Source organism: Ixodes scapularis, unplaced genomic scaffold (genome assembly GCF_016920785.2).
Source record: "Ixodes scapularis isolate PalLabHiFi unplaced genomic scaffold, ASM1692078v2 PGA_scaffold6__148_contigs__length_123643588, whole genome shotgun sequence".
Taxonomy (NCBI): Eukaryota; Metazoa; Arthropoda; class Arachnida; order Ixodida; family Ixodidae; genus Ixodes; species Ixodes scapularis.
The window spans coordinates 101,146,152-101,216,514 of NW_024609881.1; the positions used below are offsets into that span (position 1 = coordinate 101,146,152).

At 44.1% G+C, this 70,363-nt stretch overlaps 6 protein-coding genes across 6 annotated transcripts in view; all 6 read right to left on the reverse strand.

The window, feature by feature from the left end:
- Positions 1-1,572: 1,572 nt before the first annotated feature.
- LOC8038128 (cysteine-rich venom protein 6) lies at positions 1,573-7,057 on the reverse strand. The gene is made up of 3 exons (XM_029969418.4): positions 6,947-7,057; positions 5,348-5,500; positions 1,573-1,727 (listed from the first exon to the last, which is right to left on the reverse strand). The coding sequence occupies exons 1-3, from the start codon at positions 7,017-7,019 to the stop codon at positions 1,627-1,629; spliced, it is 327 nt and encodes a 108-aa protein (XP_029825278.3). The 5' UTR covers positions 7,020-7,057; the 3' UTR covers positions 1,573-1,626.
- A 7,017-nt stretch (positions 7,058-14,074) lies between these two features.
- On the reverse strand, positions 14,075-20,599 carry LOC115310930 (venom peptide SjAPI). Its single transcript, XM_029969416.3, has 4 exons — positions 20,132-20,599; positions 18,675-18,835; positions 14,986-15,144; positions 14,075-14,238 (listed from the first exon to the last, which is right to left on the reverse strand). The coding sequence occupies exons 1-4, from the start codon at positions 20,209-20,211 to the stop codon at positions 14,138-14,140; spliced, it is 501 nt and encodes a 166-aa protein (XP_029825276.3). The 5' UTR covers positions 20,212-20,599; the 3' UTR covers positions 14,075-14,137.
- A 956-nt stretch (positions 20,600-21,555) lies between these two features.
- Positions 21,556-25,089, reverse strand: LOC120849115 (cysteine-rich venom protein 6-like). Its single transcript, XM_040221249.3, has 2 exons — positions 24,933-25,089; positions 21,556-21,761 (listed from the first exon to the last, which is right to left on the reverse strand). The coding sequence occupies exons 1-2, from the start codon at positions 25,000-25,002 to the stop codon at positions 21,556-21,558; spliced, it is 276 nt and encodes a 91-aa protein (XP_040077183.2). The 5' UTR covers positions 25,003-25,089.
- A 9,276-nt stretch (positions 25,090-34,365) lies between these two features.
- Positions 34,366-38,771, reverse strand: LOC120849114 (cysteine-rich venom protein 6). Its single transcript, XM_040221247.3, has 2 exons — positions 38,702-38,771; positions 34,366-34,638 (listed from the first exon to the last, which is right to left on the reverse strand). The coding sequence occupies exons 1-2, from the start codon at positions 38,769-38,771 to the stop codon at positions 34,433-34,435; spliced, it is 276 nt and encodes a 91-aa protein (XP_040077181.2). The 3' UTR covers positions 34,366-34,432.
- Positions 38,772-50,655: 11,884 nt separating this feature from the next.
- On the reverse strand, positions 50,656-54,920 carry LOC8028028 (chymotrypsin inhibitor). The gene is made up of 3 exons (XM_002410272.4): positions 54,760-54,920; positions 53,960-54,097; positions 50,656-51,681 (listed from the first exon to the last, which is right to left on the reverse strand). Exons 1-3 carry the CDS (start codon positions 54,830-54,832, stop codon positions 51,581-51,583), a joined length of 312 nt encoding a protein of 103 aa, XP_002410316.4. The 5' UTR covers positions 54,833-54,920; the 3' UTR covers positions 50,656-51,580.
- An 11,485-nt stretch (positions 54,921-66,405) lies between these two features.
- LOC8028030 (chymotrypsin-elastase inhibitor ixodidin) overlaps positions 66,406-70,363 on the reverse strand; it is an 8,450-nt gene continuing 4,492 nt past the window's right edge. The window contains exons 2-3 of the mRNA XM_029977619.3: positions 67,303-67,461; positions 66,406-66,571 (exon numbers count right to left, since the gene is read on the reverse strand). Coding sequence (XP_029833479.3) covers positions 66,471-66,571; positions 67,303-67,461 — 260 coding nt within the window. The 3' untranslated portion in view covers positions 66,406-66,470. The remainder of the gene's footprint in view (positions 66,572-67,302; positions 67,462-70,363) is intronic.

The window sequence follows — 70,363 nt, forward strand, 5'->3', positions numbered from 1 at the left end:
ATTGGATTTATACTAAATGAATCTGACCTAATATAAAAAAAAGATTTTTAAGGAAGTAAATATGGCTAACTCAAATAAATCTGGTTTAAAATAAACAAACGCGTTTTAACTCAAATACATGTTTTTTTTTACGTTTATAAAGTATTTTTTTCGTCCTGCCGCGTAGTCTCGTTCCGCGTGGTCCTGCTTGCAACTGTGGCGTGTTAGAGCTGATGTTTTTCCGTGTTCCAAATATTGTAGAGGATGCGCAGCGCTTATCTTTTCTTTTTTTTTTCTATTTAGTGGCAGGTTAAGTATGAGGTAGAAGTTCCACTTTCTGTTGGCACTTCTTGAATTTTGACGGTCTTTGACTCTACACACGCCCCTGTGTTAAACTGCTGGAGCTCTGCTGCTGAGGCGGGTATTCCATTGCATTATTATTCTGACACCCACTATGAATGGCTTTCAGGTTATGAAACTGGACGAAAAACTGTCGCCACGCTTCATTAGGATAACGTTACGGAGCCAGGTATTTGCTAGGTCACGTACCTATTTTTTTAAATATTACTTTATTTTGGTTATTTTTTACGGTGTCAAGCAACCCAAAGTTCTGGTATAGTTCAAGAGCACTTAGCACGTATGGGCCGGAAATAGGTATCTAGCTTACAAAAAAGTGTAATGTCATTGGTGGAAGTCATTGTTGTCCCTCCCTTTTTTATATATCTTCTTCATGTTTAATTAGTATTTGGTTGGTGTTTGATCTGAGTTGTGGTCTAGCAGGTCTAAATGACACACAGTCTGTTTTCATTCATATTTTTGCTCCCAAAAGCGGTATTTTAACACACACAAACACAATAAAGAGTACACGGAAACCTTTCACTAAAATATGCCATGAATTGTGACTTCTAATAATAGGTTTCGACTCTCTGTGACACGTTTGAACACGACTGAGATATCACAAATCTCGATTCATTACCATAATCACTTCGTGAACCGCTCACTTCCGCAATCAAAGTCGCTGACACTGACGCGAAAACGTATCGAGATGTAATTCTGTTAAGGTAACATTTTTATACACCTATAGAACTGATGAACATTTATGTACCAGTTACGACTGCGCATGTTACAAAAGTCGCAATTTTTTTTAAGCTGTTGTTGAGAGACTTTGAGCAGAACCTTGGCAACAGGCATAATGTTTTATAGCGGAGCTGTTGAGGGCTAGTTTCCCCAGGATAGTGTCCATCAGCAAATGAATGCCGAGGCAACATTCCGGACAGCTACCGCCATCTGTGAGCGACGGCGTCAAGCTTTCGAGCCATTCCACTCTGGCTTGCCGACTTGCGGCCAGCCATTACTTCATTCCCACCATAGTACACCTTCGCTGGTCTTTTTTTTTCTGCAGAGTGGAAAGGCTGAAAGTTTCCGTTCAAGGTTTTAGCGAAGTGTAAATGTCAAATTTATTTATACCTTCGTAACAAAAGAATAAAAAATAATTTAGCTCTGTCGAGATCTCACACACCGTGACTCATCACCTATAATAAACGCTCAAGACATTCACTTCAATTGAGAGAAACAGGTCGGAAACTGTCAATGTGTCGTCAATAAAAACTTTTATTGCAGTGTGTGTTAACTTCACTCCCAGACTCGTCACTCATGGGCATGCTCTTCCTCCACGTATGTACGTGCCGCCGAACCTTCGGGGCACAGGTCCTTCGCGACGCAGTTTCTTTGCTCGTCGCGGTAGAAACCTAGAAACAAGAAAATGTACAACACGCTTGGCGTTACTAAAGTCTAGATCAATGCATTAGGAAAAACAGAAATTGAAGGAGAGGGCTAATTCCTTTCGCATAACAAAGGTCCCAGTGCTGACACCTGTACATGACGTAGCCGAGGCCAGGGCGAGGCGCAGGTTGGATCCGATTTCTACCTAAGCATTCGACGAGACGTCGTGTCCAATAAATGAGTAGACGAGTCGAAGCCGAAATCTGATGCAGCACTTGTAACCAACCTGTAACCCACGCTGGACTCCGGTACGTGGCGTAAAAAACTACAGCGCCACAGCCTTGTTATCAAAGAGATTTCCTAAGAGTGCGCAGTTGAGTCCTGGTTGAAGGGCGCATAGTTGCTCCTTTGTGAAAGGGGTAACCTAAACCTCTTCTTTTAAGGAAATCAGTGCGAAGAGCCTATTACTCCATAAAAGGGTATATTAACGGCAGTCACGTAGCCAGGGGGGCGGCCCATGGAACCCGCCCCCCCCCCCCCCCCCACCAAAAAAAAAAAATATTCTTCGATCTTGCTGGGTCCTCCTCTCCCCCGTCCACCTCATACAGTATTTTGTCATGGGCGGGCCCCCCCCCCCCCCCCTCCCCGAAACAAAATCCTGGCTACGTGCCTGATTAACGAGACCCTATTTTTGAGAGCGTTTGGGATAAGTGAAGCCTTTTCAAGCTTAAGCGAGGAGACTGAACCTAGCGTAGAAAATTGGAAAAGAAAAAATGAAAAACTGCGATATAATAAAAGCGACCACGAGGAGTCGTGTATCCTAGAGGCAGTGTTGTAGCGAACGGCGTTCCTGGAACGCGTTCTTTTTAGGAGGAACGAATGAACGCCGGCGTTCCATTCTGCCTCGGTGGAACTGGAACGGGAAGTCGTTACATTTTTACTAGAACGGAAAAGGAACGGCGTTCCTTGTTTCATCGAATGGGATAATGTTTACTTAATTTTCGACCGGGAAATTCTAAAAGTATAATAGCAATATCTTTACGAAGGGCTGGATCTCGTTAACTTCTTGGTTACTTATCTTAGGGTTTATTGTGTGTGGTTCTCGCTTAATAACAGTCGGGTGCAGGGGAGCTAGTGGGCATTGATTTTTTATTTCAGAGCCCAGGACTGTGGTAAAAAGAGCAAAACGTTTATTTGAAGGACAAGACAAAAGAAAGAGAGACGTTTTAACCTCGGCTACTTTCTTTGCTTGCACAAATCCTCATACACCCAGAAATCCAAGGCCGCCAACAGCCATCCCTGAATTTCCACAAAAATACAGTTACAACAAAAGAACAGGTTACCAGATATCGAACACATCCTTGTATACCGAACAGTGGTCACTTAAAAGATAACCCAAAATTAACCTTTATTCATTCTCCACTTGTCCCCCACCTTTCAGCTAAACAACGAACCCAACCTTCGTGAAGAAGGACTTCTAGTTTTCAAGACAGACCTTCCAAAAATCCCTACCCTCTTCTTCACTTGTTTGTTTTGCGGGCAGAAATATCGAGAGGCAACACTTGTTATGTTCGAACAAGGAACTCTGTTAGATTGAAACGTGTGAGGTTGTTGTCAAACGCTCGTGTAATGTGGGGCAAGAGTACATTTGGGTCGTCTGAATCGGCCCCCACAAACAGCAGTAGGGTTTAAATCTGCGATTTTTAAAGGTAATTATATCAACAAATGAAACCCTGCTTCCCCTTGTTTTCTTCTCCTGGTGAACTTCCATGACGACATTCAAATTCGTGTATTCCCATTTAATAATAATAATAATACACTTTATTTACAATATAAGTATGATGGGAGCTGAGAAAAAAGATGTTCAAGCAGCTTGACGGGTCCTTAGCCCCCTAATGCCCGTGTACCACTAGAGCGACAGACGGAAACAAACGACAGCGAAAAGCCTCAAACTAGAGTATTTAGTAATTTGAGAGGTTTTGTAGAATAAAGGAGGCTATGCTCAAACACAAGCATCATGCACGCGAGGGTATCTTTGGCAGGCTTGCTATCGCTCGTGCTTACTTCACGAGCACCGAACGGCTAAACAAACGCCTGCCAAAGGTACCATCGCGAGCGTGCAGCATGGGTTTGAGACTTGTCGCTGTCTTTTGTTTCTGTCCGTCGTTCTAGTGGGATACGGGCATTACAGTCACACAGCAGTTGCAATGAATACATATACATGAAATTTTATACTTAAACTAACACAATATATATGCCAAATTTCAAAAGTGGTAATATAAGTTACATAACAGTAATCAAGTAATGCAGTGATACATGTACAGAATGGAGAACAACATCATGACTGCTTATTTTGATTGGGTAGATAAAAAAAACAGCTTTGCTCGATCTAACTAGTTATGGTATTTAGCAAAATATAAATGTAACGTATATGGAACTATACGTTCCATTTTTTTAACTGTAACGGGAACGAGTTCCTTCTTCCCATATGGAACTTGTAACGGGAACGCGTTCTAAAAATCAGAAGGAACGAGGAACGAGCTTACGTTCCTTTTTTTTTTTTTTGAAGAACGTGTACAACACTGCCTAGAGGCTAGAGCAGGAATCAGTGAAACCTGCGATTAAATCAGCATGATTGGAATTGCGAAAGTACAGTGCGAACAATTTGCAAGTATATTATTGTTTATGTTTTTGTATGTTTTATTTTTTAATAAAGAACGTTAGCTTTCAATCCGAAGAAAAATGCACCCAGGTTAGAAGCAATTGGTGGGAAAATATTTCGAATGAATACGCCTATTGTACACCCCATGAATATTAAGGTATAGTGACCAAAACGAAAGGTGATCGAAGCACGTTCGGCTAGTACGAATATCTCGAGCAATTTTCGTGTCTTTTTTTTTAACTTTCGAGTAGTGTGGCAATTGATCAAAAAACGATAGCAAAAGTGAGCTCATTCGGAAACATTCCAGAAGTGTACTCCCTTCTATATACAGATGAAAAAAATATTATCATAATATCGACCATGTAATAAGCAAACCTGAGCGGCTCTGTAAAATGTATTTATAACGTTGTAAGCGTAATCGCGATTAAGAGCTTTCGTTTATAAGTTTATTTATATCCTTATCATATTTAGAGCTCATCAGCCAATTACAGGTCAACCATGCAGTTCAAGAACAAACACTCGATTAGGAAAAAAAATTGTTAACGTAAATTTGGGAGCAGAGTGTTGCTAAATATTCCTGTAGCTCCGTGTTTGTTTGCAGTGAGTCATCGCTTTTACTGGCTTATGCGCTTGAACTGTCTTCTTAAGGCTTGTTCACACATCTGTGCTTGAGCGTGACCGACCTGCGCCGCAAACGCCTCTAAGCGCTTATGACGAATATAACAGGTTGCCCTGAAACAATTCGGATCTGTGTATGAACATAAAAAGGAGGTTTTGCCGCATTTCATGTATCAAGGAATGATGCGTAATATACGTTCAGACCAGAAGTTTCTCAGGTCTATCCGATATATATTTTAATGCCTTCTGTCGCTCTAAGCGGTCACATCTTGTTGTAGCACATTGGATCTCAATTAATATATGTGAGCCAGCCATTCGCAATCGTCCGTTGTGATTGTTACGCAAGCGCGGTGTTTGACCACGTACGGTGTTTGCAGAAGCATCCCCGTATGCAGTCAGCGGTGCAGGCGGGCCCCACTTGGGGATGGTGGCAGGTAGCCTCGGAGCAGGAACTACTGGTGCACGCTTTGTAGACTTCGTTCTCGGCACAGTCAGGTGGCGGTGGCGTGGGCAGTAGTTCTTCGACACACCAGAAACAATAATTATACTCAGATTCACTTTAAGTACAACCGCAGTCAACGATACGATCCAAAAGCCAAAAATGCCTCGTCAAGGCACTCGTCGCCTTTGCGCCATTGCTATCGAACGCAGAAGAAGAAGAAAACAAAAACACGCAAGACCGTGTCGCGTTCCCTCTGCGTGATTGGTGGCGCCATCGTATCGTAGTGTGGGCTGCGGTTGGAGGGGAATAGAAAGGAGTAGAGTAAACATCGCGGAACTTTATTGTTTACTTAAAAGTAATGCATGCCTTCTTTCGTGTAGCCAAGTACATTCTAGAGTGGCACTGACACCCCTGACAGCAATCAATCAGCCATTAAAAGAGTATGTCGTAGACCTTGCAGAACGTAAATATCCCCCTTGTCTTTTTTTTTTCTTTCTTTTCTTTGCAGAGGTAAATTGCTTAATAAAGTTAGCTCTGCAATTAGACCTAGAGGATGTAGTTGAACATTTAGAATCTGCAACGGAAGTATGCCGACTGCTACATATCGCGAAAATTTAGTGTGAGTACATTTTACTTCGATGGTATTGATAAATACCTAGTTTTAACACCTAAGCCTGCCCCTTAGAGGAATTTACTTAACGAAGTTAGAGTTTTGATGTCAGGTTTTTGGATATAGGAAAAACCATGTATGTTCGACAATTATTTTTTGCGTGTTAACGGTTACGGTATTTTTTGAGCACTGCCCATTTTTTTAAACATTAATGCGTACATGGTTGAGATGTATCAGGGGCAGACTTAGTATAAGCAACGCTTTCAATAAGCATAGCGCAGTGTAGTTATATGCCACATAAAACGTTGTCCATTCGCATATTTGCCAGCTTGACTAAATAACAAAGATACTTTTCGGATGCTGTGAGAATAATTATTAAAATAGAACAGCTACGTAATGCGCCTGTTTTTCGTAATTATGATTTTTGTAATTAATATTTGTTCTATTATTAAGTAAAAACTAACCGAAGTCAAACTTACAAACAAAAACAGAGTGTAGAGTGCAATACTTTTAGACTGAATCTGAGAAGTGCTATCCAGCTCAATCGGGGCATTTAGTTAATCCAAACATGAAATACACCCAAAACATTGCTACAATAATTGTCTTCCTCGCAATTTCAAGACCAAACGTCGCAAACATCCGTAACATCGTTTCGTTTGTTGATTTTACCATTGGCACAGAAACAGGGCAATCTTACTGTTCATGCGTAGAAAAGATAATTTAGTTGTATGTTTTGATACAAGCAAATTTGCATTTTGATATTTTTGGAAAACAAATACATCAGCTAACCACATCATGGCATTTTAGATTGCCGGGAACTTTAAAAAAAATATTTTTTCAGACTAACTTCAAGTAAGAAATACTTATTTGGCTGCAGCTGTATTTCAGCCGAAAAACAAGCGTTTAGGTTTACCTGCTTGGCCTTCCGGCCTCGGAGATGCCATGACCAATTGGCCAACCAATGCGATCACAAGGAATTTCCACATGGTCGTTGCTTGCGGGAGGAAACAGTCAATGTCTGAAGATGGACTGTGTCCCCTGTATTTTATAAGAGACCCCTACAAGGTCGTTTGTTAGATAGACGGGAGCATAAAAAAGAGGAGTTAAGTTCTAATCCTGAACTTAACATCCTAAAGAAAAAAAAAATGAGAACGTCGTACTTTTACAAATTTTGTTTTTGTTTGTTTGCCTCTGGTCAAGTTTCTAAAAAAGGCTGCGTATGCTATGAATATGCTGCTTCAGTGGTCATGTTTCACGAACGATCGCACTTATCTCGAAGGCCATTTTATGAAGGCAAACTTGATAACTCGAGTCTTGGTCTTGGTAATCTGAGGCTGATCCAAATCTGATCCACAAGCCAACACTTCGCCTGTCTAGTGAGGTTTCGTGCCCAAGGCTGAAAAATGCAAAGGTTTTTTTTTGTATTTTCAATAAAGACGCCATCACCGGCTTTGCTGTTCTTTCATGCGAAAGAACCGGGGCACATGTTTTGCAGAATTGGTTGTTTTACATTTATTATCAAACTTTTATTATATTGAAGGGGTAGCGATGAAATAACGGGTGCCTAATTTCTGTGGCCTGCCTATCGGTTCAGAATAACCCGTTCGCTACTCACAATAGTACGTTTTAATAGGACCATGTTAGCTCAGTCTTTGATATTTTAACAATAAATCTTTCGTTCCCGACTAATTTATTCTGCCACCAAAGCCGATCAAAACTTGAATCGAGGTGTCTCTTGCAGTATAGGAACTCTTCAAATGGCCCATAAAAGTTCAGCAAAACAGTCCCAGCTACGTTAAGAAATACAATAAACGTTTTTAGTTCATTTAATATTTATTTGTAGAAATGTTTCTAGCCCATTTTGGTAAAGGTGTTAACATAAGAAAAAAAAACACTTTGATGAAGAGAGTAAATCAGCAACTATAACGAAGTAAAAAAAAGCCTAAGCGCAAATCAATAATTAATCAGTCAACTTAATTAAATCAACCGAAGTAAAAGCAAAAGCAATCAATAATTCAATTTTTTTTATTTCTTATATATACTGTAGTATTCGTAGCCGGTGAGGAAAGAAAGCACAGCCGTCCATGTTAGCTTAGTAACTCCCTCTTCTTCTTTTCCTAAGCCCCAGGGCATATATCACATCTCCCCCTCTTTATTTTTTCATCTTTTCATTTGTATCTATAAGTTCAGTCTCTGAACGGGTCTTACTACACGTCCGCTTCGTGTGACTGGAAGTTGGGAAGTCGACGGCACCGGGCACAACAATTCTTGACTGCGGACGGTCTCGTCAGCTGCTTCGGCGTTCCCTGCGGGTATTGCCGTCGTTTCTTGATTGCTGACGTTCTTGTCAGCTGCTTGGGCGTTCCCTATGGGCATTTCCATTGGGATCAAGCGGAATCTGTTCCGTCGTACTTCCCCTCTTGGCGTCTTTACTATGTAGGACCGGGGTGGTCCTGCATTTGTCTTTACGAGTCCATCGGTCTTCTGGTCAGTGATCCACACTTTTTCCCCTTCCTCAATTGGCTTCAAGGGGCGCGCACCGTGTCTTTTGTCGAAGTTGGTTTTCTGTGTGAGTTTGTTCTTTTCCTACCATTCCCGGAGCTCTGAGTGATCGGGAGTTTTTGGCTCCAGAAGGTGGTTTGCTATTGGAAGGGACGCGCGAATGCGACGGCCCATCAGAAGTTCTGCAGGGCTGAAGCCATTCCCCAGTGGCGTTCCTCGGTATGCCTGCAGTGCCCGATAGGCATCATCAGTTTTTTTTCTCAACTGGCCTTAATTATTTTCACGCCAGCTTCCACAAACCCATTGCTCTGCGCGAACTTGGGGCTGGGTGTAATATGATGAAACTTCCAGTCTCGCGCAAACTGCGTAAACTTGGAGTTCACCAGTCGTTGAAACTGAGGTCCGTTGTCACTGTACACTATCTCTGGTGTGCCATGTCTGGCAAAAATAGACTTCAGGTGATTAATTACTGAGCTCGCTGACAAACTGCTCAAAGGAGCCACCTCTGGGTATCTGGAGTAGTAGTCCGTTACGAGTAGATACCACTTCCCTTGCAAGTAGAAGAGATCCATCCCGACACGCTGCCATGGTCTGTCTGGATATGTAGTCGGGATGAGAGGTTCAGGGCGATTTCTTCTCTCTTGAATGCAGCGTGTGCATCGTCTCACAAACGCTTCTATTTGTGTAGACAGTCCTGGCCACCAGACAGACTCTCTCGCTCGAGCCCGACATTTGGTGGTACCCTGATGACCTTCATGTATAGTCTCCAGGATCTCTTTTTGCAGTGAGGCTGGAATGATGATACGGGACCCTCTCATGAGGAGTCCTTCTTCCACGGCAATCTCGTTTCTGTGTTGCCAGTAATTCACGCATTTGGTGTCCACAGAGCTCTTGGAGGGCCAGCCATGCATGCTGTAGTTCCTTAGCAGCTGGCAGGTGTCATCCGTTTCTTGCTTTTCTTGAATTTGTTTTAGTCTGTTCGGTGAAGCTGGTAGACTGACAGTAATACCTTGTACATAGGCTGCTATCTCGTCTTCCATTTCTTTGTCTGGGTCCGTCTGTAGTGGGTTTCTTGACAACGTATCTGCAGCCACGAGATATTTGCCTGGGATGTGTCTAATCTCGTACGAGTACCTCATCATTCTGAGTTTCATGCGTTGGAGTCTTGGTGTGATGTCCTCAAAGCGCTGTGATGTCAATATCGGGACCAAGGGATTATGATCTGTCTCAATCATAATTTTCATACCCGTGATGAAATCCCGAAATCTCTCGCAACCCCATACTACAGCTAGCCCTTCTTTTTCTATCTGAGCGTAGCGCCTCTCTGTCTCGCTCATTGTCCGTGACGCATAAGCTACAGGTTTATACTGTCCATTGTCTTGTTCCTGACGAAGTACCGCCCCAATTCCGAAAGATGAGGCATCAGTGGACAGCACAGTTGGCTTCTTGGGATCGAATAAAGCCAGTACTGGACTTGAGGTGAGTGCCAGTTTCAACTTTTCAAAAGATCGCGGTTGGTCTTCTCCCCAGCTCCAGTCATTTTTAGAGCTAAGAAGTGTGGTCAGGGGGCGTGACACCTGTGAAAGGCGTGATATGAATTTTCCAAGGTAATTCACCATTCCCAGGAAACTCTTCAGTTCGGTGACGTTCGAAGGTGTTTTCATTTGTTTGACAGCTTCCACCTTTGCTTCGTCAGGATAAATCCCTTGGTCAATGATGTGTCAGAAGAATTTGACGCGCGTGACTCCAAACTGGCATTTGTTCACATTCAATGTTATGCCTGTTTGTTGAAGACGGGATAAGACAGATCGAAGTCGCTTATCGTGTTCCTGTCTGGTCGACCCATAGACGAGAATGTCATCCATATTGCACACTTGTCCTTCAATGTCACTCAGGACTTGACTCATCTTGCGTTGGTAGAACTCTGGAGCAGATGTGATGCCAAACGGTAGTCGCTTAAATTTGTATCTTCCGAAAGGTGTAATGAATGTTGTCAGGATTTGTGATTCTTCAGCCAGCTCGAATTGCCAGAACCCTGAATTGGCGTCCATTTTCGAGAAACATTTCGCTCCACTTAGCTGTCCCAGTACGTGTTCGGTGACTGGGAGGGGGTGCAGTTCGCGTTCTACATACTTGTTCAGTTCAGTGTAGTCTACGCAAATCCTGAACTTCCCATCTGGCTTTTGTACGATCACCATGGCAGAGCACCAGTCTGTTGGCTCTTCAACGGCTTCAATTACTTCTTGTCTGACCATGTTGGCGATCTCGTCTTTGATCTCGTCCATCAGGGGAAGTGGGATTCTTCTGGGAGATGCGAGGGAAACAGGTACTGCATCCGGACGGAGTTTTATCGTGTAAGGCATCCTCACGTGACCAAGGCCATGAAAAAGTGCTGGGAACTCGGTCCTCGGGTCCACTGTCGTAGGTTGACAAGCGAGTACCTCGTTCATTCTTTTGACAACACCCAGGATCTCACTGTCTGCTCTGGAGAGTAATGGAGTCTGCAACTCAGGTATCACGTAGATGTCTGTTATAGTAACTTTGTCGCGGTACTGGATTTGTGCTTTTAGCACACCGAGAACCGTTAGTCTTTCTTGACTGGGCCCCCTCAAGGACCGTGTTGGTGTCGTCAGGGCCGCATTGCCGAGGGATGTTTTGTGTAATCTCTCAGGAACAGCTGTGACGTCGGCTCCTGCGTCGATTTTAAAAATAACCGGCGTGTTGTTGACTTCCACAGTCACCTCCCAAGACTGTGTTCCTGAGGCTTGAAGAACTCCCAAGAAATACGGCTCCTCTGGTGCGTATGTGGTTACCTCTCGGACGTGAGTGCCGCTCCGGCAAACGCTTGCGAAGTGACCAGGCTTCTGACATTTATTGCACTTGGCATTTCGCGCTGGACAATTACCTTTGGAGTGTTTCTCCCTGCCGCACAAGTAGCATAATTGTTGTGTGTTCCCCTTCTGGGGTGTCTCTCTGAAAAGGGCTGGTGCCTTGAACGATTGAACTCTGTTGACGTTGTCGGTTCCATGTAAAGCGTCTTGTTGGTTTTTGACTGTTTCCGGCTGGCGCGCCATTGTGGTTGCTGACTCTAAGGTTAGTTTTGCATCAAGTTGCATTTTCTCGGATAGTTTTCTATCTTGGACTCCCACGACGATGCGGTCACGTATCATCTCGTCGTGGAGTGCTCCGAAGTTGCAGTATTTTGCGAGCACATGTAGATCGGTGATGAAGTTTTCAACGGGCTCGTTTTCTTCTTATTTCCTTGTATGGAATTTGCTTCAGTCGTAGATGATATTGCGCCGTACAATAAAATGGTCTTCGAAGGCCTTCTTAACGGCTTCGTATTGTTGTGACTGGTCGGCAGTAATCCTAAGTGAGAGTAGAATGTCTTCTGCCTTTTCGCCCATGCAATATATCAAGGTGTTCACTTGTTCTGTTGCGGGCTTGTTGTGAAGTCCACTTATGGCTCGGAATCGCTCAAAGCGTTGTATCCATCGAGGCCAGTCTTCCGCTTTTATGAAGTCGAAAGGTTCCGGTGGTTGACAAGTAAACACAGAGGTAGCCATCTTGGGCGAAGCGGTTGTCGGTGGTTCCCTGTGTATTTGCGCTTGCTAGACTAATAGGCTTGGACTTCGGTGGACTTCGGTCGGCACCTATGCCCTCTGGAGATGCTTGGAGGGTAAGTTCATGAATGAATATTGTTAAATTCGCTGCCACCATGTAGTATTCGTAGCCGGTGAGGAAAGAAAGCACAGCCGTCCATGTTAGCTGAGTAACTCCCACTTCTTCTTTTCCTAAGCCCCGGGGCTTATATCACAATACTGCGGCTCCCCCTTGAAAACTACAGCCGGAGGGGCATCAATGTTAAAAATGGAGGAAAAATAAACATAATAATAACAATATAATAACGACATAAAAAGAGCTATAAGAAAATCTCATCAAGTACTGCTGTCTAAAGTTCGATTAAAGAAGGTATTTTGACGTCATTATAACGTAAATATCAGTTATGTATTGTAGAAAGGATAAATAAATAAATAAATAAATAAAGAATTTTGCTTCCGTCAGTAGTGTTTTTCGATCTGGTGTGATGGATACGGGCCGACCAAATAGACGAGAATGTTATATGTATTCTTAACACTAATATTAGCTTTGTTGTGTGGGAAGCAATGCAAATACATGAATCTATTTATCGTAGCTCTAGCTTGTACGTTTAAAATGTTGGCTTGGCTAACCAAGTGCCACACAGATATGCGGCTACTAAATGTATCTATGTATATATCTAAGAACATCGTTCTTTAATGCTTTCGAGTTGGCTGAGTCATGGCGTGTCGGCAAAATGACCAAATCTAAATCACCTATTAATCTGTAGCTCGTCGTATAATACCTAAATGTCCACTAATAAGACAAGAACACCTTGAGAGTTTAGTCTCGGTGCTGATGCGATTATGCAAGTCATTCCACCAAACTTTAGGTGGTAAGTGGGGTGATGGAAGTCGCGCTAAAACATACATACATCTTACTTTTTTTCTCAATGGGCAGATAAAAAAAAAGATATACCTCACGGAGCCTCATCACCAAGTGTATTTTGTTTTTAACCGAATTCAAGAAATTGATTATGACAAATGTAGTGGGCTATCCTCAAAAAGCTTGATCTCATTCTGCATTGCGAAATATGTCTAGAACTTTTAAAATAAAGCGGAATTTGAGAAAAGAAAAGTTTCCTTAAGTTACTACGTTCAGTGCGCTCAGGTTTGGTGCAAACTAAAACCAATCGAAAAGTTGTTGCAGGGCCCCTTTAACGCCATCGCAAAGAGCGGCCTTGGTGGCGGCAATGCGCCAGATTGTGACTTAAGCTGTGCGGTTCAGTCCCGGGGGCATCGTTGGAATCTCCCTTTTGTGTAGCTGTTCGGCGGCGCCGTTGTGTCGCAGTCTGAGAAGGATGGCTGTCTGCTCCTTCTTGGTGGTGGCCGCCCCTTTCCGCGAGGTTTGTGGTGTGCTCCAAAGATCATGGTTCGCTCGGTCCTCGGGTGTATCTGGGGCGTCTGGGCTCTCCTCATTGTACAGAACGGTTGTTCCGTACAATGCTGCTCGTGCCTGTCTGGAAGTACATTCGTTCGCCCGAATGCCCGAGTGTGGGGTCTATTCGTAGTGATATGTTCTTGTCGTGGACTAGCCATTTCACAACTTGAATTTATGACATCCATTTGCTCGAAGAATTGATTGTCTCTCCTCATTACGAGTACACCTCCCGGGAATTCGTGACAATTTCTGATTCCAACTTAAACCACTCCAACAACTTAAACGAACTTCGAGGGGCCTAAAGCAAAAGTTTGCTTAAGTTAAAGTTCACTCAACTGAAGGTCCTATAGAGAAAAGGTATTTTCTCGAGGAATTTGACACACGTTTGTTCAGATAAATAGTTTGTTCAACTGGAGTTTCTTGAAGCGGTACTCCACTGTAGATGGTTTAATTTCCGGGGCTAGCTACGCAGGATATTTGCATGACACATTCAAGGTAATGAAACAGAACAAGTAAACAATTCTCGTTGAAATTTATGAAGATCTTTATTGCAGTTGCTGTAACCTTTCACTTTATGGCTCTTTTACTGGAAGTCATAGTCGTTCGCTTTATATGTGTACGCGGGCGAATCTTCCGGACACTCTCGCCTCGTGACGCAGTTCTTCTCCTCGTCACGGAAGAAACCTGGAGAGAGGGTTGATAACACATTTGGCGTTACTGAACTCTGGTTGATAAATCATAAAGGGTCTGTGCCTCCCAGATTACACGGCAGTTTTTTTTTAGTTTTATATCATTATAATATTGTCTGCGGTTATAAACGTTTGCTACAGCTTAACATAACTCAGAACCAAAACAAATACAGACGTTCCACCACCTATGCATCTTCAGTATACACGGACGGAAAGATGGCAGGTTACCACCAGCTAGTCACTACTTTTTATCTCTGGCCTCATTGGCGTCGCTGCAGACTGAAGATAAAAATTCTATACGTGACGCAATGCCTGGGTTTTTGTCTACGCCTGTCCAATGTTAAGCTGGACTATATGACCTTTCCCATTAATTCTCCCGCTTTATGGATCGTGGCCGCGTTAATTATCAGCCCTTTATCTTTGCACTTCGAGATGTATACATGGCACTAAGCATAGAGTCTCACCATTCTCATTTCGACTGCGGATATTATATTTTTGGTCCTAAACAAAGTATCCGTCCGCCGTTTGCCTAACGCCCTCCGCCGATTGGAGTAATTGGCTCCCCCAAATGCCTTGCGGGGAGCAGACATTCCAGTTTGTAAAAGTATATATAAAAGGCGATGCAATTTCTTCATTAATTATTTTGTTGTTTAAATTTTTGAAATTCACAATCCGCGCTTTATTTCAGATTTACACTTGGTCGATAATGATTGTAGCGAAACTAAAGATAATTTACACATACCGCGTTGGCAGAAGCATCCGTATACGCAGTCCATGGTACAGGCTGGTCCGACTCGTGGCCGTTCGCAGGTCGCTTCGGCGCAGGAACTGCTCGTGCACGATTTGTAGATTTCATTTTCGCCGCAGCGGTGGGGACGACGGGTGGGAATGTACAGTCCTCCTGCAAAAAAAAAAAACATACAGCACAAACTGATGAGGAGTACGAGCTACGGACGTTTGCAACAGCTTCTAAAGCTATAGTCCGCGCCAACTTTTCTTGGCAATGCAGTGGAAGGTACAGGCCCGCGTCCCCTCTCCCATTTTGAGTGTGCGCGGGCTCTCCTCCTCTACCCTGATATGGGGGAGGAGGAGAGCCTGCGTACACTCAAAATGGGAGAGGGGACGCGGGCCTGCACCTTCCACTGCATTGCCAATAAAAGTTGTCGCGGAGTATAGTCTTGCCACCGCGTGGGGAAAGCGCTTTTGATGGAGCACTAGTCCGGCAACCCTGGGCACGCCTAAGTGAGGCTAGCTGGCGCAAGCTAGCGCCCGTTTACGAAGGTAACATCCATCTGGTTCGTCTGCTGCATCTTCTGCTGCAGTGGTTGCTGTGACGTCAGAACGACACCGAGTTCTGATTGACTCTGATTAAAGGATAGCAAGTAGACCTTAAGGCAAGCTGCCTTGGGGCCTATCCAATATCCTGCAACCTCTATTCAAGAAGCAGAAGGTATCGCGGCTCGTGTAGACCTGTTTGCAAAATCTCCAGCGCCGTCCGTGGTTCCGAAATGAATGCCGGCTACGGAAACGTTACTTGATTAGCTGAGTTACCGAACTGCATATAGACAATGCGTACACGAGCAACACCCCCCCCCCCCCCCCCCCCCCGCCGTTCGGTGCACTGATGTTTTGGGGGGACGGCTGCTATGAAATTGCTGCGTATTCTAAGTAATACTTATGTTTCGAAGCGCGGCGTCAGCATGGCACTCCACCATACTCTATGAGCCCACCGGTTTTGAGAGGAAATTTGAGATCGCGGGATGTCAACAACTGACAACTGAGCTAATCAAGTAACGTTGGTTCAGGTCCGGTGGTAGCAGAGGTGGAGAGGGAGCGAGAGAGAGAGAGATGGCGGTTGAAGAAATAGGAAAACGTGGGTGATTTTGCGGTGACGGAGGAAACGCGGCCGTGCTAGAGAATGCTTGCGAGTAACTGCGCTACCCACCTCTCTCTTCAGTGTCGCGTGGCAGATGCGAGGGCACAATGAGAGGGCCTACAGGAGCTTGCGCGCTGCTTCTTGGGATTTTGTAAAGTCTCTTTTGGTGCCGGATTGAGTACGTTCTAGACCTTACTGAACTTAACAATACCACTTTACTCATATTTTGTTTGTATTTTCTATGCGGACAAATCTGCTTAGTGAAGTTGAACGTGGTTTGATTATACCCGTGGAAAGTATCTGAGTATTTAACCGATGAAAACAAAGAACGAGAGAAAGTTTTAGAATAAAGAACCCCAACGCCTTCGGTGCCCAAGCAGCTTTGGGTCCCCGCACTAGACTTGCGCAGAGCTCCGTCCATGCGAAGTGCGATGCCCCAAGTTGTTCGATGGACCCAAAGCGTCGAAAAACTTTTATTCTAAGACTCAATTTTCGCTGATGCACATCGAAGAAAGTTAGAGCAGATTCGTTTTACTCAAAGAGTATTGAGAGACGGCAAGCTTTAACAGCCACGCCTGCGCCCAGGTGAAGCCCGCTTGACCATACTGATGGCTTTGAGGCCAGGCCTTCGTTGCATAAAAACAAAAGGAAAACAGAGTCTTCTCTCTTTTCGAGCTATCTGTGGCGCTCTTGGTATATTTTATTTTCTTCCAGCATACTAGGGTCATTCACAATATCAATGCGCGGAGAGGAGCTTCAGGTGCCTCACCTAGAGCGCGAGCTTCCAACCTTCGACAACCTTTCGACCGTCTCGTCTACCTCGAGCGCGTACGCGCCGCCAAAGCACAACGAAGGGCATTGAGCGCGTGCTGGAGCCTGAGATTTTGAAACACACACCCTGCCGTTCACACGCTCCCAGTGAGGATGCCACAAACTAGTGGAAACTCAACTGAAGAAGAAGGGTGTTGGCTGGAATATCTAACAGGGTAGCTCCGAGGTACTTCAAAAATCATGGCCCATTGAACTTGAAAAGAACTTGAACTTGTTTATTTTAAAACTATTGTGCTGAGGGCACCAGGGAAAAACCTTCCACGATGTACGTTGACTTGGTATGGTGCCCCTGCACATAGAGGGCATTGCGAAAAAAGCACTATAAAATATAATTTGGCTGAAGAAAATACGCGTTTACATATCTCTTTCTTAAAAGGTGACTATAAATGCGGTCTGTAATAAACTTGGTAAGTAATCTAGGCAGCTTATGAGCAATTGACTACAGCGCGTAATTCGCACGACGATGGAGCACAGTCCAGAACTCTCTGCGTCGGATATAGGTAGGAGGTTTACGTTTTGTCAGGTGAGGTAAATTAGACAAAAAATAAATACTCACGAGATAGCACTAAATAAGAACCCAACAAATGGTACTCGTAGACACTAGCAATTATCATGACGTTGCCGTTAAAATAATAATGATTCGGTATATGTGTCGTAAAACACGTCGCAAAAAAACACAGAATATTCGTTTCGAGGACAGTAAGTTTGCTAACATTACATTAAGTCGTTATAGCCAAATCAAATGACTGCGGCTAATTTGTGAGCTAAAGAGAGCGTGATAAATTTGCATTTTAATATTTACTGGCAACGAAAAGCGACAGTGACATGTTACCCCCAAAACTTTGACAGCTTCTTAGCTAAGTATTTTATGTTATGATAGCATTGCATATCTTCTAAAAAATGATACCTAGCGTTTTCTGCTCTTTGACTTTCCCAATCTAGTCGATGCCAATTAGCAGCACTATTCCCCGGCTCATGCTTGGGCCAGTTCGGCCAAGCTTGGGTCAGGCCTGAGCCAAGTTGGCTCTATCTCGCGCCAATCTGGCCCAAGCCTGGGCCGAGAAAGTGTGCTGCTTGGGGATCTTTGGATCATGATTAGAAATAACATGCTTATTTACAGGCCTAAAAATAAATATCTATATTCCCCATTTAAATAAGAAAAATATATCTTCTCGTGCTCCGACATTGTAGTTTGCCACAGAAGCATGACCAGGTGATTCATTTGTTTTCTAAAAATAACGAAATAAAAACTAGCCCCAATGAAAGTGTACAAATAAAGACCGAAGGATTATACCGCTCAGTAGGCTGCTTAGCCTTGTTGGAGAATAATGTGAAAATGTCTATGTTGTTTCAGCAGTAGGGGCATTTTCTTTTACGAAACTAAGACCAAAAGCAAAGTGTAAAATTATTGTTTTTCATTATTTTCTAATATGGCTACATTAGATAGCCGAAGCGACCACAAGTTTTTCTTTTCATATTCGCCCTAAAAATTTACTTCTATGTGGGCCCGTAGGAAAGTTACAGTCTTAGCCCCAACTTTTGATTTAGGCCGAGTTGGCTCTCCACCATCTCCAATCAAAATGTTGCACCAGCTATGGGCATTTGTGTGCTACATGACACATGGCGGAGCATGGCATAAACATATTTTGAGACTTATATAAAGGTTGCTAGATCCATTAAACTCTCATGGTAGTTCTGCCATAAAAATTATTAGGTTTACTTACCGTCATACTGTTCCGGGATCGCAGAGGCCAGGGCCAAGGAGCCCAGCAGAGCGATCACAACAAACTTCAACATTGTCGTAGTTTGTGGAAGGAGATAGTCAACGTCTGACGACAAACTGCGTCCTGTTTTTATAAGGGCCTCCGAGAGGGGCCGGGTCCTTCTGAGAATGGCGAGCACAAAAAAAAAAAAAAAAAAACGTGAAAGAGGAGCTAAGGAACGGAGCACCACACACATACAAACACACGCACAAAAAAACCAAAACCGTAGTACTCGCAACTTTTTATGCCGATGTTGGCCTCTGGGCAAGCTCACAAACAGTGCTGCGTACGCTTTGCCAAAGCTACTTCAAAGAATTACGTGCCTGCTGTCACCTTCTGAAGGGCCAGTTTATCGCAGGATCGAAGACGCCGCTGGTCCGGAGTCTTGAAAAGCGCAGAGAGGCTTACTCAATACTACGAACACTTGCGTGCCGGTCTAATGTTTCCAGAAATACCCAAGTTGGTTTAATTATTTTGCGTAAACGTGAGGAGGCATGTGTTTTTGGTAATGGAGGGTGGTATATTATTTTTTTCGTGCTCATCCTACAATGATCAAGGCAAGAATAAAGAGAGTTGGTGCTTTTATCTGTTACTGGTCCAGATAAACCTTTTATGAGCTTATCCAGAACCTCTTCACGCAGTCAAGAAGTCCAAGATGGCCTTGCGCGGAAGTTGATTATTGGAAAGGTTGTTAAGTTACAAAATATATAAAAGAAACATGTATCTTCCACTAAAGACGTCGGAACAAATAACGTACAAAATATTCCACGCACCAGTCACCGTGCGTTGTACAAAGTTTAAAACTTTAGGATTTTCTAAACAAAATGTTCTTTTATTAAGCTGCACAACACGGTTAGCGCAATCACAACGTGATAACTTTTTTTCCAAATTATTTCAGTATGATAATTTCCGTATGATTTATTGAAGACTTTATATGTATGATGTTATAAGAATGAACATAGAAAAATTGAAAACGCATAGTCGATGACGTTTTCTAAAACAAGATAAAAAATTCTTTTCTAGGGATTTAGCTTTTTTTAGACATTTATTGGTGTTTCTATTGTATATGAAGGAAGAGTTTGTATACATGGTACCTTACATGTCATTAGACTTCAGATAAATTTTTGATTTTTCGTACAAACTACGAATCGCACTGAAAGAAGATAGGTACCATGTTGGTTGGCATGAAAGGAACTATTTACTGAGATGCATAACGTCTATGTTATTCAAGCTTTTAATCATCTGATAACTATTTTTGGCATCGCTATCCTTTTTTGTAAAATAGAAAAACAAATCAGTTAGAACCTTGATAGGCAGCAGAAAAAATAGTTGAAGCAGTTGATTTTAGTTAGATGTTTACCACGTGCGTGCTTCGTTTTTGGGGATACCGAGAATCCATCCTGCTTCGAGGCACTCACCTGATGTTCCAGTTTATCATACTCATTCTTGCTCCGCCAGCATTCTGCCTCCAACAGAAATGGATAAGTCTGCGGAACATCCCGTTTTTTCTCTGCCAAAATTGGCTGATATAATAGATTGAAAGTACGGTTTGCAAGTTTCCAATAGAAGCTATAGGCTTATTTCAGAAACCAAAGCATTAACTAGGCGAAACTAATCACGGTCTCAGTTATTTTCAAGACGATGTACAACACTCCAATAATTCTTTTCATAATATCGCGGATTCATCAACTGGCAGACCGGCCGTCACCGTAACACAGAGCTGTGTGGCATTACAAGCTAGAATAAACGTGCACGTATACAGAGCACGTTGATGAGCGAGAGTCGTCCGCTACACTTCCTTTCAGCTGAAGTCCGAGTGAGGTCAAAGTCTAGACGATAAACGATCGCATATACATCAACCACTGTTTACAAGCAAGCTCGCGTCGGCCGCGCACAGAAACCAGATTCTCATAAGGCGAAACATCTGCGGAAGCCCAGTTCCGACAGCAGCGCCACCGCACTGGTGTGAAGCCGAAGAGTTGAGTTGGTGTGTACACAAGCTAAAATGTGTAACGTTACGCTTGATAACATAAGCCGGAGGATGAGCACTTGCAGAAAGAGGGCAAACTCAGTGAGGATGCGCTCTCAGCACTGCTTCTTTGGCCCCTCCGCTCGTACCATCGACGCGCTCGGACGTATCGTCCCGGCTGCTGACACCAAAGAGGCCATTCGACCGGTAGCTCTTCCGAGAGATAAGGTGCAGGGGCTGTACGCAGTCAGCAGAAGCGCAGGCAGACAACGCTCGCACACGAACATGAGCCAGTACATATCAAGGGTAATCCGTCTTCGCTTACTACTGCCTTGAGATTTGCTGAAGCGAGGGTACAAGCCAATGGGAGACGCAAATTCTATGCAAGACACGTTTATTACTTTAGAAAAAAAAAAACATTGCTACTTGTCATTACGGTTTCACTGAGCCTAGTATCCGGGTTCAAGCCCGGATACTACGCTACGTGCAAATTACGTGGAAGTTTGAACAATATAGAAGAGCAGATGATAATGTATATTGAGCTGTCTATTTATAAAAAATGAGAGTCTTTACCAATATTTGTACGGCACAAGCATGAGTGCAAGGCAACACACCGGATTCATAATTCTACTTTTGATGGAATGGACTCAAGCCTGGGCCAAATAAGCTGCGTATGCAGATGTGTTATGCATCGTTTCTAACAAATTTCAAAAGTGAATGAAGCAATTGATTGATTAAAAAAAAATACAACAAGGGCTACTACAATAAAGTACCCATCTGTCTGCTTCGTCGTAGTTTGTAATGGTAATACTGGATATTCCGGTGTTTAATAACACGTTATTTTTTGCGAAATAATGAGATTCGTTACAGTTTTCATGGACACTTGTCCTTCTTGACACATTCTTTATTGGCGTTCCTGAAGAAGTCCGGAGCGCAGTAACATCCGTATCTGCAGTCTTCGGTGCATCCGCGGGAAGGCTTCGGGCGTTCGCAGGTGAGTTCAGCGCATGAACTTCCGACGCATTCCTTCCAGGTTTCGCCTTCGGCGCACTTCTCTGGTTTTGGCGGCCATTCGATTCCTGTGGGAAGACAAATAGATTGACGCCTCGCGTGGTCGAGACAAACATCGCTTCAAACTATGCGAACGCCTAGATGTTTCAACGGCTGGCTTTCTCTATTGTCTAAAAGATACCGTGCGTGTACTTTTTTTTTCTTTTTGTGACCATGACGTTCTTAGGCGTATCATCATGGCGTCACAGTAACAGGTTAAATTGAAATCACATATTTTCCATTTTTTTATCTACTCGCTTCCTTCCTTAAATGACTGTGACTGGGTCAAACCTGGGAAGACTAATCGTTCGGGTCTCGAGCATTAATACTTGTTGATTCAGCGAAAACATTCAAAAATCGCCAAAAAGAGCATGGCTAACATCGCAAAAAAAAAAGAAAAAAAAAACTCTTTCCGGAACAAAAAACTGGCCACGACGAACATGAGGAACTGCAAAAGACGAATAACTGGTTACATAATTAACTAACGTTTATTAAGTAACTTTTTGAAAGTTTACACAAGGCCAAGTAGAAGAAAGACACGAGCACAAGACTTATTCACGACTGTGTTTTCTTTCTCCTCTTCTTCAATATATGAAGCCATGAAGCGGGGATTAAGAAAGAAAAATGCCAATTCTCAGCAGGAAACGTCTTTAGTCAGCCATTCGAAAAGATAAAAACGAAGTGCTACACAGTATGTAACAAAAATATATAATGTAGAGAACTAACCATACGTGGTCTACACAGCCCTGATGTTTCCATTAGTGCAGAGTCAATTACGATGTATAATGAGGAATTCAATCGTAGAATGAGAAGGTATGTGTGGAAGTTGATGTTTTGTTTCTATAATTTCTAAATTAATTAAATATTCTGTAACACTTCGTTTTTTTTCTCGGGTGGCTGAGTGAAGATCTGTCCAGTTTTGAATACGTATTTTTCTTACATTTTTCCCGCAATATGCACCAACGAGCACAACTTCAATATGTATTAGAAAAAACCACCAACGCAACTAACTTGGAAGCATATAATGAGGGAGGCTTAGCATATTCTACTGCACTAAAAGTGACCAAAGACAATTAATAATGCGCACGTTCGTTTTTCGTCTCAATCACCAGGGGAGGGGAGGGGGGTGCAGGATTGCTGGTCCACCGATGGGAAACCGAAAGTCAAACGTGAACGTTTCTTCGGAACACCATAAAATGCTGCACCTGCCCTGTGTATCTTTCTCAGTAGGCTTAATAATTGTATTTCGGTGATGCTCACCATGTTTTAATTAGGACCAAATGTTTATCTTCATACATAAAAAAGAACTTATCATTAAATTCTAGATATTCAAAATATTAGTTAATATTTTTTTTTATCCGAGACGCTTGCACCGTAGAATGCATTTTCTTTCCGGAAAGATTTTTTTCAAGTGTTAACGACCCTATTGTTAGGGTTTTTCGAAAATTTTTGTTTAAACAAGGAGTATGTCAATATGAGAAAAATAAAATATGGTATGTGGGACATAAGTGCAGTAGAGAGGCAAATTCACTGCTTGAGAGCATTGATTTCTCTTTTGATTGGAACGTAGGGGTTTAAAAATTACTGCGTTTATTTTCGACGCACATTTATTCGCCGTAGATATTGATTTCTTATGGGTCGCATCTTTGATCAATCCAGCATAGCTTGCCCTAAAACGTTCGTGAAATGAAGTTTTGCAATACTGAAGGGGCTTGTCGCATGTGTTATCCTATCTTAAAGCTATAATATATTGAAGTATAAGACTAAATATAAAAAATGACTGCATAACTTGCTAACCTTCAACTGTCCGCCCTGCCGTGAGTGACAAAACGCACTAAAAACTAAAGAAAGAGCGTGCTACACCAAACTCATTTGGTATATTTTTGTTCTGGGCACATGCTGTAATCGCCGTCATGTACCATGTTATTCCTGTTTCGTGTTGCAGCCTTGGATTAGGTCGAGGTGTCCAATGGTTACATACCTTGAAATGCAAATTTCTAATACTGCAATGAAGCTATCCGCTTAACAGAATATAGAAGTAATGATTTTCTCGTGATACTTTGATTTACAAAGAATATAGCACTAACTACCGATGTCGCAATAGAAAACAAAGAAGCAAATTTCAGTTTCTATAGAATACTCGCCGTGATTTAGGTTACTGCTTCACTCAGTTGGGTTACAAATTTTCATTATTCGGTCCCGCGAGAGTTGTACTTTTCCCCAAAAACACGCTTTGTGTTTTCCTCTCCGCCCAGTCTCTGCATTCCAGTCAAGAATGTTTAACAATCACCAGCTCGTTCGCGCCCTAACCTTCTGTTCACCCTTAAAGGTTGAATTTTATTTAAAAAATGTGGACCTGCACGCATAAAAAAAAGTTACTGCTCTGGAGTCAGTAACACCACAAAACAGTTATGTTAGTTGGTTTTTGCTATTTATTGTTTTTCTTTTGTTTCTGCTAATCACAATGCTAACATTCAAATCGTGTCGACACTGAATCGTCGCGTAGAAAAACTATTATGCAATTCTTCAAATTCAAATGACACAGAAGTTAATCAACAGTGGTAGTTTTGAACAAGTTCCACGGAAACCGTCAGCACCTTCTTATAGTTAGGTTGGGAAAGATGAACAGGCGCATATGTACCCTTGTAGCAGAACAATAATAAAAAAGCCGTATCGTCCATTTCACTTCTTTGTGATGAAGCAATTTACCACTATAAAACAACTTTATGTTATTTTCTCACCAAGTCAGGATTACCAACAAGAACGGGCAATTATAGGCACCATTCATGACAGATCACTACGCCAATTGTTAGTTGCGGACAGAAACGCTAATATACCCTTGAACCTGCTCGTGCGTCAACTTTCTTTCCGATCATCAGAGGAGCCAATGACTGCAATATACAAAGAAATCACAGCGTATGACAATACACAAAAATATGTATTCAAACATGAAAGATAAAGGCTGAGGTATGACACTCAGAAGCTTACATTTTAGGCGCATATTTTAACGTTCAATATCACATCATAAGTTTTAGTCCCCGGCATGAACATGCTTTCGTTGTTTGACAATTGCGGAGCCTCCTCTGTGACTCTCAGTCAAAATCATCGACTATCTAAGTGGCCTGAGGTGAAGTGGACGAAGGGGCATTTTTAAGAGTCTCTATGCAATGATGTTTTTTCAATGGACATATGGAACACACCTGTGTTAGCTGCACGCACAACCGCGACAGCGAGCGTGAGCAGAAGGACTTGTAGCACGTAGGTTTTCATGGTGGTCCCTTGTGAAAGGCAGTCCCAATCGTTTTGTCTTTGCGAGCCAGTGGAAACCAGCTCTTTATATCACCGACGGCGGGACGCGTTAGGAGTAAGTGCGACGTGTTATGGTGTCTACGGTGTCCATAGATTTCAGAGGGTTTTCACTCGCTCGATCGCGGGTCGGTCACGCGATTTATGGGCCGCATATGTAATACGAACTGCTATGAGGTGACAAAACCGCTCATCGTCTGCAAGTGTATGCGCCGGCATTCCCTCTCGCTTTGCCACAAGGAAATGCATGCGCACTTGCAAGTATTCTGCCCAGTGGGGCGTCCGCATTAAATTGCAAGACACTCTCCTATCTTTGGAGTTGCTCCTTCTTTGAATTCTCGGCTGTCTGATGGTTTGTTTTCGGCACGTGTTGGCAAAGTTGCCCAGGTCAATACATCACGCGTTTTTCAGCGGACGTGTGAGCCTCAAGGACAGGCTTCTATTACAAGTTACGTTGCTCGAGGCAAAACTTGTGTTCGTGCAATCGTGGCGACAGAGGCCCTGTTTTCGTTTATACGCGCACTCGGAAATATATATATTTATATATATATATATATATATTATTAGGAATTGATATACCGAATTCACAACATTTGGTCTTTATAAATGCAACATTTTTACTATAGAAAATTTTCAAATGTTTCAAGTTTCATGAAGAATGCTGCAGGTATAGTTAGGCATACTACACGCGCTTGCCTCTGTAGGAAAGATTCGAAGTAAATGAGTAAGACTAAGCGACGAACAGTGCACTCACAGGGCGCCATTTATGTTAAGCGATTACTGAGAGAATTGCTCTTGCAGACACCCCCACCTAGAGCGGGCGTAAATACTAACTCTGCATGCTTTTTGGGGCTTTGGAATTTTCAAATGGTCAATTGATCGCTCATGGCGTCAGGCAGCATAAAATTGGTATTAAATGAAGAAGTAGTTTAAATCGCTTAGGTTGTTTTGAATGAGACTTAAGACAACCAAGTCAGACATTTGGTACTTAAGAAACTGTTGGATATTGTATTTTTGTAATGCTCCAAGGAATCCCAAGGTTGAGGTGTTGAATAAAAAAACGTAGGAAGACAATTCCGATCTGGACACTTTCGAGAAACCATTGGTTAGCTGTCTCGTACCGAAGGCACAAAACGCTCGATGCTTTTATAATTTAATGGCATGGACAAGGCATTGAATGATGAATGTGTGAAATGCTTAGACATGAATTTCTGCTGTGATATCAAGAAAAGTGCAGTGATGAGGTGTTAAAACACCTCGATTTTTAATATTACCCGTGATACGGTGAACTGACTCGCTATATATTTCACCACTGGAGGGCTGTCCAGAGTGGGCTGTGGAAAGTGAATCCGATTGTTCAAGGCTTGACGCAGCTAAGGGAGCTCTGCGGTAACGGTGCGGGCTCCGGGGGGCACATTTGTGGTAATAGGAAGATGTTTGATAGTATGGACAGCAACCAATATTTACCATCCCAAATAACATCTAAAATTAATGGAACTCATTTTCATTGATGAATGCGTTATTCAATAAGGCATTCATCAATTTCAATGAATTAATGGAATTAATTCATTGGTAGATCCTTAGGGAATGCGTTAGAGTGACCCCCCGAAAAATGCCACAAACATCCCCCTTTGGTAAACGCAACCTTGACCCTACCTTTTCTGTTTTGGCCATTTCTTCTGCTTCTTTTATTTTTCTGCCCTTTTTGATACGTTACGATGTCGCTGTTAGGGTTTCACAAAGTGGGACATGTGTTGCGTTTCAGAAGAGTCATGCTAACGTATTCCCTAAGAATCCACCAATGCATCTTCCTTTAATATTTTCCCGCTCCTGTCGCACGCAGACCCGCGTCGGCCTGCCACTTCTTGGGCCGCATTCGGCCAGCGGAGCTACGCACTGCTTCCACTCTTCTGTCTCGTTCGCCCGCCTCCAGCATCCGCCCGCGCATTGACTTCCGCCCCGCCTCTCTCTCACCTTTGAACTTTACTACTCTCCTCCACTGTACACGGTGCGCAACCCTTTCCACTGTTTCGTCCCCAGACGGATGACGTCAGCTTTTCAATTTCGTGCTGGTACTAATGCTAACACGTTCAAAACATAAACGGGAGCTTCTCTGAGCTTCTATGACTGCGGCGATAGCTGTTCTGGGTCCTTAGTCCTCGAGCTGTCTTGCTCGAGCTTGTGAATTTGTTTAGTCTGGGCTGCTCATGCCGCACGGTTATTCGTGATGATCCTGTGATTGTCGTAAAAGATAAAAAATCTTCCCAACGCTTGGAGGCTATAAACGCTCTTCTAAGTATTCCCTGTTTTGACTCTAATGAGCGCAAGTAATGAAAACCGGTTAGAAACTGGAAAAAACGAATGCACGATTTATTTCAAATGTACCTAAGACACTATTTGACTTTTTTCTGCACAATTTCAAAATTTGTTTAGCTGACTATAACACTGACAGCTTCAAAAAAAAGTTTGCATCTTCATGCGGAGTATTATACTCTTTTCCAACTCAACTTGTGCACCGGCGAATTCTCCTCAAAAAGAATTCGCCGGGTAAAAGCCAAACAACGGCCCAACCGGGTAAAAGCACACAACAAAATGGTGGAGAGCTGGAAGCAAAGCAAGACCGTAGTTGCTGCTTATGCGGACACTGCATCGCTTGAAGGCCCCGTCACCCTCAAGTTGGCTGCCGTGGTATTCCCAGCACTTCGACTCGAGGCAATTGAAGCATTACCCCCTACGGTGTCGACAAAGGGAGGAGAACTGGCAGCAATTCGCCTTGCATTAAAGACGGTCGGCACTCAAGCCACCGACCTCCTTGAGAACCTCAGGATCTTTACGGATTCACAGGAGGCGGTGAAAGAGTGTCGAAGCAAAAATAGCCCTAGCGTCCAAGTACGCAAGATCAAAAAGCTCGCCACGACACTTAGGTCGCGGGGTGTCTTCATAAGAATCGAGTGGGTTCCTGGTAATCAGGGTTGTGAAAGTTACTTTAAAAGTGTACCTAAGTTACAGTTACAGTTACTCATACGAAAATGTACCTAGGTGCGTATCTAGCTACTCGCTTAAAAATGTACCTAGGTACAGGTACAGTTACTTCAAAGGTACTTTTTATTTTCACGTCAAGTATTTTTCTCAAATTTATCGCATTATTATTGGAATTAAATCCTTTGTATACCGGGATGTACACAAAAACAAGTTTGATAAACATGCTTTATTTGTGTCAATGGGAGAATTAAGGCAAAACGCTCACCAGAGAATTCGAAGACTGTCTTTTTCACGTGGGTGCTCGATTTGACCTCAGAATTAGGACTTCTTCGAAATGTTCATCCGACATCTTCAATCGCAGTTTGGTAGCAATTGTTCCTCCTACGCTAAAAACGTGCTCTACCGCCGCACCGCTTGGAAGCCCTGTGTTGAATTTTATGAACACGCTTTTCAGCAGCGGCATGTGCTTGAAACAGTCCAGACTTCTTGTCGGAGCAAGTTTGGTGTACTGTACAGTCGGCGAGAAACAGCCACCGGAGGAGCCTCCAACTCGGTAGAAGTTGTCAAATGGCAAAACAGAAGGGCCCGGGGGGCCAATAAGGTCACTGGAGCGAGGCACGTGACGGCGCTGCACAGATGTCCACATCGGAGTTGAGTCCTCGTATGCCTTACTCTCACGCTCCAATTGGCTCACCGAGGACACAGCTTCCATTGTTTACGACGTCCCGCTCAAACTCGCTTGTTGACGTGGCTTGCCCTTCAGCGCCAGCACTGGCATCGAAGCCATCGGCGGGCCCTGAAGACGTCGGCCGCACGGAGAAACTAAGAGTCGAGTGCATACGCACCTAACCTTCGCAACGCAACGACGAGCGAAAGTCTTCAAGCTTTCACGCTTTTTCTTTCGTTTTTCGGAAGGAAGAGAATATTGTAACGCGAGCGCGTTTAGGAGCTTGTGTCACGGAAAATCCGTCGGATGTCGGTGGCGTCGGCGGCGTGACGGGAAATTTCTGAATGGTCGATAGGGTCTTGACGTCACAGCCACGTGACTTCGCGCGGGAATTTCAATCAACCCACAACGCTCATGTGAAACGTGACGTCACGCGTGGAATGAAGGTGGTTAAAGACATACGAATTAATGGTCGCAGCATGTTTCAAATGATCCCACTTGATAAACTAATTCATTTGCCTTGAAGAAAAATTTGAAAAATTTACGGAGGATCGCACCCACGACCCTTCGGTTGCGAGCCAGACATGATACCGACTAGGCAACGGAGGGCTTGGGAATGTCACTGCGATCCTGCCGTCATTAGAGTGCCTCGATGTCTGTCTGCGTCAGGGTAAAGGCATTATCGCATCGAGTGTTGTTAGCACGTGCCCAGCAAACACATAAATAAACCTTGCGGGGTAAAATGGCATCAAAGCACTGGCAAAAGCTCCTCGATCGCGCCGGGAGTGTTGTATCATAAGAACTAGGTCGTTGTGTGACTCAAGAGCATGAGAAGCGATTGAGAAGGCCATGCGAACGGGGCCCGATAACCCTATCGCGTTCAACTCTTAAAGGCGAAGGTGAAACGTCCTCGCAGTTTGTTTTTTTTTCTTCACAAACATTTTCGGTTATATAAAGTGTAAATTTTGAGTTTGATTTATTGAGTGGAAACACTACGTGATGTTAAATTGCTTTATGACGGTAATTATAATTTATTTTCCGTTATATGTTATATTGTATTTTCTACGATTTTGACGAAGTGAATAAAAAAGTACCTGTAAAAAGTAACTTCACTTAGTTACAAGTTACTGGAAAATGTACCTAAGATACAGATACAGATACTGAGAAATAAAAGTACCTAGGTTTGTACCTCAGGTACAACAAAAGTACCTAGATACCGATTTACAGCTACTTGTACCTAGGTACTTTACAACCCTGCTGGTAATGCGGGGATCCCAGGCAACGAAGAAGCCCATCAACTGGCCCGCGACGCCCTTGCTACCCCTTCCTTCCGCGGGCCCGGAGATGAAACGCTTCCACTTCAAGATCGCCAATATTTCGTGACCGCTCGAGATCGAGCATCCATCGTCGATTGGCAATTACAAAAATATGACCCCGCCGAAGAAAAGGCCGGAATAAAAAATGAATACCAGGCGAAACTTGAAGAGCTCCTACCCGAGCCGGCACATCCCCTGCTCCCTTCACGGGGATTGGGACGACGACGGCAAGTTCTGCTCACTCGAGTCCGCACAGAAGCAACACTATCACCCGCGAGGCTCGCATCGTGGAACAAACTCAAAAGGCCTGGCCTTTGTTCCCAGTGCGACATGAACGCTAGGGCGGACGCATACCACTAAGTGTGGGTGTGCCCCAAGTATCACGCAGAAAGGGCAAAATTGCGACCTCAGAACATCGCCACTCTGGAAGGCTGGACTCATCCCCCTGGAAACGAGAACCAACAACGAAAGATCCTGCGAAATCTCCTGGAATTCCTCCACGAGGCGAAGCTGGAATCGATTATTTAGTGTACATGTTTCAAATAGTATGCCGCATCCAGGCCTCGACTATTAGCCACCTATGCATTCTTACACCCCTTTTCCTGCCTAATGGCATCAATAAACGCTCTTTGAACTGAACCAGAGTGCCGGGTGTCCTCACCCGGCACTCCCGCTGGGAGGAGTCAGAGTGCATGTTGGCAGTAGATTCAGCCAGTCGGTTGCAAGCAGGTTTGTGGCGTCCGTATTCGGAGCGGTCGCTCGCGGAAGCGCGGAGCTGAGCTATCGATTTAGAACTGCACAGGCCTGCATCTCCACAGAATAATAAAACAGGACGATAAAGTGGTAAAAGAAAACCGAACATGCAGAAGAACGCAATCGAGTCGAGCACGGCGAGCATTCGATTCCCCGAATACGAACAACAACATGACGTCACCAAGTTAACCGCACGCGTTCGTAAATTCAACACTCCTATGACGTGGTGCAAACGAAGTAGAGAAATAGTCTTGAGCCGTTTAAGTCTTGCGTCGTTTAAGTCGACACTTTGACGGTACAATTGTTTTGTTTGAGAAAAGATGTTAGACAAGTCGGGAGTGCTGCATTTATTAACAAAGCAATTCCGTTTGTGAACGACTCGCTCTTCCGTGAACAAACGAACGCAGTCACTGCGGCCTCCGCCACCTCCGCAGCGACTGCCTGCGATCCGTATTTTAAAAGCAATCACACCAATAAATTTGGGCATATGAGAAATTATAGCTCAAAACGTGCTACATTATAAACCCTATTTAAGATGACCAGATTATCACGATTACGATGCTCGTAGAGAACTTTTTCTTTGTAGACATTTTTTGTTTATATTTGTTTCAAAAATGGCGGAGGAACGCTTTGTGGTGGTGCGACGGTGACTGGCCAATGCGCGGGCTGTAGAGGTGGAGCCTCCGGTGCAGAAATTGAGGTGAAAAAGAGTATAGTCCGTTACATGGTCACGGCGCATTTTAAAGGGCTCTTGCATCTTTGCACGCAATGTTAGTCCATAACATGTCCCATGCCACGTTCTAATTTCGCGCACAAATACGCGAGAACTAAAAAGGTAAGAAATATAGTGAAAAGTGTCAAACAGGTTGGAATTCTAGATAAAACTAATTAAAACCTTTGTTTTCCGAAAATACAGTAAATGCGCTGGATTCTTGGTTCAAGTTTGCCATATTGAATTTAACCCGAAATAAGCTTTACTTTTATCAGTTTACGTTTACCACAATGAATTCAATCCAATATTGCCACAGTTTTTTGGTTAAAGTCATCATACATTTTTTTTAATCTGTTTACTAATGACTAAACTATATCATTTTCGTCCTTCGTTATTTTAGAACAGCAGTAATATCCCACAATAAGTAATTACATGAATGAAACGTCAGTTTCACAAGTATTGCGTGATCAGCCTTGATCAATTTGAAAACGTACGTCATTCTCCCAGAATACTAGACAGAGGTATGGCACTCACGCTGAATAGGTCGCGTCGAATTGTAACGCGGGTCGTTTTTTGTATCAGCACACGCTTGTTAGAGTTCACGAATCAACAGGGGCGAATATTCTTCAAACTGCTGCTGAATTTAACGCGGAATATCGGGTATACACCGAAACCAATCAAACAGTATAGAATAGAATAATACTTATAGAATATAATAGAATATAATGTATTCACGTGAATTAGTATATTCGAATTTAATGACCTTCTTGTACTACCAGAAGTTCTACCACAAGCACAAGCTGTCTGTGGTAGAGCTCTGTTAGACAGTAACATTTTTTCAACGTATGAGGATGGGGGAAGTGTACAGAGGAAGAGGAAAGGGTACGGTGGAGGATTGGAGGGTACGTAAAAGGAGGAGGGGAAGGCATGGAGAGGGAAGAGGGGAGGATCAGGAGGAGGAGGGTACGAATGAAGAAGAGGGCACGGAAGAGGACGAGGGGGCAGAATCACTATGTAAGGAGAGTGATCTCTATTTCTACATACATAAATATATTTCTCAAATTGTTAAGCCCTGTTATATTTGCAATATCAAAATACCTCTACCGCGGCGCTCTAATTTCGAATTACAGAGATTTGTAAACGTCTTTCATTTTTCGACAAGCGTAATAAAATGACAAAAAGTTTATCGTACGTCGCTTACATCCTTCGACGGTTGAGCCACAGAGCAACAGCTAGATGTGCATGTTAAGTCGCACACTTTACACGAAAATGAGCGTGTTGAGTCACACACATTCCATTACCTTATTGATCCGATAGCCGGATATAAGGGACAGTATCTTAGTCAAGCTGCACTGCAGCAGGTTTGTATTCAATCCTCTTGCCTCATTATTTATTCGGGAACTAAAATAAAGTGAATTGAAATTGAATTGAATTAAAATAAACTGAATTGACACTACACAGCCCATTCGACCGATAGCTCTTCCGAGAGATAAGGTGCAGGAGGTGTACGCAGTCAGCAGAAGCGCAGGCAGACAACCCTCGCACACGAGCATGCTTTGCGCTCACGAGCTTATTCTCACTCATGCCTCCGCACAACTTCGGGAAACTTGGCTGACCTGCGCGCGAGTCGCCGCTAACATATAGATATTTTTTGAAAAATAGAAATCTGTACTTCGGTACATAGGTTTTTCTGTAGTGAAGAACAAAGCACTAATATTTACTCTCAAAGGCGCGTTTTTTTTTGTTTTTTTTTTTGCATTTTTGTTGGAAAAGTATGACCTAAGTCGGGTGACACCCGATATGCCTTCGGTAGAATTTGCTAAGGTTCTGTTGGAGTAGATTTAAGCCCCATTCCCGTGATGGGACTTTATTTGCTATTTCGCCGTTGCGACGTTGCTGTTGGGACAATAACACTTAGTGGAAGCTGTGGCGTTCAAAGTCACAACTGCGCAATCGCAAGCGAAGTTTTGCGGTGTTCATGAGCATGTAGCCCCTACTGTAGGCCTGCATTTGTTTGTCCACTTCTTCGTAACGCGTCGCTCCCCTTTTGAAAGTCGCGTTTTCTCGTTCCTATATGTCCGTTAATGCGTTTATATTCATATTCCGACAAGAGGTAATATTACGTTTGTGTGTAAGTTAAACTATGATATAATTTATATTCACAAAATTAAATAGTGTAAAAAACATTGAGAAGCGATGACCTTGCAGTGGCCATCAGTGGCAATGATGGTGTCCATTTGCGGGGATAAAAACACTGTATTGAATTATGATTAATCATTTTTATGGGTATCACTGGAAGCCAAGTGTACTTTATAATAATTAAGTTTCCGAAAACACGGCTGGTAATTCTTAATAACTTAAAGAAGTGTACAGTGTCAATCTGAAAGCGCAATGAGCCGGTACACATCAAGGGTAATCCCTTATTCGGTTACTGCTGCCTTCAGATTTGTTGAAGCGAGGGTACACGCCAATGGGAGCAATAAATACTATGCAAGAAACGTTTATTACTTCAGACAAAAACATTAGTACTTGTTATTACGGTTTCACTGAGCGGAGTATCCGGGTTCAACTCTGGTATAAATGCAACTTTGAACAATATAGAAGAGCAGATGATATTTTTTATTGAGCTGTCTATTTATATAAAAATTATAATCTTTACCAATATATGCACGGCACTAGCATGAGTGCAAGGTGCAAGGCAACACACCGCATTCATAATCCTACTTTTGATGGAATTGCCTCAAGCCTGCGCCAAATAAGCTGTGTATGCAGATGTGTTTTGCAACGTTTTTAACAAACTTCAAAAATGAATGAAGCAGCTGACTGATTGAAAAAAATGCAACAAAGGCTACTAAAAAAAAGTACCCATCTGTCTGCTTTGTCTTAGTTTATAATGGTAATACTGGATATGCTGTGTTTAATCACAATATATTTTTCGCGTAATAATGAGGTTGGTGACAGTTTTCAGGGGCACTTGTCCTTCTTGACACATTTTTTATTGGCGTTCCTGAAGAAATCCGGAGCGCAGTAACATCCGTATCCGCAGTCTTCGGTGCATCCGCGGGAAGGCTCGGGGTGTTTGCAGGTGAGTTCAGCGCATGAACTTCCGACGCATTCCTTCCAGGTTTCGCCTTCGGCGCACTTCTGTGGCTTTGGCGGCCACTCGATTCCTGCGGGAAGAGAAATAGTTTGAGGCCTCGCGTGGTCGACACAGACATCACTTTAAACTTTGTTAGCTCCTAGATGTTTCACAGCTCGCTCTCTCTATTCTCTAAAATATACCGTGCGTTTACTTTTTTTCTTTTTTTTCTGTGACCGTGACTTTCTTAGGCGTATCATCATTGCGTCAAAGTAACAGCTTACATTGAAATCACATATCTTCAATTTTTTTTTATCTACTCGCTTCCTTCCGTAGATGACTGCGAATGGGTCAAGCCTGGGGAGACTAATCGTTCGGGCCTCGAGCATTCATACTTGTCGATTCAGCGAAAAAATTCAAAAATCGCAAAAGAAAGCGTGGCTGACGTCACAAAAAAAGAAAAAAGAAACTCTTTCTGGAACAAAAAGCTGGCCACGACGAACATGATGAATCGCAAAAGATGAATAACTGGCTACATAATTAACTAGCGTTTATTAAGTAACTTTTTGAAAGTTTACACAAGCCCAAATAGAAGGAGACAAAGAACACAAGACTTACGCATGGCTGAGTTTTCTTTCTCATCTTCTTCAATATATAAAGCCATGAGGTGGGGATTAAGAAAGAGAAATACCGATTCTCAGGCGCAAACGTCTTTAATCAGCCATTCGAAAAGATAAAAATCCAGTGTTACACAACATTTAACAAATTATATAATTCAGGGAACTAACCCTTCGCGGTCTACTCAGCCCTAATGTTTGCATTAGTGCAGAGTCAATTACGATGTATAATGAAGAGTTTGAATTCATTCGTAGTATCAGAAGGTATGCGTGGATGTTGATGTTTTGTTTCTATAATTTCTAAATTAATTAAATATTCTGTAACACTTCTTTTTTTTTCGAGTGGCTGAGTGAAGATCTGTCCAGCTTTGAATGCGCAATTTTTTTAAACATTTTTCCCGGAACATGCACCAACGAGCCCAACTTCAATAAATATTAGAGAAAACCACTAATGCAACTAACTTGGAAGCATGTAATGAGGCAGGTATAGCACATTGTACTGCGCTAAAAGCGATCAAAGACATTTAATAGTGCGCACGTTCGTTTTTCTTCTCAATCACCAGGGGGGGGGGGGGGGGGGGGGCAAGGCATGCTGGTCCACCGATGGGAAACCGAAAGTCAAACATGAGCATTTTTTCGGAACGCCATAAAATGCTGCACCTGCCTTATCTATCTTTCTCAGTAAGCTTATTAATGGAATTTCAGTGATGCTCACCATGTTTTTAATTGGGACCAAATGTTTATCTTTGTACATAAAAAAGAACTTATCATTAAGTTCTAGATAATCAGAATATTATTTAATAAGTTTTTTGTTTTTTAGAGCGCAGCTCTTAGGGGCCCGTTCCCGGCTTGAGCGGCGTCGGCGTCGCCGTCGGCGTAACCAAGGTCATCCCAAGGTCACGTGGCCCCCAAGGTCATCCCAAGGTCACGTGACCCCCAAGGTCACCCCAACGTAACGTCACCCCCAGAGGTCACGTGACCCCTCCCCCAGGGTCACGTGACACCCAAAGTCACGTGACCCCCCTCGAAGTCACGTGACACCCCCAGGTCACGTGACCACCCCCAGGGTCACGTGACCCCCGCCGAGGTCACGTGACCTCCCCGATGACGTCATCGCCACTAATGACGTCACCGGCATCCGCATCGTCATCGTCATCATCACTGATGACGTCATCCGTGACGTCATCAGTGATGATGACGATGACGATGCGGATGCCGGTGAGGCCATCAGTGACGTCACTGAGGACGTCATCAGTGATGATGACGATGACGATGCGGATGCCGGTGACGTCATCAGTGACGATGACGTCATCGGGGAGGTCACGTGACCTCGGCGGGGGTCACGTGACCCTGGGGTGGTCACGTGACCTGGGGGTGTCACGTGACTTCGGGGGGGGGCATCCGCATCGTCATCGTCATCATCACAGATGACGTCATCGGAGTCCGCATCGTCATCGTCACTGATGACATCATCGGCATCGTCACGTGACCCCCAAGGTCACGTGACCCCCCCCCCCCCAGTACCCTTCCCTCCTCCTCAAGAGCTGCGCTCTAATTCGGTGTTACAGGGAGTTGTAAACGGCTTTCACTTTTTTTATCCAAGACGTGCACCGTAGAAAGCAGTTTCTACCCGGAAAGATTTTTTTTAAGTGTTAACCACCCAATTTTTAGGGTTTTTTGAAAATTCTCGTTTAAACAAGAAGTTTGTCAATATCATAAAAATAAAATATGGTATGTGGGAATTAAATGCAGTAGAGATGCAAATTCACTGCTTGAGAGCATTGATTTCTCTTTTGATTGGAATGTGGGGGTTTTCAGAATCTTGTGTTTATCTTAGACACACATTTTGTGGTCGTACTTATTGATATTTTTACGAATCGCATCTTTGATCAAATGAGCATAGCTTGCCCTAAAACCTTCGTGACAGGAAGTTTTGCAATACTGAAGGGGCTTGTCACATGTGTTCTCCTATCTTAAAGAAGCATAAGACTAAATATAAAACATGATTGCATAACTTGCTAACCTTCAACTGTCCACCCTGCCATGAGTGACAAAACGCACTAAAAACTAAAGGAAAGAGCGTGCTACACCAAACTCATTTCGTATTTCTTGTTCTCGGCACATGCTGTAATCGCCGTCATTCATAATGTTATTCCTGTTTCGTGTATCAGCCTTGGATTAGGTCGAGGCGTCAAATGGTTACATACCTTGAAATGCTAATTTCTGATACTGCATTGAAGCTATGCGTTTAACATAATATTGAAGTAATCATTTTCCCGTGATCGTTTCATTTAGAAAACAAAGAAGCAAATTTCAGTTTCTATAGAATACTTGAGGCGATTTATCTGACTGCTTCACTCAGTTAGGCTTCAAATTTTCAATATTCGGCCCCACGGGATTTGTACTTTTTCCCGAAAACACGATTTGTGTTTTCGTCTCTGCCCAGTCTCAGGATTTTAGTCAGGAATTTTCAGTTCACACTTAAAGGTTGAATTTTATTTAAAAGACATGGACCTGTACGGGTGAAAAAAAGTCACTGTTTTCTGGTCAGTAACACCAAAAAAACAGTCATGCTTGTTGGTTTTCGCTCATTGTTTTTGGCTTCTGCTAATCACAATGCTGACATTCAAATCGTGTCGAAACTGAATTGTCGCGTACAAAAACTATTATGCAATTCTTCAAATTCAAATGACAGAGAAGTTAATCAACAGTGGTCGTTTTTTAACGAGTTCCACGGAAACCGTCAGCGCCTTTTATAGTTAAGTTGGGAAAGATGAACAGGCACATATGCATCAAGGGGGCGATGCAAGCGAGTTGGTTCATGACTTAGGAAAATAAAAACAGCGCGCAAAAGGACGAAGACAACGAGAGAAGAGCACAGGACCAGCGCTTGTCCTGTGCTCTTCTCTCGTTGTCTTCGTCTTTTTGCGCGCTGTTTCCACTTTCCTAAAACATATGTATCGCTGTAGCAGAACAACAATAAAAAGACGCATCGTCTATTTCACTTTTTTGCGATAAAGCAATATACCACTATAAAATAACTGTTTATGTTGTTTTTTTATCTAAGGCAGTGCAATATCAGTTAGGATTACCAACAAAAACAAGCGATTCTAGGCACCATTTATGAGAAATCACTACGTCAATTGTTGCTTGCGGACAGAAACACTAATATACCCTTAAACTCGCTCGTGCGTCAACTTTCTCTCAGATCATCAGACGAGCCAATGACTGCAATTTACACAGAAATCACGGCGTATAACAATACACAAAAATATATATTCACACATGAAGGATAAAAGTTGAGATATGTCACTTGGAACCTTACGTTTCAGGCGCTTACTTTAACGCTCCATATCACATCATAAGTGTTAGTCTTCGGTATCAACATGCTATTGTTGTTTGACGCTCGCCGAGCCTCCTCTGTGACTCTCAGTCGGAATCATCGACTCTCGAAGTGAACTGAGGAAAAGTGGACGAAGGGGAATTTCTAAGAGTCTATATGCAATTATGTTTGTTCAATGGACATATGGAACACACCTGTGTTGGCTGCACGGACAACCACGACAGCGAGCGTGAGAAGAAGGGCTTGTAGCACGTAGGTTTTCATGGCGGTCCCTTGTGAAAGGCAGTCCCAATCGCTTTGTCTTTGCGAGCCAGCGGACACCAGCTCTTTATATCACCTGCGGCGGGACGCGCTAGGAGGAAGTGCGACGTGTTATGGTGTCTACGGTGTCCCTAGATTTTAGAGGGTTTTCACTCGCTCGATCGGGGGTTGGTCACGCGATTTATGTGCCGCATTTGCAATACAAACTGCTAGGAGGTAACGAAACCGTTCATCGTCTGCAAGTGTATGCGCCGGCATTCCCTCTCGCTTTGCCACAAGGAAATGCATGCGCACTTGCAAGCAATCTGCCCAGTGGGGCGTCCGCATTAAATTCCAAGACGCTCTCCTATCTTTGGACTTGCTCCTTCTTCGAATTCTCGGCTCTCTGATGGTTTCTTTTCGGCACGTGTTGGCAAGGTTGCCCAAGTCAGCACATTACGCTTTTTGCACCGGACGTGTGAGCCTCAAGGACGGGCTTCTATTACAAGTTACGTTGCTCGAGGCAAAACTTGTGGTAGTGCAATAGTGGCGATGGAGGCCCTTTTTTGTTTATACGCGCACTCGAAAAAAAAAATATATATATATATATATTGTGATGAAGACCCTCATCGTTGTCTTCGAACATCGTCATATCTCCCCCATCATCGTCATCACCGATAGCTCGCAACCGCGGGCCAGTTCGAATATAATCATCACTGAAAGCGGTCGTTGAGCTTCTGTCTTCCTGACATTATTGGTGGAGGTGCGGGGTCACGATCCCAGTAGCGACGTTTCACCACTCTGGAGCTTCGTCCCAGAAAGCGAATAGTGACAATGACCAGCAGTGGCCAATCCTCCTCCGGTGCCTCTGCAGTTGCCGTCAGCCCTGCCCCCAGACAACTCCGACATTCCAAGACCTTTGCCGGACTCCGAGAGGACGACGTGGAGGACTGGCTGGACGTCTACGCGCGAGTGAGTCTTTATAACAAGTGGGACGACCAGGCGAAACTGCGGAATGCTATATTTTATCTCTCCGATGTGGCCAATATCTGGTTCACCAACCATGAAAATGAAATCGTGACGTGGCTGCTATTCAAAACCCAGCTAGCCGAAATCTTCGGCGAACCCGCCAATCGTAAAGCTGTAGCTGAACGAAAGTTGGCAGCACGAATTCAATCTTCTGGTGAGACGTATACTTCCTACATCGAGGATGTCCTCGCACTTTGCCGCCGTTTCGACAAGGACATGTCGGAGGCCGACCGAGTCCGCCATGTGATGAAAGGGATCTCTGAAGAGGCATTTAACGTCCTTCTTGTGCAAAATCCCACGATTGTTAAGGACATCACCACGCATCGCCAAAGGCTGGATGAGGCCCGCAACTCCCGTCTTCAGGTTCGAGCACTGCATGACGGCTCATCAATTACCATGCCTTCTTTATCGACCGATACCCTGAAGTAAATGATACAGAAAATTGTACGAGATGAACTTTCACATTTTCTCCGACCTGCTGCAAGCCACCAGACGATTGAGAGTGACGACAGCGGCTTGCGCCGCATTATCCAACAGGAGATTGCTTCTGTCGTCACACCAAGAGAGACTTCCCCTAAAGTCACCGATGGACTTCGAACTTCTGATGAAACTCCTCGTTCGGGAGTTCGCCAACTGATTCCGGACCTTCCTGCTCTGGCTTCTATCTTGCCTGCTTTTAACAGGGGTCATTTACTCCCTTGGAGCAGCCGCCCCAGAGCCGTTTATACTGAGAGAGTTTGGCCAATGGCCGGAGCTTGTTGCCCGCTAGAACCAGCGGATTTCGCGATAACACAAAATGGCGTTACTTCTTTGTCTTCTTTATTCCTGAGAAATCGCATAGAGTTCCTATGAGTCAGAGCCCCAAAATGGCGGACGGAAGTAGTCATCCCCCGGTTGTCGGACTACGCTGCTATGGTTGCCAGGCAGTCAAAATCTCCTTAAGATGGCCAAACTCTCTCAGTATATACGGCTCTGAGCCGCCCCACTTATCCCAACTACGTATCCTGGGGATGTCGGCCGCGCCCAATCTGCCATCATTGTGGGATTACCGGCCACGTGGCACGAGTTTGCCGAAGAAGACAACAGGACTACGAAACCCGCGACTACTATAGTCGAGAGCGAAACAACAGAGGGTATTGGAACCAGCCGCGGGATCAGTCTCCACCCCCGGATCCCTATCCAGCACGTCGTCCGGAAGCTCCACGGCGCCGCTCCCCATCTCCCTATCCTCGCTCTTTCTCACCCATGATCTCGAGGAGAGACGCGCGGCCCAATACGGGAAACTAGGTTCCGCAGTTGTTGGAGAAGCAACTGCGTCACGGGAGATTCTTCATCATCCTCCCTCTGACCCATCCAATCTCATCGAGGTACATATCGACGGCTTACTCCTGAACGCCTTAGTTGACACAGGGGCGGCTACTTCCATGATAAGAGAGGACATTTCCTTATGTCTTCACAAAGTTAGAACACCCCTACATGGTTGTTCATTACGGGCGGCGTCCACAGACATCATTCATCCCACCACTCAGTCCACGGCTCGCGTTTTCATACAAGGTACGTGCCACACCATTCAGTTCATGGTTTTGTCGTCTTGCACGCATGACCTGATTCTAGGCTGGGATTTTCTTCAATCTGCTGAAGCTGTCATAAATTGCAAAGGGGGAATCAAATAACCGCGAGTCTGATTCCATAATTGTTGAAACCAAATTACGGGCCTGTGAGGATACTGTCATTCCCCCGCTAGCATCTTTCCTGATCAATTTTTCGAGCGAACCAAGCCTTTCGGGGACTTTTCTAGTAACTCCTCTGTCTACCGTCTTGCTATCGCACGGGTTCAACGTACCCTATGCCCTATCTAAACTTACCGACCGAAAAACAGTACTCCCTGTATGTAACGTTACACACCAGCCACTTCTTTTCGTAAAGGACACAGTCGTCGCGAGTATCGAACCACATAATTCTTTGGAACTTGCTTCGCTCGAATCAACACATCATTTTGAACCTACAACGTTGCCGGTTATATCCAACCAAATAATTTCGAATGACATTGACTCTGACCTGGGAGAGGTTCATAAAAAGCAATTAAATAATTTATTAACTCGTTTCCAATCATGCTTTGACGTTTACACGTCCTTCACAAGCACAACAAACTCGGTAGCACATACGATCAATACGCCTCCTGGAGAAATAGTTCACCAACGCCCATATCGCGCGTCTCCTTCAGAACGCCGTGTTATTGACCAAGAGGTGTCAAAAATGCTGCGTAATGGGATCATCCGTCAATCCTCGAGCCCCTGGCTTTCACCAGTTGTCATTGTAAACAAGAAGGACGGCAGCATGCGTTTCTGCGTTGATTACCGTAGACTCAATAAGGTCACTCGCAGGGACGTATACCCTTTACCACGGATTGATGACACATTGGACACCCTACAAGGAGCCGAATATTTTTCATCCCTGGATTTAAAGACCGGCTACTGGCAAATACCAATGAAGGAAGAAGACAAAGAAAAAAGTGAAAGCCGTTTACAACTTCCTGTAACGCCGAATTGGAGCGCAGCTCTTGAGGAGGAGGTGTGGAGGGTATATTCCTCCTCCTCCCTCGTGATCATGCCTGCTAGTCCTCCTCCCCTCCTGCTCCCCCTCCCTCTCCTTTACCCCTCCCCCGAGGTCACGTGACCCCCCCGGACCATACTAGACAATGAGGGGAGGAGGAGGAGGGGGAGGAGGAGGAGGGCAGAGGTCCAAGGGTCACGTGACCTCGAGGGGACGGGATCACATGACCTTGGGCGGGCCGTCACGTGACCGGCGGGGGGAGGGGAGTCACCCCCCGGGGTCACGTGACCTTGGCGGGGGAGGAGGGGGGAGGAGGAGGAGCGGAGGGGGAGGAGGGGGAGGGGCGACGCCGACGCCGACGCCAACGCCGACGCCGCACAGGCTGGAAACGGGTCATGTGACCCCCTCCCCCCGAGGTCACGTCACCCGCCCGGACCATACTACACAATGAGGGGAGGAGGAGGAGGAGGGGGAGTTGGAGGACGGGAGAAGGAGGAGAGGGAGGAACGCGGTTACGCCGACGGCGACGCCGACGCCGCTCAGGCTGGAAACGGGCCCCTAAGAGCTGCGCTCTAAAACCAGTTTTCATTACAACTGACGGTCTTTTTGAATCCAACGTGATGCCTTTTGGCCTTTGCAATGCGCCGGCAACATTTGAGCGCATGATAGATAACGTTCTCCGTGGCCTTAAAGGGACACTGACAGGGTATTTATGCTCGCCGAGGTTTTTAGTTGTACGTGACATATGAGAGCTCAACTACCCAGAACAGAATTTGCGGCTCGAAATTCGGTTTCTTTCCGCCCGAAAACCGCCGATCAAGAACTGGCCGGTTCGAGTCTCGCTCACTCTCTTTCTCGCGGTCACGGGCCGTTTTCTAAGGTATCGATGCGACCACCAAATTTAATCAAAGTCGTGGGTCACTGAAAGCACACACTCGATATTAAAAATAGAAAAAAATATGAAACCCATTTTTTGTGGCTTCTAAAAAGCTGCAAATACGTTGATTGAAAAAAAAGTTCCACAGACAACCGGAAGCATTCTGTGCGTGCGTCGTTTCGCGTATCGTGGGACTCGTAGGGACGGCGATGGCAGCGGACGACGGGCGTGGGACCTCTATTTCAGAACTGTCGTTCGCGGTACCGGCGAATTTTGTCTGCCTTTAAAAGAGAAATTTGGGACTGGTCAAAAGAATTAGTATTCATCCCGTACGACACGCCCGACCACCAAGCCGATTTGCACGAAGACGTCGCCGAGCCGTCGCTCCCTTCTTGTGGCTGAAGACATCGCTCGCGCAAACGTCAAGCGCGACGTGTCTACTTCGAGTTGAATATGCACGCGTACGATTTCTTTACTAGGTGAGAATGTCGCCAGTGCGTGGTGCATCCCGACTTCGACCCGGGAGTGCTTTTGCTAGAGGAAAATCGGCAGCAAACTTTCCCACTTACAGTTTATCGGCTGAATTATTACTAAGAAAAGAGATACTCCAGTTTTAATGTGCCCCAGTAGCGCAGTGAGGAAGACGTCCCCATCACACGCGGTAGGACCGGGTCCGATCCCCCGTCAAATTTTTTTTTTTTTTTTTTTCAAATATTCTTTGATGTCTACATTTTTTTTTTTACAATTATTACTGAAGAAACAAAAAAACAATATAAGAAACAAATGTTGTGGACGACACGTCGCTGAATTAAATGGTATGAGATTTCCTTTTTGACACCTGCGAACTCAATGTAATCACTTTCCACAAAATGCAAGGAGCATATAAATCAGGTAGCGTCCGCTTTCCAAGGTGCCCGTAAATGGTCTACAGGAATTGCAGCCAGCCATTGGTCCCGATCCCGTTGATCTTTCGCAAACTCTGTCGCACAATGCCACTTCTGTTTCGGACGCAGGACATGTGAGCCAGCTCTTCACGCAACATCTTGGGTGTATTCTTTTCGGAGCCGATCAAAATCCACCACGGGCACTCACTACTCATCTGCAACTCCTCAATGTACAAAACAACTCATCTTGGAGTACAGAACAACGAGCGGAACATACATAACTGCAAAAGAATCCCACGGCGACCAGTTCCCATACGCCGCATGTCGTCTGCTACCGGGAAGGAGAACAAAAAAAAAAAAAAAAAAAAAAGAAAACACGGTCGGGTGTAGCCACGTGACTTCCGCCACACACTCTCTTCTCTCCACTTCTCCGACCTCCGTCGGGTTTCGGTTTCGATTTCGTGCAGTTGCGTATTTGGGCTTTATTAAAAAAAATACGCTACTCTGTTGCAAAATATTGATTGGGTAGTCCTCCGACACCATAATGAAGCGCCTGGCAAAACATTAAAAAAAATTTTTGGGGGGTGTCAGTGTCCCTTTAAATGACACATATGCCTTTGCTACCTTGATGACATTATTATTTTTAGAGCGCAGCTCTTAGGGGCCCGTTCCCGGCTTGAGCGGCGTCGCCGTCGGCGTCGGCGTAACCAAGGTCATCCCAAGGTCACGTGACCCCCAAGGTCACGTGACCCCTCCCAAGGTCATCTCAAGGTCACGTGACCCCACGTGACCCCCTGAAGGTCACGTGACCCCTCGAGGTCACGTGACCCCTTCCAAGGTCATCTCAAGGTCACGTGACCCCAAGATGACCCCACGTGACCCTTTGAAGGTCACGTGACCCCCAAGTCACGTGACCCCTCTGAGGTCACGTGACCCCCGAGGTCACGTGGTCGCCTCCCCAAGGTCACGTGACCCCCGAGGTCACGTGACCCCTTCCAAGGTCATCTCAAGGTCACGTGACCCCACGTGACCCCCAGGTCACGTGACCCCTCTGAGGTCACGTGACCCCCCGAGGTCACGTGACCCCTCCAGGTCACGTGACCCCAAGGTCACGTGGGGGTCACCTTTGGGGTCACGTGGCCTTGAGGTCACCCCCAGGTAACGCCTCCCCGAGGTCACGTGACCCCCTCCCCGAAGTCACGTGACACCCCCCCCCGGAGCATATTAAAGAATGAGGGGAGGAGGAGGAGAAGGGGGAGGGGTCTACCCTCCCCTCAGTACCTTCACTCCTCCTCCTCAAGAGCTGCGCTCCAATTCGGCGTTACAGGGATTTGTAAACGGCTTTCACTTTTTCTCGTACGTTTAACGACCATCTCCTTCGCCTGTCCGAAGTGTTCGTTTGTCTCACAAAAGCTAACCTCCTACTCAACACAAAAAAGTGCCGCTTTGTCTCTCGACAAATTAAGATCCTTGGGCATTTAGTAGATAAAGATGGCATTCGGCCCGACCCAGACAAGCTCAAGGCAGTAAACGAATTTTCTGTTCCTTTTAATATCAAACAACTTCGTAGTTTCTTAGGACTCTGCTCGTATTTTCGCCGTTTTGTACCTCACTTCGCCCAACTAGCTGCCCCACTTACACGGTTGTTACAGTCCAATGCACCATTCATCTGGTCCCCTGAATGTCGAGACTCATTTCACTCTCTCAAAACCACTCTCCAGTCCGATCCAATCCTGGGGAACTTTACTGGGGCACTTTACTGACTCTGCCCCTACAGAATTGCACACCGACGCCAGTGGATATGGCCTTGGCGTTGTTCTATTGCAGAGCGATCCCAACACACTAAAAGAATATGTTGTGGCCTATGCGAGCCGAATGCTCTCCGCCGCCGAACAGAATTACACTATAACCGAGAAAGAATGCCTAGCTGTCGTTTCGGCCATTAACAAATTCCGACCATATATTTACGGAAGACATTTTACTATTGTGACCGATCGCCACACGTTATGTTGGCTTTCTTCCTTGAAAGATCTCACTGGCAGACTTGGTCGATGGACGCTTGCGCTTCAGGAATACAATTATACAGTAGTATACAAATCTGGGCGCACACATACAGACGCTGACAGCCTATCTCGATGTCCAGTAGACGAACGAGATGAACGGCTTGAAAACATGGATGACGTTTTTGATGTCTCAGCACTCCATTTTGACTCTATTGCACATGAGCAATCCAAAGACCCATGGATACAAGGCATCATCGACCACCTTAAGAAACCGAATAACTTCGCTCACAAAAAGTTGCGAAAAGAATTACAGAACTTCTCTATGCAAGATGGTATACTCTACCGGCACAACTTTTCCCCCTCAGGACACCGCTGGCTCCTCGTAGTTCCTCGCAATATGCGCACTGACATTCTTCGATCTTTTCATGATGACCCTATTTCAGGACACATGGGGTTTAACAACACGTACGCTCGCATTAGGCAACGCTACTTCTGGCCGCAGCTTCAGACAACTGTTTTTAAATATGTTCAGTCCTGCTTGAAATGCCAGCGTAGAAAACGTCCAACCACTGCCCGTGCTGGTTTGCTGCAACCATTAGTTTGCCCCAGTGCGCCTTTCGAACGAGTAGGAATCGATTTGTTCGGTCCGTTCCCCGTTTCTTCTCATGGTCATCGCTGGATAGTCACGGCCGTTGACCACTTAACTAGATACGCCGAGACTGCCGCGCTTACCTCTGCGACATCTGAAGAAATTGCTCAATTCTTTGTACACACCATACTTCTACGTCATGGTGCGCCACAAGTCCTCTAAAGCGACCGAGGACGGCAGTTTCTTTCGAGTACACTTACAGCTATTCTGAAAGCCTGTAACGTAATTCATAAAACAACATCATCACATCATCCACAGACAAACGGTTTAACCGAACGTTTTCACAAGACCCTTGCAGACATGATATCCATGTATGTTTCCCCCGACCATACGAACTGGGACACTGTACTCCCGTTCGTAACTTTTGCCTATAATACTGCCCTCCAGTCTACCACGGGCTACTCCCCTTTTCATTTAGTGTACGGACGCGAAGCATCATGCACAATGGACACCATCTTTCCTGTCGCTCCTTCAATCAACAATCAAAGTGAACTCCTAGAGAACTTCATCTTTGGCGCCGAAGAATGCCGCCAGCTCGCGCAGCTCCGCTCGTCGCGGCATCAACAGGTCACCAAGGACCGCTGTGACAAGCACCACACGAACACTTCTTACTCCCCTGGTGACCTTGTGTGGGTTTGGACACCAGCCAGACAACCTGGCCGAGTGGACAAGTTCCTCCACAAGTACATCGGTCCCTATCGAATCACCGAGAAAACATCACCTGTCTCCTACCTCGCTAAGCCCAACTTCTTCCTCTTCGGATGGCCGCCGTCGACCTTCGGAAGTTCTACACTTGAACCGCTTGAAACTGTACCACCCACCACGGCAATAGCTTCCCCCCCCCCCCCCCCCCCGAGGAGGGGGGTAATGTGATGAAGACCCTCATCGTCGTCATCGGGCATCGCCATATCTCCGCCATCATCGTCATCACCGATAGCTCGCATGGCCCGTGCTCACAACCGCGGGCCAGTTCGAATATAATCATCACTGAAAGCGGTCGTTGAGCTTCTGTCTTCCTGACAATATATATATATATATATATATATATGTGTGTGTGTGTGTGTGTATGTGTGTGGAATTGATGTACCGAATTCAGAACATTTGCGCTTTATAAATGTAACGTTTTTACTATAAACATTCTTTCAAATGTTTGAAGTTTCATGAAGAAAGCTGCAGGTGTAGTTAGACGGGCGACGCGCTCTCCACTGTATGAAAGATTTGACGTTAATGAGTAAAACTAAGCTATAAACATACGCGTATAAAGCTTCATCAATTTTAAGCGATTCCTGACAGAAGTGCTGGTGCAGACACCAGCACCTAGATCGGATGTAAATACTAACTCTGGATTTTTCTTTGAGCTTAGAAATGTTCAAATGGCCAATTGAGCGCTTGCGTCGTCAGACAGCATAAAATGGACATTAAATGAAACACTAGTTTTATATCGCTTAGGTTGTTTTGGATGAGACTTAAGACAGTCAACTCAAACATATAGTACTTAAGAAACTGTTCGATATTGTATTACTGCGATGCTCCATACGATTCCCAAGGATGAGGTGTTGAATAAAAAAACGCTAGATGACTAATCAAATCTGGACATTTTCGAGAAACCATTGGTTCCCTGTCTCGTATCGAACGCCCAAAAAAATCGATGATTTTATAATTTAAATGGTATGGACAAGGGCATTGAATTATGAATGTGTGAAATACTTATACTTGGATTTCTGCTGTGATATCAATAAAGGTACTGTGATGATGTGTTAAAAAACTTCATTTCTAATATTACCATTGATACGGTGAAATGACTCACTATAGATTTCTCCACTGGCGGGCTGTCGAGGGTGGGCTGTGGAAAGTGAATCCGATCGTTCAAGGCTTGACTCAGCTAAGGAAGCTCTGCGGTAACGGTGCGTGCTCCGGGAGGAAATTTGTGGTGATAGGAAGATGTTTGATAGTATGGACAGTAACCAATCTTTACCATCCCACATAAAATTTAAAATTAATGGAAGTTTCATTGGTAGATCACTAGGAAATTCGTTAGAATGACCCCTGGAAAACGCCACAAATATTCCCTTTTGGTGAACGCAACGCTGACCCTTACTTTTCTTTTTTGGCCTTCTCTTTTCTTCCTCTATTTTTGCTGCCAATTTTTAGATACGCTAGCTATGGGTCACTGTTAGCGTTACAGAAAGGTGGACGTGTGTGGAGTTTCGGGAGGGTCATGCCAACGTATCTCCTGAGAGTCTACCAATGCATCTTTCTTTAATATTTTAAGCTTCTGTAACACGCGGAGCCGCGTCGCCGTGCCGCTTATTGTGCCGCATTCGGCCAGCTAGGCGCTGCTTCCTCTCCTCTGTCTCGTTCGCCCCCCTTCACGCATAACAGCGGCAACCGCTGCCTGATGCTTCTGCAAGTTCAGACTCGCACCAGCATCCGCCCTCGCATTGGCTTCCTACCCGTGACGTCGTCTCTCTCTCGCCTTTGACCTTTACTACTCTGCTCCCCTCTGCGCGGCGCGCAACCCTTTCCACTGTTTCATCCGCAGACGGACGACGTCAGCTTTTTCTTGTCATGTGGGTACTAATGCTAACTCAATCATAACATAAACGGGAGCTTCCATTAGGTTCTATGACTGCGGCGATAGCTGTTCCGGGTTTTTAGTCCTCGAGCTGTCCTGCTTGAGCTCGTGAAGTTGTTTAGTCCGGGCTGCTCATGCCGCACGGTAATTCGTGATGATCCCGCGACTTGTCGCATCACATAAAAACTCTCCATCGCTTGAAGGCTACAAACGTTCTTCTAAGTATGTCCTGTTTCGATTCTAATGAGCACAAGTAGTCAAAACCGGTTAGAAACTGGAAAACGCGGAGGTGCGATTTATTTTAAGTGAACCTAAGGACACTTTTTGACTTTATTTTACACAATTTCTAACTTTTTTCTTACCTAGCTACAACACTCACAAATTAAAAAAAAAAAGTTCGCTTCTTCATGCACAGCATTAGTCCATTACAAGGCCAGGGCGCATTCTTAAGATATCTCGCATCTTCGCAAGCAATATTAGTCCATGACGGACCCCATGCCACGGTCTAATTTCGCACGCAAAGACGCGAGAGCTAAAAAGGACGGAAAATGCGCCGGCGCTGGCTAGTTGGTTGAAGCATGCAATAATAAATTTAACCCGAGATTGGCTTTACCTTTATCAGTTCACGTTTATCATGGTGAATTTAACCCAATATTGCTACAGTTTTAGGTTAAAGCCATCATACATTTTTTTAATCTGTTCACTTATAACTAAACTATATCATTTTCGCCCTTCGCTATTTTAGAAGTGCAGTAATATTCCATAATAAATAATTACACGAATTAAACGTCAGTTTCACAGGCATTGCGTGGTCAGCCTTGATCAGTTTGAAAACTTATGTCATTGTCCAAGAAGACTATACAGAGGCATGGCACTCACGCTGAATAGGTCTCGTTAAATTGAAAGGCGGGTCGGTTTTTATATTAGGACACGCTTGTTAGATTCCACGAATCAATTTAGGCAAATATTCTGGTAACTGCGGCTCAATTTAACGCGGAATATGGGTGATACAGCCGAACAAATAAAATAGTATAGAATAGAAGAATAGTTTAGAATATAATAGAATAGAGTGTATTCACGTGAAATAGTATATCCAAATTCACTGACCTTCTTGTACTACTTGCTACAAGTGCTACCACAAACACAAGCTGCTTGGTAGCGGTCAGCTAGACAATTACATTTTTAAACGCAGGAAGAGGGGGGGGGGGGGTGTGCAGCTTAGGAGGAGGGGAGGGTATGGACAAGGAAGAGGGGAGGATACGGAGGAGGAGGATATGAAGGAGGAAGAGGGCACGGAAAAAGACGAGGGTGCAGAACCACTATGTAAGGACGGTGTTCTATAATTGTACATATATAAATTTATTTCTCAAATTGTTTAGCACGGTATATCGCTATATGAAAATACCTCAAGAGCTGCGCTATAATTTCGCATTACAGAGATTTGTAAACGTCTTTAATTTTTTTTTAACGTGCGTAAAACAATCACTAAGTTTATTGTCGCTTATATTCTTCGTCGGTTGAGCCAAAGAGCAACAGTTAGATGTGCATGTTAAGTTGCACACTTGACACGAAAATGTGCGTGTCGAGTCACACAGATTTGATTACCATATTTATCCGATAGCCGAATATAAGGGACAGTATCTTAGCCAAGCTGCACTGCAGGAGCTTCGTATTCAGTCCTCTGGCCACATTATTTATTCTGGAACTAAAAGAAAGTGAATTAAAATTGAATCGGTACTTTTACATTTAGAAATAAATATTATTTGAATGTCTCCCAAACCCTAAAATGTATTTAGCTTGCACTAAAAAATTATGAATAAGCCAAAATGTCAACTTTATTCTCAGTGCAATCCCCCTAGCGCGCGGCAAATATTTCGTATACCCTGGACAACCGATTTATTGTCATGTGTTTTGTGGGGGAGGCAACCGCTGGTTATTCGGTTGAACCAAGGCAACCGCTGGTACCCCACCGACATCTGTGAACATTACAATGACCGCAATTCGATAATACCGGCAATTGCAGACATAAAGCGCGCGAAGGTTCTGCGCGATAAATGGCCTCTTTCGCGGGTTTAAGCAGAGCGAATTTGTCAATGATTATTGCATTTCTACTGACGACTTAGGTTACACCCAAAGAGTCTTCAATTTCTACAACTAAGCACACATCAGAAATCGTTTTAAAAATTGCAGTTTGAGTGAAACCCTCGGGTCTGATGCTGTCAATGCAAGAGCACTGAAAACTTGTTGCACCCTCAATGAACACTCATTCGTGTCCATTTTCAGGCTCCACAAACGAGTACGCTGCGGAATCTTCGGGGCACTGCAACTTCGTGACGCAGCGTCGCTCAGCGTTGCGGTAGAAACCTTGAGAAAAAAAATAACATATTTCGAGTTATGGAATCCCTTGCATAAACTATTAATAATACAAATTGGTTAGTAGTTCTGCAGGTATCACTCCCGAGAAATACCTAGCTTAGCACAAGCTTGCCAATACTTGGTGCCCAACTTCGGCCTAGTACGGTTTTGCGCCAAGGCGACAGTTTGTGCTATAATACTTTTTTTCTTGGTGTTTCTGATTTTCCTCTGGCTGAGACCATAATTTTCAAAGTACCCAACTTGAACTGAAGATGTCACATATGAACCAAGGAAGTAGCAATGAAGCCTAAATATTGTATTCGTTTGTAAATTTAGGCTTAGGGTTGCCACATGAAAACAGTCCAATCAGTAGGAAAGCCTAACCATGGTACTTGTTATGCGAATTAGAGATAATATATCCACAGTCTGTCCAAAGAAAGTGAAGTTTGGCCCTACCATTTATTCTTCGGGCTTTTTCAGGCCCTAAATATTCAGACAAATACTAAAGATTGGCCCTAAGAACGGCGGCACCTGAGAATTAAGATTACTCATCTTCATAATTATAAATCAGGAGTCTCCACTCAAAGGACAACATGCCAGGAAGTAACCCCGGCGATTAAGCGTCTTTGAACGTTTTACGACAACTCGTGGCACCTGGAGAGCAAGGCAGGAACTAGAAGAACCGGTACCTGCCTTAAGGTGCGCTGTGCGAGTTACGAATGTGTGATACACGCGCAAAATAAGTCCAATGTTTATTAATGTTTTCATTCTTTCTTTAAAATAAACCTATTTAAGCATGCGACTTTACGTAAGAAGGATTGCACCGTAAAGCTTTCGGATTAAGTAAACATGAGCGAATCTGTGCTTCATTTGTCTAATCTTTTTTTTTTTAATTTAAAAGTAGGAAATTAGTATGTTTTCTCACCACTCAAAAAACCTTAAAAGTTGGCATTTAATAGATAGAGTTCCCAAATTATGCCGGAATACAATGTAGTTCACCAATCGGACCTAAAGATGTCTGCGCCCCCTCACTTATTTCAAGGTGGGCAAAAAAAGAACAATATTTAGAATATTTAAAGCATACCTTACTACGATTTGTAAATTAATATTATTATTTTTTTGCTTGTGTCGGATGAAGCGTGCTGTTGTACTAGGATGTTTCCTTAAAAATAATCTGAAAACATGGTGGCATTAAATTTTCCTTTGGGCTTTCGTTTTGCCTATTTTGAAGGTCTGAATTATCTAAAATGCCGGCACAATTGTGCTCCAAATAAATCGATAACGATTATAAAAGTAAATTCCAAAAGTCAAATAAAAATCATTTTACGTAAAGTGCAATGCTCAGACTTGCTGGAAGTATTGGTATACGCTTAGGTGTCGTCGACGCATTATTCATAATTGTGTAATTTCGCATTTTATTGACAAGAAATAATTACAGCCACAAAATAAGCTACCCTTCGAAGGAATTACTTATGTGATCTTGTTGCATAAGATCATTGTTTTCAGTTCACTGAAGCTGTACATGATATCGCAGGAAAGGTTTACCGGCCTCTAGAAATATTAAAACACTCCACGACGAGCCATATGCCATTATATGAGACCGTATCTGCATCTTAGGTCGTCGCATTTTTTAATCTTAGCTGTCGCCACTTGCGTCCGTTCTACTCGAGGCAAAAAAAGCGGCTCCCACCAGACAACTGAGAATAGGAGTGTGGATATTCTTAGCGTCACTTGTTTGGGGCCTCTAGTTTTACCAGTGGCGTTGCTCAGGTAGCATAGTTCTTTTGAGGATTTCTGGGGCCTTGAACAGACAGAAATATCAAAGATAGAGCCAAATATGACCTTCTCATCATGGCCCTGATTCGCCAACCGAAGGCCAGAGTTAGGCTTCATTGCTTGTATACGCTGTCATCTTTTGATCGTCGGGCCCTAATCGACAATTAAGTGCCAGAGTTCAGATTTACTTCTGGTTGATTCTTTGGTTGTCCTGCGGCTACTCTGGGCTTATCATGCCAAACACGAGTCGCATTTATCCTTCACTGCTAGTTTTTCACTTCATACGTGGCCTTTTTTTTGTTTTTGTTTTTTTGCTCATGTCACCCTGGTAGTAATCGGTCGAGCCAGAGAAAGGCCATTCCTAGGCAGTAAAGCGCTGCCACTAATACTTTAAAGTCAAACCGTATTAGGCCCCTAGGATTGCGTAACTAGGACTGAGTTAGGCGGGTTTTTTTTGCGTGTTACCCTGGCGATGAATCTTAAAAGATACTATAGAACATGCAGCACATACGATTTTGACAAAAGCATCCACGCCTGCAGTCGTCGGTGCAGGCAGGTCCGATATGTGGACGGTCGCAGGTGGCTTCCGCACAAGAACTGCTTACGCACGTTTTGTATACTTCGTGGTCGGCGCATTGAGGTGCAGAAGCTACTCGAGCAAAACAAAATGGACACAGTAATAAGTATAGGCGAGTGTAAGTGAGAAATATTCAGGCTGGGGAAAGTGAATTATGTTTGTCAGTACAGGCGCCAGCTCAAACTTGGCCTCTTAAATTGAGTGTGACTTTCGCAAACGCTGCTGCCTCCTGGACATATTTGAAAACAACTAAGTTGAGAACCTTACCACTCACAGCTAAAGCACTTGGCTTTGTTTCTTTGTCGCTCAAAAATAAACCCATCTGTGACGATTTGTTACATTTGGAGAACAAATTAGATTGCATGAAGATCTTCTTTAAAGCTAGAATTTCGTGTGGACTGCGTGACACATTTAGCAGAAAAAAAACACTTTGCCTTGTCAGGGCCCACTAGCACATAACAAAGTTTACCGTTTAAGTTGGAGCTTGCAGTGTGTAAAATACACCACACTAAAGCTTTGAGCACTCATTTTAGCCGTATATGACCTCATGAAAGTGCCTAGTAATTGTTCACGCTTTCTAAATATCTCACATTATGTGTACAAGCATTATTACGGTTTCCTTAAAAGTGCGCAATTGAAGTACGCCCAATAAAATGTGAACAGTCTATTAACATTACTTTCAGAAATAGTCATATAAAAACAAAAGTTTTTTTAGGAAAAACTTTGAACCCTACCTGCTTCCTCCTCTGGACGTGCAGAGGTCATTACCAGGGGCCCCACCAGCACAGTCAGAAGACACTTCCACATGGCCGTAATTTATGAAGGAGCAGTAAACGACTGAAAACCCCTTGGTCTCCCTATCCGTTATAAACGCAGCACGAGTGCAACGTTTTAGATGCTTAGTTACAAAAACGAGGCAATGAATATCGCAGTTAACTCTGTACGCAACGCTTCGGAGGATAACGTTGCAATTGGAGCTTGTGCGTTGGTGCCCTCAGCTAGACAAGCCTGAAAATAGACTGTTGCGTTCGCCAAGAAAACGGTCTGGCACATGGTAATGGGAGACTTCGTAAGGGACCCAGTCCTGAGGTGATTAAAGAAGTCCATGGTCATCTCAGGACACCGTTTTATTTTTTACTTCCAGTTTATCTGACAATTCGAGGTCTTGGTGGTAAAGGGTGAATGCGGCGCCCCGAGTGTGTAAAGTAAAGTGAAAAAGCGAAGCAAACGACAGCTCTTCATTGTAGGATCGAGTGCACCCTTATGGTTCTTTTCGTGCACACTTTGCGACACTGTTAGTGTGAAATAGCCATCGCCGTTTTTTGCCAGTATTGAAGGATTGTCATAAAAACTAATCTGATGTTCGAGAGTGGTTAGTTGGGTTACGTTCTTAAGAGGTAAATGTTTTTTTCCTTCCAGTACCCTTTGGAAGTAAAATTGAAAATAAACGCAGCTTTCGTGTTCGCGCTAAGAATGTCCCGCAGCGAACTTTGCTTGAAACTTTGATTGAGTTGCTTGCGCTATAAGTTGTGACGTTTAGGGATGTATGTTGGTACATAGCATACTGCTCAAGCGCTAGACAACTCCATGTCAATTTTCTCACTAAACAATAAATGATTTGCTCTTTAGAGAGGTTTCAACAAAACCAAGTCAACAATTTGCGAATTTTGTTACTTGAATGTACTCTGCTCATTGCTAATATGCCAGACAAAGGAAAAATGTGTGGCGAACCGTCTATATAACTTTGCCTTCTTAATAAATATTATCTCGAGAACCTGATATATGGAGTGCAGGTGGGTATACAGATGCGGGTGTTTTGCCTCCTTAGTGTGCCTATATGTGTAAGAACAGAAAAAAACTGGTGGGGCCATATAAAAAAAGAAATGAACATTAAGGAATGACGCATGCGAGTGATGCTGATTGAAGAAAGGTTCTTGCCGTCCACACAAGTGGGAGAGAGCAGGTTTAGTAGGCCAGTCATTGCGACTGCAATTAGAAGTTTGTGATCCGGATCTGAGTTTTTGAGTGATTTTCCAGAGTGACGTCGTCCGGATGTCTACATTTACACCCATGTCAATAGGCAGGTAGGGGAACATAACCTACAGTTAATGTTTGCATCCCAAAGTGAATCGGGCTTTTACCTCCAACTGCTGGACATTCATAAAGCATTAAAAAAGAGACACGTGCGATGAAGCATTCCATTTTTGTAAATGCAACGCCCTTTGACTTCGTGGAAAGTTTAGCTTCAGCTCTTTGCAGCTATATTTATCTGACATTCTGTAATTTCGATCTATCCTTCCCAAATTTATGCTCCAATCGCGACGGTTAAAACCAAATTACGACGGCTCCTAGGAGGTGTTTTGGCGACAGCGCAACCAGGTCACATCAGGTCGGATGCTCGAGATGAAAGCAACACACTGGACAGGCTTAGCCTGGCCTATCTTCCCATGACACTGTCGCTAAATACTGCACTCAGACACTTAAGACGTCAACTAAACGTCGGATATTGGTTGGATCCTCTCAAATCTCAAACATGCTACGCAGGAGTCACCTCGAAGCTCGTAAACACTTTGAGTCTCTTGTATGGTAGATGACAAGTTGAGAGTTCAGGCAGCTCCTCCCACCTCTTTCAACTTTAGCAGAACGAAAGGTGGAGAGGAGGCGACGTCCGCTCAGAACTTCGCTTTGCTAAAGGGGAAAAAGAAAGCAAAGATTCGCCGTGAAGACTTAACTGGTCAACCATTAAATGGTGGAAGGGGCTACGGGCGTTGTGTCCCAATATTCACTATACACGTACGCCGAAAAAGAAGCATAGTACACGATCATATCGGTGCATGATCTCATGACAGAACCTAAACGGTCTAGTTGGAATGCTGAGCGCCAATTAGACAAATAAGATCTACGCATAGTTTCGGAATTGCTTGCAAAGTGTCTAAAAAGGTAACAAAATTGCACTCTCATACATTTCTTTGTAGTTTCAATATATGTGCCACGTGTAATGATATGATTATTACAAGTCAGCTTGGAGAAAGACTAAACAGGACGCACTCTTAAAGCATGAAGGGTTTAGATGCAGAGTGAGGTGCACAACGTCCCGCTAGAGCTGAGCGCAAGACAGCCTTGTCTGTTGAAGTGAGCCTTGGTGGCGGCGAGTGTACGTTGGACTAAAACAGTTGACGATAGGTTTGAGCGTCAAAGTGCGAACTAATTTCTCTTGCAATGCCTCGGTTGAGCACAATACATAGTTTTCAATGACAATGCGTTGCGACGAATTTTTGTTCAGAGTTTTAGTAAAAACCAATAGCGCATTTGCAGCCGTCGCCGTAGCAGTGGAAGCTATGTCTTTGAACTCTATGGCTGTTCGCAGGAGATCTCGGTACACTAGGTCGAGACGCATTCTTCCCGAACGCCGCCCTCCCAGCAGGGCTCTTTAGTGAATGTCTCCTCAGTGTCTGACGAAGAGAAGTCCCTTAAGTGAACTCAAAATCGAGACGAAATCGACTAGGACTTTTTTACCCAACAGAGGCTTCAACGCCCATTTCTACACGTCTCAGAACTTTTTAGAAACACTGCTTTCCTACAATCACCAAGCCGCCGATAGTGCGCAGATAGCAGGAGCCAATTAACACGTTTGACCAATGTGGAGACCAGTTCGCTAGGTGGAATAGACAATAGTAAGACTTCGTCAGTCACTTCGGCTTTTTAGTAACTTCCTCCGCAACCAGCTTCCGAATTCCGAATTTGGCGTCGAATGACAGTGAAGCGCACGAAGCGTATTTTTCTCAGAGCATATAGGAGTGAAAAAAAAGTCCACACATTTCGAAATATTAGGGTCCAACCTCGACTCGACTCCGTTTCACATTATGCCTGACGGCAGCCAAGGGTAAAACCCAAAGGAGCCGTTCGAACGTCGCCAAAATGGCATGACCTCGTCGCTCGTTTTCATTGGGGCTGTCCCCGACTAAACTAATTGCGCGCAAAAATATAAAATAAAATCGCTGCAACTTGTTTAGTCGGCGACGGCAAACGCCCAAAGAGGCGCGAGGTTCGTGATGACGCACATTTGGACCTGCTTGATTGACTCCGTCATTTCGCTGCGTCAGCTGCGCTCCGACTTTGTTGGAAAACGGAAATTAGGGTAGCATATGTGACGCTGAAAGGCCCCGAAAACATGATCTGTAATGACAAAACGGCTTTCGAAACGGACGTCGTGTCATTTTAAATTTCCGTTTTCTGGATTTTTATACGGCGAGCTGAGCAAACTCATTGGCTGCAGATCGAAAATAGCATGCTTTCGACTCACAAATTTTCTGTGTTTCTTCAGCTTTCAGAGACTATAGACTAAACAAAAACTGTTTCGTGTCATCCTCTTTGTTCGCCGACAGAGCCTAGGAATGAAACTGTGAAATCTCTATTCGAGAAAGTAACCCATGCCTCTGTTGAGTAGCGGAGATATGAAATCATATGCTGTGACAAGGATGCTTAAACCTAATTTGTGAAGGCTCCTTATCTCGGTGTGCTCAGCTCGGTGCGCCTCACGTGAATTTCCTTTGTATACAGTCTGGAATCTGACGCTTTAAAGATTGCAAGTACCGCAGAAGAGATATTAAGATGCAGAACATGGGGTGCTCAAGAGCGTAATGTCATTTTAAGTTTCGTCTTTATACATAACTCTTTTTGACCAACCCTTCGGTATCACAATCGGTTGTTCCTGGTGGATCGGTAAAAAAAGTAAAACTTTAATATCTTATTTGAGCAAAAACTACACCCTCACATTGTCGTAGGAAAGTCGTGTGACTTGCCCATTACCTCGCTTTGTTATCTGTGCTGAATACAGTGAAATGAAAAAAAATCAGTAGACAGTCTATGCTTAAACAGGATGTATATCTTTCGCTGTTTCCGCTATTCAAAATTGACGTGCATTTCAATGCCGCCTCAGTATATTATAGTATACCAGGCTAATTGCACATGGAAATGAAACTATGTTATGATTTCAGTCATCTTCACAAGTTGGCTATTTCGAGCACCTTTGCTTTGGAAGGGTGGCCTGAATAAGTAGTTCAGTCTGCTGAAAGGTATACAGTGCGTGACTGACGCATAACGTCTGTAACCTATAGCTTCCAATATATCCGAATTCTCGCTGGGACCACATGGTGATGAAGGTTAAAAGAAAAACGGTTTGTAGTATTTCTTACTACAAATATGCAAATACTTTTTTAAAACGCGTGGGGCTTGGTATACCTCTTATGGAAATTAAGGTAACAGGGCTGAATTCGTGAACTATCACAGAATTTTTAAAGGCTTTCACTTTAGTTCTAGCGAACCAAATAAATTTGTCCAAAAATAGGTAATTGGGTTGTAACCAAATAAACTTGTCCAAAAATAGGTAATTGCGTTCTCTAACATTTAATAAAAAGGGCTTAAAACTTGTTCAAATTTTTCTAAAAAATAATTTAAATGGAATGAAACCACCTAAATTACCGATTATGTTACGGGGATGATATAAATTATTAAAATATATTGAGCAAAGTTTGTTCAATAAAGTGTGATACGTATCCCCTCATCATTCGTTTATCACAATCTTACCATAAATGAAGTGCAGTTTGTTTGAGCATCTTAAGGTTTTTAACCTAAAACCAGATAGAAGTAAATGTGTACCTTATGAATGTGTCAGTTGACTTAACGTACAATATATACCCTATATTTACTTAAATTTCTTGATAAGAAACAAGAATTGACAAAATCGATGGACATGTATTCAGTGTTAATAATATTCAATTTATGTGTACGATACGATAATGATGAAATTACACTCAGTGCAGTCATCTCTTCCAGGAGCAGATGTCACACTTAAGGATAACTCTTTAATAGTTTTTTTTTTCCTCCAGAATTTAAGTTTCTTAGATACACTACAATGTAGAGCTCTGCACGTCCTCGTTTTGAGGCCCGAGCCGGCCCGGACCCGAGCCTGGCTTAATCCGACATTCGTTTATTTTCTATAAAAGCATTTAAATGAATACTGAGGCAACCGAATCGGTTTGTGCGTCTGACTGTGCAAAGCTATAATTGCCATACGTTTTGCCTTCACTTTAAGGTAAGGCGTTGTTCATGTTCATCATGAAATACTTATCGCATCTAGTCCTATACCGGCATTGTTGACAGGTATTTTTTAGTTTTGTTTATTTTCCGATATGAAATTTAGTTGAGATCAAACATACAATTTAATAGAACAAAGCTTTATGTTTCTATTTAGCTTATAACTTTCTAATTATGCCCAATCATATTAGGTTTGCTTTTCATTTATTTGTATTTTTGTCGTTTTTATTTTATAAAGGAATTTGTCTAACAAGCATTAAGGTACTTAGAGTGGAAGTATTGTAGTTTTTGCAGATTTCTCTGCAAATGTAAGCCTTATATTTTTAACAGATGCCGTTTCATTTAAAACGACATTTCATAAAACTGGGTCTCAGAAAACGACTTCAGGTACAGGCCCTCAAGCAAAATATTCCTATGCACCCCACATTGTTACCAGCCACACGACCGTTCAATCAATTGACGGCAGTGTGGGCTGGCAGTAAAACGCTCTGCAAATAAATATATTTATATTTGATCATACTTAAACTTTGATCGTAAAATATTTTTGGGGTATTAAATAAAACAGAAAGGCCAGTCAAGTGTTAAGGTAGAAGATTAGACCAGAATGGTATCTAGCAAGCAATATTAATAATGCATGACGTTGAGGTTAGGCTTAAACGCCGAAATTACCATTTTTACACATAGCCACACCGATTTGGGTGCCTTAGGCTTTATTTTATCGCGTCAGCAAAAAGTTAAAAAAAAACGAAGTGCGATTAAATCAACAGCAATGTAAAGGGATGGGTAAATATTAGAAAATTACAAAGAGTACCAATGTTTTTCGTCGCAAAGAGCAGTATTAAATGATGGGGAAGTTAATTTTTATATTTAAATGAATAGAACTCCAGTGTACATCCCAGGAATAGGACCATCTGCGTATAGCGTTTACTAAACGGTACTATTATACATTCGCACGATCTGAACGCAATCACTGAAAACCGCTTGCTCTCTGATTTCAGTGCCTGGATGTGGGTTCCACAGGGTTTGCATAAAAACACATACAAAAGTGGATGTAGAAATAGCCCAAGTAATGGGAATGCAATAAACAATATTAACGTATTTCATTTATATGTTGGCTACATTGCATGTCTAAATAGTTATCTTTACTCTAAAACTTCTGTTGTGAGCATCCATTCAGACAACAAATACCACAAGTTTGACATGTTGTTTTGAATTTATGCCAGCCAATTAAACTGCTCAGACATATTGCAAGCACAAAATTTGATTTTTACCCTTCTACACCCTTAGATGTATTGTCAAGCGAAAAAACAAAAAGGAAAATAAAATTGAACCCGGTTTTGTGTTCTACGGACAAGGGGCTAATATATATAATTGGGGGGGGGGGGGGGAATCAAAAGATCCACATTGACAGGCGTGTGGGATTTCGAAGCACAGCAGGTTAGTAGATTACCTTTAAAGTAGGGCCCCGGACGGTGGGTCCTACGGTTTGTGTGTCGGTGGGGAAAGTTTGCTGCTGCTAGCGCTCAGAGAGATTCCAACGCAGGGAACGCTTCAGCGTGCCCTACCATGTCTCGCGCCCTGTAACATTAAGCAATATAGCTAAGGTGCAATGTGGTAGATAAAAATCGTGAATTAAATGGCAAAATAAAAATCACAGGAAGATCTATTGGTTGATCCCTGGGGAATTCATCAGCATGACGTTTGGGAAACGCCAAACACGTCTCCCTTTGGGAAACGCTAACGCTGACCCCTTTACTTTTTTGTGTTTGCTTTTTCAATTTTTCCCTGCCTCTTTTTGGCTTCGTTGGGGAGTCAGTGTGAGCATTCCCCCCAAAAGGGCGGAGAGGGACTTTGTGAGGCCTTTTCCGAGGGTCATGTAACGCATTCCCTAAAAATCCACCAATGGATCTCTTTTTCTTTCGTCGCCTACTTAGATTAGCGCCAGTACTTGGTTCACACTTCATTTGATAGCGCAAACCAAGGCATACGCGCTCCGCACACACGCAAGCTCAGACTCGCCGCACCATCCGCGCTCCAATTGGCTTCCGCCCCGTGACGTCGCCTCCCTCTCGCCTTTGTCCTTCACTTCGCTTCTCCTCTCTACGAGGCGCCCTTCCCTTTTTACGGCTTTGTCCACAGACGGACGCCGTCAGCTTTTCCCTGTCATGTGGGTACTAAGGCTAACGCATTAATAGAAACACGATCTATCACATTGCGTTCTGTCGAGCTATGTTAATGCTTCCTATCGAATCTTGTCGGAGTCTGATTTCTTTCTGGAAGAAAAGAAATCGTATGCCTTTTTGTCTGGTGTTGTTATTGTAACAACCTGGTACACAGCAGGTGAAGCCATCCATTGTAAACCGTTGGCAGAAACCATATCAAAAGTTCCTTGCTAACCCAAAAACTTCCAAATCCCGAGCATACAACGCGCGCTGACACGACCGGAGTATGGATGAGTACAGGCACGAGAATGGCACCACGACAGCGGTGGCGTCGCGCAACTCTTGGTGAAATATTTCTCTATGACGGACGCTTATAGACCTTTGAATCGCTTATCACCCGGGGGGAAATGCTGAGTGAATGGAGAGTTTTAGTATTGCGTATAGGAGCAAACGCAAGCCCCTAAGTTAACGTTAACGATGCGTCCTCCAGACTGCGCATGCGCCATGCGTACAAACTGCAGCGAGCTATGCGTACGTACGCTCGCTAACGATTTTTCCGAGCGTACGTAGCAATCCCCTGCGTGCCATTCTCGTTGCTCTCGTCGCGCACGGGAGAGCGCGAGACTACTCTAGTTTGAAAAATGGCGGCGGTTAGGCAAACCAGTCCAAGTGCTACGCTCGTTGTAAGGGTTCACTTTACCATTGAAGATGACGTCAACCTTGTGGAAGAAAGAGAATGAAGAAGAAGGGAAAAGGGCGAGGCTCGTGGCGGGCGAAGACACGCGGAGTTCGGAGCTGGAGACAGGCGAAAAGGCCGGTGCCGAGTAAGGCCTCCGGTAGAAAACCCGGACCACTAGACAGCCTTGGCCCTCCTCTTTATTGGACTCTGAACTTCAGTACAAATTAAACTTGTTCCCAATGGCAGCGCTTCCCCGGGTGACTTCCTCGGAGTGAGTGGAACTCGGCCTGCTCGGGCGGTACTGACAAGCGACCCACAACCTCCTCAAAGAAATCAACGCAACGGATCCTTTCGAGCGCCCACGAAGATCGGTGTCAACAGCCAAGAACTTTGGCGACGCCGTCGAACCCAAAAAGGTGTTTACCGTGCAGTCGGTGCGCGAGCGGTGCAACTTATTTCTTGCATACTTCCAAGCAAATGACGAGGCAAACATAAGTATATATGGGTCTCACAACCAACTGGAGCGAACGATAGATCGAACTGCTGGTCGCACAGTCCTAAAGAAAGACAAAACGCGGTCACAAGAGGCCACTGGAAAGAGATTTAGGCCCTTCGTAGCAAAGCGAGGAGATTCGCGGTGTTGGATTGGCTTGACCGAATTCCCACCTTAGATTGTTTGAAGCAGTTTGCAGGAGCACATCTAGATGGCGCTGCCAGTCTTTACGTATGCGTTTGCCTTCCAGTATACTAAAAGTGCGCGTTCAACGCGCTCCGTAACGTTCCGTCACGTTCCGTCGACAGCTTGCGTGCATCGTACGCAGTGCTGGCGAAGGGTTTTTACGTTATTCTAAAACTCTCTATAGATCTGTCGACGTATGCGCAGTGTCTGATGTACCGCACAGTTGGGCAACAGCGCATGCTCAGAAGGCGTTCCACAGCTCATCAAACAAAGATGGCGGCGTGCAGATGGCGATTTTCGCAAAGGTCTATAGACCCGTTTCGATATACTGCCATCTGTTGGTAACTGTGGAATCTCTGCACAATAGTGGACTAAGACCGCAACGTCATTGCGCACTTCATGAGTTTGATTGGATTAAAAGGCAAAACACAACCACAGAACAACAAAAAAAGGCGATGAACGCATTGACGTTGCACTTTCGAAGCGGATTGATTGGCTCGTTGACTCCTAGCCTTGTCGCGCTCCGACGTTCGCTATCTTATGCAATGAAGTGCACGTTTCACGAAGTCAGTAGTTTCGTTATGGTAGAGTGAATCCGTTTTCTAATAATCGACACCTGACTTTCGAAAGTGGTTTATTGCGGAGAAAGCGCAGTGGTAACCGAGCTTTCGTTTGCACGTCAAAAGAGCCTGAGGTGGTCCAAATTAATTGTCAGTCTTCCGCTGGGCCGTGCCAGATACCCGTCGTTGGTTTGGCACGCAAAACCCCTAATTTGACTTTTTTTTTGCTTGAGGGGTATCGCTGCATTGAACCCAGGAAGAGGCAGGAAAGTTAGACGCACAAGAAACAAACAGCATTGCTTGATGCTGCATGGTTGGAGCAATGACAACAGTGCTGCATGATTATAACTTTCAAACATTGAAAACATACAGATATATATACCACCCAGACGTCCTACCTGTTTGGATTGTTCGCTGTCTTGTTTTCTTTTATTAATTAAAGGTTTTAATATATAATCGTAATTAATCTGAGTGCCAAATATTCTTCCGCAGAGAATATGTGACTGATCCATCAGTAATACGAAATGAGGATGGACAAAAACAGGAGACGGGACACTGCGCAGCTCGAGAGAAGCGTTCAAAACAGGGTAAACTAAAAAGGAAGCCTGCGCCGTGTGTCGTTTCCCCTGTTATTTGTTCCACGTTGTTTCGTGCATTGTCACTGCTAAGCGCAATCAGACTCTTACAACCCCCTTTCCTGATGCGTGGTTGGCATTTTAGCTTAGTAACAGGCACAGTATTGAACAACTACAGCAATTATTCTTCCATTTGGCAGATTTGATATTTGACGGTTGATCCAGAAGTTGGTAAACAATGGCCTTTCTGCCTAAATATTTCTACGCGACATTTGTGCACATAGGCATCTACGCAGAAAAGCATACATAGTAGCAAATGCATTAAAATACGCCTACTTGCATTCCCTACTGTACATGCTTCACTAGCTCTGGTGCCTAGTAGCACAGATGTCGCGTGGCAATATATCAGCAGTTAGAACATATTTTGCCTATTGCCTGTTTTAACTTCAAATATTGCATGTAATAATTGCAAAATTGAGAAACGAGAGAAAATATAAAACTAGGTAACTAAACCAGAGAAAATGTTTTCTTGGGCTTTTACAGCGATTCACCGAAGAAAGGGTAAAAGCACAGGCGAGCTGGTAAAGAACTTCCATCGTAAACCGGAGACACGGAAAAATAAAAAAAAACGGACAAAACAACAACAAGTGATTGCTCTCACGGAACTTGTAAGTTGGTAGAAATTATCGTTCCTCTTATTTTTTCTCTACTAGACTTAACGAATTTTGTTATTTTACATAAATGTTTTGTGCTGAGATATTACTGTGATTGGTTTAACAGAACTTGTGATTTGACATAAGTTTTCTCTGCTGGGATTGTTCTGTAACTGCTTTCACATAACTTGTGATTTTACATAAATCTTCTTTTAGCGAAAAACAACATATACATTAAATAACAAAACAAAAAGAGCTTTAGTGGAGTTTTCTGGCAAGGGAGCTGCCAGACAATCGCTGTTTTTTTTACACAACGTTTTTTTTTTTACTTTGGACGATGGCTTTCCGTTTTTTCTTGGTGGTGTCCGGCCTTTCCGCGCTGTGTGTGGTGTGGGCCGAAGCTCATGGGTTCGCTCGGTTCTCGGGTGTATCCTCTGGGGCCTCTGGGCACTCTCGAGTTTGCTTTTGCGTCCTACACGGTTGTTCAGCACAATGCTGCTCGAGCCTCTCTAGGAGTCCATTCTTTCGCCGGAGTGCCCGAGTGTGCAGTCTATTCGCAGTGATATGTTCATTTCGTGGAGTACCCGTTTCGCAACTCCAGTTTGTCACATCCGTTTGCTTGGAGATATGATTGCCTCTCTGTATTCAGAGTACGCCCCCCCCCCCCCCCCCCCCCCCGTGAATTTATGTAAATGGTTATTTTCGACAAAGACCACTTAACCATTTAAACAACATCAACGAACTTCGATGGACCTCAAGCGAAAATTTGTATGAGTTAAATTTCACTCAACTGAAAGTCATATACAAAAATGGGCTTTTCCCGAGGAATTTAACAAAAGTACGTTCAGATAAAGACTTTGTTCAACTCGAGTTTGTTGAAGTGGTATTCCGCTGTAGAGAGTTCAATATCCGCGGCTAGTTACGTATAATAAATGCTTAACACATTCAAGTTAAATAAAATGAACAACTAGAACAATTCTAGGTGAAATGTCTTTGAAGATCTTTATTGCAGTTCTGGTAAACTTTCACTCCATGGATTTTTTACTCTAGGGCATAGTCGTTCTCCACATATGTGTGGGCGGGCGAATCTTCGGGGCACTCTTGCTTCGTGACGCAGTTCTTTGCCTCGTCGCGGTAGTAACCTGGAGAGAGGGTTGATTACACATTTGAGTTATTAAGCTCTGATCGACAAATGATGAAGAGCAAAAATGGAAAAGGCAATACCCCCCAGATAACACAATGTTTTTGAGTTTTATAACATCATCATATTGTCTGCTGTTATGAATCTTTACTACAGCTTAACGAAATCCAGAAGCGAGAAAAATACAGATCTTCTGTCACCTATGAATCTTCAAGATATACTGACGGAAAGTAGGCATGATACCAGCCAGTCACAACTTATCGCCTGTCGCCACATTGGCGTCGGTGTATATTGAAGATAAAATCTGTATATGTGACGGAATGCCTGTATTTTTCCTATGTCGGTCCTATGTAAAGCTGGAGTATATAATTTTAACCACTAATTCTCCCGTTTTTTGGGTCGTTCCCGCATTAGTTACCCTTCCTGTATTTTTGCGCTTTTAGATGTTTATTTCGGTGACTGACCATTCTGAAGGCGATAGCACATATAATGTTTTTGGGTCTAAACTTAGTATCAGCCCGTCGCAGCGATTCGCACCCCCAAAGGCATTGCGAGAAAGCAGACGCTCGAATTTTTTTTAGTTTAGAAAAATAAATATAAGAAACTACAGAGTATTTTAATTATTTTTTAGTTGCCACCAGTTTTTGGAAGGTCAAAGCGGCGTTTTATTTTAGGTTTAATTATACTTGGTTGGTGAAGATTCTGGATAAAGTATAGATAATGTACACATACCGCGTTGGCAAAAGCAGCCAGACACACAGTCGGCGGTACAGGCAGGTCCGACTCGTGGCCGTTCGCAGGTCGCTTCGGCACAGGAACTGCTCGTGCACGATTTGAAGATTTCGTTTTCGCCGCATCGGTGGGGGTGACTGGTAGGAATGTACAGTCCTCCTGCGAAAAAACATAGCGCACAAACTGATGAGGATTAGGAGTTATGAATGTTTGCAAGCAGCCACGCTTCTGAAGCTTGCCTGGCCGATGCGTGGGGAAAACGCTTTGATGGGGCACGAGTGCGGCAACCCAGGGCACGCCCTAGCAAGGTTAGGAGGCATAAACTACCGCCCGTTAACAAAGTGTATAGCAAGTAACATCCATCCATCCACGGAGACTCGACGACCAGAAAACCTGCACACACCGACGGCAATGCGTCGATCGAGCTGCGTCAAAAGTGCATGGTAACGGTACTTATAGCCTTCGTGCGCTTTGCTCTCAGCGCTTAAACCTATTAGGCACCGAAAGGAAGCACATAGTTCATGGGAACTCAATATGTGTAATCGGTTTAGCCGGGAATAGCTAATGCATAAAGACGAATAGCGCCGTGACGATGGGCTTTTGACGCTGCGTGACTGGCTCTATCGGATTGCAGCGTCGACTGCTCTTGAGCCGAAACAGAGCTTAATGAATTCCCCTGTCATTTGCTGTTTGGTGAAAAAAAAAGAAACGGAAAATTCCTGTTTTTTGTGCGCACCCTAACTCAACCTCAGCCGAGTAAATTCACCGTACCGTACGCCATCGGACCCACACTTCCGACAAGAGCAATGCGGGTTGCGAGTCGTCTGCTTTTTCTGCAGTGGTTGCGGCGACGTCAGAATGACGCCGACTTCTGAATGGGTACGATTTTAAGATACTGGGTAGACCTGAATGCAAGCTTCCTTGAGGTCCCACTATACCTCAAAGAGCCAATCAGAGCTCGACGTTCTGACGTCACTGTAACACCTGTTGAAGAAGCAGACGACTCGCTATCCGCATTGCTCTTGTCTGAAGTGTGGGTGCGATGGCGTACGGTACGGTGAAAAATGGAGGAAAAAGGTAGCAACGGCGCATTTTCCTCCCTGCTACTGATGCGCCCCCAAGTGGACACGAGAAGAAGGAAGAAACGAGACGTTTTTCTACTTCTCCAGGCAGACGGGAGAAATATTCCGCCCTCCCGACTCAACTTCTTTCGGTTTCGTTTTTCGAGCACGTCCCACAAGTTGTTTAAAAAAAGTTGTTGAGTTGATTGAGCTTCAGTGACAGCGAAGGCCGCCATTAATTCCGTCTCCCAGTATGAACGTGCAAAGCATTTAGGTTGCATTGACGTTTTTCCCACTAATTTTTTCAAACGAGCAAACGAAGCGGCTAGAAACAGCGAAGTTCTGGAGCAGTGCCAGCAGCGCTACGTGTTCACTGGGCTAAGATGGTCATTTCCGGATTGCGGAACCCACGTGGAACCATGTGAGCCAGGCGAAACGATTTGTCTGCACTGGTTGTGTCGACGGTGACGACGTTATGAAAATCGCGGAAACCGCGTCCAAGACAGGCAGGTTTTGCTGCCGGGTGCCTGGGTGCCTTCTGTGCTGTGTTCGGTTCTGTTTTCCGATGCCGAGTGCCAACTGGCAGTCAATGTGATTCTGTACTTTTGCGTGTCATCAACATTGCAGCAGCATCGCGATGGCAGTGTTGTGGGTTGTGAACATAACACGGGAATTATCACCGATGTGGCCGTGTGTTCGCGTTTCAGTTGTCTAAACACAAGATGAGCTGTCGGGCATTGATGTTACTGCTCTGGTCGTGATCGGAAGGGGCGGAGTGTCGCAGGTTGACATTCTGCTTTATATTAAAGAGTTTAAGACCACTTGAGGTATTAGGTGCGATCGATCGACGTGCGGATAGTCATGTTTGAACACTGGTCTGAATTGTAGCTTCCATTGTACAGTGGCCAATGTGACTGCCGGTTGTCTCCCCCTGAGAGCGATTGCTCCCTGGAGAAAGGACTGAACAGCATGAATATTTGACGGAAAGTATGTATATTTACAGCTTGAAATTTTAGCATAAAACTGCTAGGTAAAAATTGAAAACAAAGCTATCCTTTATTTTGCTGTTTAAATATGCTACGGTTCCTGGAGAAACTGCCCTCCAAGTTGCGCGCTGAGATGTGTGCTAGAAGGTTTCGAGCTCGCCGCGGCGTAGCTCCGTACACTTAACACCTGCTGCAAGTAGCGGCTTTGACTGCATTCAAGTTGATCGAAAAGCGAATTTTCTGACAGTGAAGCATCACTTCCAGCAGAGTGAATATCCGCTCTACAGAGATTAATTCAAGACGACAATTGCAGCCGTGCGCGAACAGCAGAAATAGAAAAGCAAACACCACAATAAAAATACTGGCTAAGACGTGCCGTGCGGGGAAACAGACGCATGGCTTGGAATCGAATTGGAGCGGCTTGACTAATTGGCTTTCAAATAATTACGGCATGAGCGTTTACTTTTTATTAAGAGATTCATCCCCTGAGCCGTTCACATACTCTCAGAGGTATGGCATTGCTTGAACATTCTGGGAATAGTTTCTATTGATTAGGAGGTCACCGAGAAATTCCGTACGTTCAAAACGACCAGTATAAAAGTCGGAAACGCAGATCTCGGAAGTGGTGATCGGGTTCGTGTGCTATTGTATTGTCGTTTTTTTTATGTACCGTGAATGTGTATGCGCTCAATGTTCAGATAGTGTTTGTAGTATGCGTGCTGTTTCTTAATATGAGCATAATAAGGGTTCTCGAAGATCCCGAAGCGAAATGGCGGCGGAAGCAAATAAAATATTTCTTGTAGACCATAAATACCTACGTACTTCCAATTACTCTGCTTGAACCTGCCATCTGGTGAAAAGCGATTTAAACTTCTTTCACGTTACGCGATTTCTGGTTACTGCGCAACAGCGGTTTCGAAGTTTCTCCCTTTGAGAGCGGCTTTTAGTTTCGCGAATTGCTTTATCATTCCTCCATGATGTGCCGTTGACGAAGGAATTGTGACTCGTGGAATA

What these genes read in the sequence shown, in the direction of transcription:
- LOC8038128 (XM_029969418.4), bottom strand. Translation starts at nt 7,019, where the DNA reads ATGTGGAAATTCCTTGTGATCGCATTGGTTGGCCAATTGGTCATGGCA. An exon ending in GAGGCCGGAAGGCCAAGCAG is followed by an intron (nt 5,501 to 6,946) that starts GTAAACCTAAAC and finishes GGTGTGTCGAAG; the next exon opens with AACTACTGCCCACGCCACCG. An exon ending in GGGATGCTTCTGCAAACACC is followed by an intron (nt 1,728 to 5,347) that starts GTACGTGGTCAA and finishes TCTTGTTTCTAG; the next exon opens with GTTTCTACCGCGACGAGCAA.
- LOC115310930 (XM_029969416.3), bottom strand. Translation starts at nt 20,211, where the DNA reads ATGTTCCGCAGACTTATCCATTTCTGTTGGAGGCAGAATGCTGGCGGA. An exon ending in GATCCCGGAACAGTATGACG is followed by an intron (nt 15,145 to 18,674) that starts GTAAGTAAACCT and finishes TTTTTTTTGCAG; the next exon opens with GAGGACTGTACATTCCCACC. An exon ending in CGGATGCTTCTGCCAACGCG is followed by an intron (nt 14,239 to 14,985) that starts GTATGTGTAAAT and finishes CCCTCTCTCCAG; the next exon opens with GTTTCTTCCGTGACGAGGAG.
- LOC120849114 (XM_040221247.3), bottom strand. Translation starts at nt 38,771, where the DNA reads ATGAAAACCTACGTGCTACAAGCCCTTCTTCTCACGCTCGCTGTCGTG. An exon ending in TGTCCGTGCAGCCAACACAG is followed by an intron (nt 34,639 to 38,701) that starts GTGTGTTCCATA and finishes CTCTTCCCGCAG; the next exon opens with GAATCGAGTGGCCGCCAAAG.
- LOC8028028 (XM_002410272.4), bottom strand. Translation starts at nt 54,832, where the DNA reads ATGTGGAAGTGTCTTCTGACTGTGCTGGTGGGGCCCCTGGTAATGACC. An exon ending in ACGTCCAGAGGAGGAAGCAG is followed by an intron (nt 54,098 to 54,759) that starts GTAGGGTTCAAA and finishes TTGCTCGAGTAG; the next exon opens with CTTCTGCACCTCAATGCGCC. An exon ending in TGGATGCTTTTGTCAAAATC is followed by an intron (nt 51,682 to 53,959) that starts GTATGTGCTGCA and finishes TTTTTTCTCAAG; the next exon opens with GTTTCTACCGCAACGCTGAG.
- LOC120849115 (XM_040221249.3), bottom strand. Translation starts at nt 25,002, where the DNA reads ATGAAAACCTACGTGCTACAAGTCCTTCTGCTCACGCTCGCTGTCGCG. An exon ending in TGTGCGTGCAGCTAACACAG is followed by an intron (nt 21,762 to 24,932) that starts GTGTGTTCCATA and finishes GTCTTCCCACAG; the next exon opens with GAATCGAATGGCCGCCAAAA.